General features: G+C 42.0%; 1 long non-coding RNA gene across 1 annotated transcript; it reads right to left on the reverse strand.

Moving 5' to 3' along the window:
- Nucleotides 1-26,395: 26,395 nt before the first annotated feature.
- Nucleotides 26,396-49,976, reverse strand: LOC122709132. The gene is made up of 3 exons (XR_006345488.1): nt 49,916-49,976; nt 36,660-36,664; nt 26,396-26,463 (listed from the first exon to the last, which is right to left on the reverse strand). It is a non-coding gene; the product is annotated as an uncharacterized LOC122709132 (long non-coding RNA).
- Between the last annotated feature and the right edge of the window lie 22,113 nt (nt 49,977-72,089).

A 72,089-nucleotide genomic window follows, 5' to 3' on the forward strand; every position in this document is an offset into this window, starting at 1 on the left:
CGCACAATTGCACTCATCTCACACTCTAGCAAAGTAACGCTCAAAATTCTCCAACCCAGGCTTCAGCAATTCGTGAACCGTGAACTTCCAGATGTTCAAGCTGGTTTTAGAAAAGGCAGAGGAACCAGAGATCAAATTGCCAGCATTCACTGGATCATCGAAAAAGCAAGAGAGTTCACAGAAAAACATCTATTTCTGCTTTATTGACTATGCCAAAGCCTTTGACTGTGTGCATCACAATAAACTGTGGAAAATTCTGAAAGAGATGGGAAGACCAGACCACCTGACCCTCTTCTTGAGAAACCTATATGCAGGTCAGGAAGCAACAGTTCGAACTGGACATGGACCAACAGACTGGTTCCAAATAGGAAAAGGAGTACGTCAAGGCTGTATATTGTCACCCTGTTTATTTAACTTATATGCAGAGTACATCATGAGAAACGCTGGGCTGGAGGAAGCACAAGCTGGAATCAAGATTGCCGGGAGAAATATCAATAACCTCAGATATGCAGATGACACCATCCTTATGGCAGAAAGCGAAGAGGGACTAAAAAGTCTCTTGATGAAAGTGAAGGAGGAGAGTGAAAAAGTTGGCTTAAAGCTCAACATTCAGAAAACTAAGATCATGGCATCTGGTCCCATCACTTCATGGAAAATAGATGGGGAAACAGTGGAAACAGCGGTGGACTTTATTTTTCTGGGCTCCAGAATCACTGCCGATGGTGACTGCAGCCATGAAATTAAAAAATGCTTACTCCTTGGAAGGAAAGTTATGACCAACCTAAACAGCATATTAAAAAGCAGAGACATTACTTTGCCAACAAAGGTAGGTCCATCTAGTCAAGGCTATGGTTTTTCCAGTGGTCATGTATGGATGTGAGAGTTGGACTGTGAAGAAAGCTGAGCGCCGAAGAATTGATGCTTTTGAACTGTGGTGTTGGAGAAGACTCTTGAGAGTCCCTTGAACTGCAAGGAGATCCAACCAGTCCATCCTAAAGGAGATCAGTCCTGGGTGTTCATTGGAAGGACTGCTGTTGAAGCTGAAACTCCAGTACTTTGGCCACCTCATGTGAAGAGTTGACTCATTGGAAAAGACCCTGATGCTGGGAGGGATTGAGGGCAGGAGGAGAAGGGGACGACAGAGGATGAGATGGCTGGATGGCATCACCGACTCGATGGACATGAGTTTGAGTAAACTCTGGGAGTTGGTGATGGACAAGGAGGCCTGGGATTTGCAAGGAGTCATGGGGTTGCAAAGAGTCGGACACGACTGAGCGACTGAACTGACTGACTGACTAAACGTATATACTCTTATATATTGCTCTCTGTCAATAATATCTCAATAAACCTAGATCAGAAAAAAATACTGATGTGAAGTTTACATCAGTGGATCCATAGTGTGCCAAGATTTTATGAATAAATATGTAATTATCTACTACACATATATTTATGTTGCGATCATTAAAATTTTTTTCTGTTTTGTTATTATTATTATGTTTAGTTAACTCCTAGTACTGGCTATGTGATACCAAAAGGATTCTACTCTGCTTCTTATCATGTATTTTAATGCCTATCATAAAAAAAAAAATACAAGCAAAACAAAAAAGGTATCATTCCATTTTCTTCTGGCTCACATAGTTTCTGATGAGAAGTCTATAGATATCATTATTTTTCTTTCACTCTATATAGTTATTTTTTCTCTGCCTGCTTTTAAGATTTTCCCCTTATCCCTGGCTCAGAAGTTTAATTATTCTGTGCTTTGGTGTGGTTCTTTATATGCTTATTCTTTTTGACCTTTTTTTGAATTTCTTGGATCTGTGGGTTTATCATTGACATCAGTCATATAAATATGTTGGCTGTTATTTATTCATAGTTTTTATTATTCATAGTTTTATTGTTATTCATAGTTTTTCTATCTTTCTCGCTTCTTTATTTCTAAGACTTAAGTTTTAGACTGCTTGCCACTTATTTCTTGGGTACTCACTGTGCTCAGTTTTGCCTTTTCCTTACATACTTCATTTTGGTCATTTTTCCTGTAGTATCTAATTTGCTATTAATCTGATCCAGTGAAATTTGCATTTCAGCTATTGTATTTTTTGTCTGTAGAAGTTCTAGGTGGGTCTTTTTATGTTTTCCATTTGTTTCCTCACCATATTTATGTTTTTCTCTACATTCTTTCACATATGGAGTATATGTATATACTAGTTTATTCTGGTATTCTTTTTGCTAATTATGTCAATTCTATAATTTTTGGGTCCATTTCTAATGATCAAATTTTCTCTTAGTTATAGATTGCATTTTCCTGATCTCTGTATTCTTGGCAATTTTAGATTGGATGCCAGACCTCATGAATTTTGTGCTGTTCACTGTTGGATTCTGTTATATTTCTTTAGAAAGTGTTGAACTTTCCTTTGTTACATAGTTATTTGCAATTATCTCAACCCTTCTAAGGTTTACTTTTATGCTTTATGAGAGTGGGTTCAGAGCAGCCTTTAGTATAGGGTTAGTGAGCCTCACTAACAAAGGTGACACCTTGCTCAATACTCTTCCTGATGTCTCCTGTATTGTGAGATCACTCCACTCCCTCTGGTGATAATATGAATCACTCCTAAGACAATGTGAGCTCCAAAATTGTTTGGTCTACTTATTTCCTTGTAGAGTTTCAGGTCATGCATGTATGGATTACTATTCAACCCAAAATATGAGAACCCCCATGGATATATTTCTGATGCTCTCTCCGTTCAGTTACTTTCTTTTGACAGTCCTTTCATGTAAATTCAAGCTGTGTTGGTCTCCCTGAACTCCTGTCTCACTTTCTTAACTCTGAGAGAATGTGTGCTCTGTTTGGATTTCTCTTCTCTGCTCTGTGTCCTGGAAACCGCCTCTAGGCAATGATCTGGGAAAATTATAGTGTTCACTCCATTTGTTTCTCTTATCTAAATGATCACTGCCCCCTGTTGCTTGCTGTCCCATGTCTGAAAACCATTACTTTTATATTGTTGGTCCAACTTTCTAGTTGTTTTAGATTGAAGGGTAAAGCTAGACCCAGTTATTACATCCTGGCTGAAAGTGGAAGTTCTCATCTAAACTTTTACAACAATACTTTATTACTTTTGGGGGGGGGGGTGTGTGTGTATGTAAAATACTTATACTTTTTCCTTTTAGCTAAATTCTGCTGCTGCTACTAAGTCACCTCAGTCATGTCTGACTTTGTGCGACCCCGTAGATGGCAGCCCACCAGGATTCCCCGTCCCTGGGATTCTCTAGGCAAGAACACTGGAGTGGGTTGCCATTTCCTTCTCCAATGCATGAAAGTGAAAAGTGAAAGTGAAGTCGCTCAGTCCTCTCGGACTCTTCGAGACCCCATGGACTGTAGGCCTACCAGACTCCTCCATCCATGGGATTTTCCAGGCACGAGTACTGGAGTGGGTTGCCATTTCCTTCTCCATAGCTAAATTCTAGATGTTTTTAAAAATATTTGAGTAAAAAAATCCTCCAGAAATATAGCTAGTGTTAGAAATTCCTATGTATACACTAGAAATGAACATTAATGATTCACTTCAAATCTTTTTTCTAGGCAATTATGTTACATGCATTGTAAATATATTTCCCTTGCAGGAAGTATAATTCTAAATGTTTTCACGTATACTGAATAATTAAATCTTCGCCACAATTCTATGAATTTAGTATAATGAATGGCACTGTTGTGTAAATGAGGCTAATGAGTAATACTTTAACTCACAATATTTAACAATGGCTAAGTATTATGCTCAAGGTCATACAACTAGTGAGTGGAGCTACAGGATATGAATTAATAACCAGTATACTATGCCACCTCTCATAATTATTGAAATACAGAAGACACACAGATCAAGTGGAAATTCTCTGTCCTTGATCCTCAGCCCTATTTTCTTTATTCTTTACTCAGAGGCAAATCAAATAATGAAATTCTTTATTCTTCCAGTCCATTTTTGATGCTTTAACCTTCATTTGCACATATTAATGAATGATAGGTAGTATTTCTGCGTTTTGAAAACTTACATAAAGTTTATCACATCCTACATGTAATTATACGACTTGCTTTTTAGTATTTTATTCTTGAAAACAATGCATGTTGAAAAGTGTCTAATTATGCTTCTGTTTACTTGGTTGCCTATACTACATATCGCTGAGACTATATAAACACTCCAAAAAGCTGCAAAACCCATTCCAGGTAGGGAAAGGCATCAGGTAATCAGCGCCTGCTCTGCCCCTTCCCTGAGCCCCTCCTCTCTTGCCCTCCTCTGCGCTAGCTGCCCCCAGCCTCTGCTGAGCCGCTGCCCTCTGCTCTCTTGCCTCCCTCTTATGTAGGCTTCTCTGCTTCTTATATGTTGTGGGTTCCTTTTCTTGGTTTGCTTCCTCTTTTTGATGGATACATTGCCCTGTTACTTCCTAAGAAATGGTGCACAGAAAATAGAATTTTTGAAACCATGTTTTCTACAATTATCTTTATTCTACTGTTTATTGCATGCTTGATTGATAATTTGTCTGAATATAAGTTGTAGACTGAAATAATTTCCCCTCTGATTTATAAAGACAGTGTTCGGTTGCATTCTAACCTCCGGTGAAACTGATTTTAGATAGAATATTTATCCCCCCTCCCATGTAGCTTCTTTAAAAAATTTATTTATTTCAATTGGAGTCTAATTACTTTACAATATTGTAGTGCTTTTTGTCCATGTAGATTTTTTAGAGCTTTTGTTTTAGCCTTGATCTTCTAAGATTTCAAAACTTATGTGAATTGGTATTGTTTTTGATAACTTCACTAGGCACAATTTGTGACTTTTTGATCTAGAAACTTCTATCCTTTATTTTGGGAAATTTTAAAATATTATTTTTTAAAAATAGCTTTATCCCTTCTGCTGTTCTGTTCTCTCTTTTTGAATATTTTGTTGTTGAACCTCCTGGACTGATCTTAGCTCTTCTGAAATTTTTTCTTTGTATTTTGGTTCTTTCAGTTCAGTTCAGTTCAGTTGCTCAGTTGTGTCTGACTCTTTGCAACTCCATGGACTGCAGCACACCAGGCATCCCTGTCTATCACCAACTCCTGGAGTTTATTCAAAGTCATGTCCATTGAGTTGGTGACGCCATCCAACCATCTCATCCCCTGTCATCCCCTTCTCTTCCCGCCCTCAATCTTTCCCAGCATCAGGGTCTTTTCAAATGAGTCAGTTCTTCGCATCAGGTGACCAAAGTATTGGAGTTTCAGCTTCAGCATCAGTCCTTCCAATGAATATTCAGGATTGATTTCCTTTAGGATGGACTGGTTGGATCTCCCTGCAGTCCAAGGGACTCTCAAGAGTCTTCTCCAACACCACAGTTCAAAAGCATCAATTCTTTGGCACTCAGCTTCTATATTTTTGGACAAATCCTCAACTTTATCTTTCAATCTTTCCATTGATACTCTCTTACTTCAGTTTTACTATATTAACTGAAAAATTTGAGACTTTTTTTTATTATTCTCCATTCCTTTTTTTTTATTATTATTCTCCATTCCTTTTTATAGCAACCTATTTTTGCCTGTTTTTATGTCATGAACATAATCTCCTCTTATTTCTATGAGAATTTTACAACTAAAAAAAAATTTCTCCTCCTCTATTCATTGTCTCCATTCCCCACCCCCTCCCTTTTTAATTTATTTGGCCTCCTTTTTCATCCTGGAGAATTTCTTCAAAGGTCTTGATACTCTTGGTTGACCCTTCCTTCTTGAGAGTGAGGCACTTAGGAGAGCTTGGTTGTAGGTGGTGCTTGTTGACTGGTGTGCACCAGTGTGGGGTCCTGCTCTTTCATTTGAAACTCATAAAGTAAGTATCTGTAGTTCTGTTCTTCTGGGCAAGTTCCCCAAAGAAGAATACACCAGCTTCCTGTCTGGAATCTGTTCTTTTAGGATTATATCTTGGAATAAAGCAAGGAAAGGAAGCTGGGAATCTCACTTTCACCAAATCCTGATTTTAATTAGGCATCTGTTTTCCATTCTTTTGTTGGGATAGTCTCCTTGTGTATGGCGCTCCTTTGGCTTAGTTTTACCACGGAATGAATCAGATATCTCATCCTGTTGTGGGGAAGAGTTGTTGTTTGGCTCTGTAATACGGGGGAAGAGTATTGGTGATCTCATTTTTTCACTTCCATTTAGTCCATCTTTTCCAGTTCCAAGCCTTACTGATGCCTTCCATAGCTCCTAGTGCTACAGAACATAGAGACTTTCTGGTGTTTAGCACCATGCTTGACATTGGCATCCTCTTCTGTGTACACTTGATATTCCACTTTCTCAGAGCTATTAATGCTTTTCTCCTTTTCTATATCATTCATCATCTGGTGCCATCTCTCATCTTCTATTCTCTTTGTCCTTGTGGGTTTATAGCATTTTTAATTCTTTATTCTCATTTTATTGGGATATTAGGAAGGAGAGGAGATAAATTTAGGTGTTCAAACAGTCTTATTTAACTGCTAGTTGGAGTACCTCTTTCTACCCTTTAATTTGCAAACTTTTTCCCTCATTACCACACTACTTGAAAAAGCAGCTCATTTTAAGCACTATCTAAGCTTCCATGTTTTGGTGGGAGCACAATCCTACTTCTGGGCTTCATACAGGGGCACAGGCTCCAGTCCTTTGCCATCATTAAGGTACCTTTAGTTCATTTTTTTTTCTTACAGTATTAACATCCCAGCATCCCACCATGCCCTTTTCTTGTCCTGTTGCCCCGAGGATACAGTGGGTCTCATGACTCTAGCCCACTTTGTTTTCGTAGACATTTTTGACCTTTAAAATGTTAATTTTTAAATCTTTTTTGAAACACACACATATATACACATTTCCCTCCTAAGTCTTGAGTACATAGGGAAGTTCTATTAAAATACCTTTATTTTGATCACAAGCCCTTCCTGCGCAACTTTGATGTGAGGTCCCATACTTGATGTGATTTATTGTAATCTTCCATCCTTCCATCTTAATTGCAAGTACTTTTGCTGTAGTGTCCTAATTTCTAGACCCAGTAGATTCTCTTTAGTTCTTGTCTTAATTTCCTTGTTGCATTTAATGTTTCAGTTTGCAACTTCCTTGAATCTATCCTTTTGGCCTCTATGTGCTATTTTTCCATTATCCTCTGTGTATTTCTGGCCAATCCTCCTGTGACTCATTTGGAGCTCCCCTTTTCTCCATCAGTTCAGTTCAGTTCAGTCAGTCGCTCAGTCTTGTCCAAATCTTTGCCACCCCGTGAACCACAGCACACAAGGCCTCCCTGTCCACCACCAACTCCCAGAGTCCACCCAAACCCATGTCCATAGAGTCGATGATGCCATCCAGCCATCTCATCCTCTGTCATCCCCTTCTCCTCCTGCCCTCAATCTTTCCCCGCATCAGGGTCTTTTCAAATGAGTCAGCTCTTCCTCCATCAGCACTGGAATATTGGTGATCCTCCAGGTCTCATGCAGATGACACCACCCTTATGGCAGAAAGTGAAGAAGAACTAAAGAGCTTCTTGATGAAAGTGAAAGAGGAGAGTGAAAAAGTTGGCTTAAAACTCAACGTTCAAAAAATGAAGGTCATGGCATCTGGTTCCATGACTTCATGGCAAATAGATGGGAAAACAATGGAAACAGTGACAGACTTTATTTTCTTGGCTTCCAAAATCACTGCAGATGGTGACTGCAGCCATGAAATTAAAAGATCCTTGCTCCTTGGAAGAAAAGCTATGACCAACCTAGACAGAATATTAAAAAGCAAAGACATTACTTTGCCAACAAACGTCTGTATAGTCAAAGCTATGGTTTTTCCAGTAGTCATGTATGGATGTGAGAGTTGGACTATAAAGAAAGTTGAGCACCTAAGACTTGATGCTTTTGCACTGTGGTGTTGGAGAAGACTCTTGAGAGTCCCTTGGACTGCAGGGAGATCCAACCAGTCCATCCTAAAGGAAATCAGTCCTGAATGTTCATTGGAATGACTGATGCTGAAGCTGAAACTCCAATACTTTGGCCACTTGATGAGAAGAATTGACTCATTTGAATAGACCTTGATGCTGTGAAAGATTGAAGGCAGGAGAAGGGGACGACAGAGGACGAGATGGTTGGATAGCATCACCAACTCAATGGACATGAGTTTGAACACTCTCTGGGAGTAGGTGATGGACAGGAAAGCCTGGTGTGCTGCAGTCCATGGGGTCGCAAAGACATGACTGAGCAACTGAACCAGGTCTCAACACAAGCCCTGTGCATTTCTCACTGTGTATACTTGCCCTGGTAGATCTCTTCTATATTTGTTGCTTTAGTTACTGACCATATACTGATGGGCATGAAATCCTCTTCTCTCACTCATACCTCCCTGTCCCCCTATCCCCAGATTTCAGCTCTATGACAAACTCTGCTAGATGCCTCTACCTGAAAGGCCCACAGTCATTTCAAATTTAAGATGCTCAAGGATGAATATATCATTTTCCTTCTGAACCATGTTCCTGTTCTTGGATTTTCTATTTCAATGAATGACACCAACATTTACGCATTCACTCAAGATAGAAACCTAGGGGATAGTCTTGAATCCTATCTTCTTACCCTATTTATTATAGTTATGTCCTTGATTAGCAAGGAACAGAGACATGTTCAGTTTCAAGTAATGGAAGCCTATTTGGCCAGAAATGGAGGTGGACTCTAATGGCATTAAGTCAGGCCTCATAAGAAGTGCAAATGGACCGAAGGTGGGTCTAGAAATCTCAAGACCTGCAGCTTATAGAACTTTCTGGCAAGTGTGATTTCAACATCTCTCCTGTATTCACCTCTGAAGGTTAATTTCCTTATTTTTTTTCTTCCATCTTGTATCCTTTCTCTCCATCATAGACTGTTCTCATGACTTTGACTTGCTGTGATCTCTCATGGTTCTAACTCTACTTCCTCCTTCATGTGACCTCTACTTGATCTCATTTGGGTCTCCGGTCTTACTGTTCACAGCCTGTTTTTCTCTATGTTCAATGTTTTAAATTCCGGGGATCAGGAATCAGATTGGTCCAGCTGGTCTTCTCACACTTGTCCACACTGCAGGGTCCTTATCAGTCGATTGAAAGGCTTCCCTTATCTCAGGTGCTCACCCTACTCCAAGCACCTGTAAAAGGGGAAACCAGTTAATATGATAAGAACTGTGACCACTTAAGTCCATCCTCCAAATGATGTGTTACCTTTCATAGGGGAAGCTGGCATAGAAGACACTGGCTGACATGAATACTATTTTCCTTATTCAATATATCATCCAGTTCATCAAATTTATTTTCTAAATAGTTTTAAAACCTCTATCCTTCTCTTCATTCTTAATCTCAATGTTTTGATTTAATTCCTCATCTTTTATCTGCCCTGTGGCAGCAACTGAGTGCTCTTCTTCTTCCTCATCTTCCTTCCCTAACTGGTGATAATACTGACTTTAAGCAATGAGCAATGGCATCTGTCATCTTTCATTAGGAGTAGACATCTGAGCCCTGGAGAAGGGAATGGCAACCCACTCCAGTATTCTTACCTGGAGAATTCCAGGGACAGAGGAGCCTAGCCAACTACAGCATGGGGTCACAAAGACTGGGAGATGACTAAGCGACTAACACTTTCACTTTCTTTCAGACATTTGAACACATTCTTGGTATCAGGAATGCCAGCAAGTAGTAGATGCAACAATGCTTTATTCCCACAAAGAAACAGAACAAGAGCTGCTCCTGTCTTGGGCATCAGTCTTCAGTGGCCAGCAGGCCCCTCTCAGAGGCCAGTGCAGCACAGCTGACCCATGCGTACCCTTCTTGTATTGCAGCAGAAGGGTCCTGTCCCCTTCCCATAGGGGGAGAGAGCAGTGGGGTTGGCCAGGTGCCATGTGACACACATTACTCAAGCAGAACAAAGGAATACACACCGAGTCTGAAACAGGGCAGGGTTATCCCACACAAGGTGAGAGGTTCAGAACAAGTTGTGAGGGCTCTTTATTTCAGTCAGGAAATATTCCAGGCCCATGGCCAATTCTTAGGCAGCTGAGTGGGGGTCAAAAGTAGATATATGCATGAGCCTGCTTTCCCAACATGAAGTGTATTCAAAACATCTCTGTATTTATTGCATACAATTTGTTACTTGTTCTTAACTAAATCAGTAGATGAATTCAACTTTTTATTTGTTCCTCAAAAGGAATCCAGAGACACTAACCAAATTAAGTTGTTTTTTTCCTTCCATATGATTAATTTTTCCTCCCAGAGGGTCAGTGTTTCATCAGCCCTGTCTTGGATGATTGCAAAAGCTCCCTAATTATCTCCTGGGTCTCAGTCTCATCCCAAATCCACTCCATCTTCTAGATTTATTTTTCTAAAATGTATATCTGATTATTTTCCCCTCTCCTATTGAAAAATTCAAGGTCCTTTTCAGGCCTATCTTCTGTCACTTCCTTCTGCCACACCCGACACCTGAGCTGTACTTTGCCCTGTAGTCCTACTGGGAGATTTCCCGTTTACACTCCCTGCATTGGGCAACAGGCTGTCCTTTATAGGATGATGTTCCTACTCTGCCCATGGAGAACCTACCACTCTAATTGAGGTTTTCATGCCAACCTCTGTCTGTCCATGTGATCTAATCTCATTATTTGAAATGTAAGGAATTTAGTTATTTCGTGTGGTGTTTTTCTTACTCCCACCAAGCTATTGATTTAGCTGGAGGGAAGGAATAGTTAAGGGACTTTGAGAATGTCACAGATATACATGCTGCTATATTTAAAATGGATAACCAACAAAGACCTATTGTAGAGGACATAGAACTCTGCTTAATATTATGAACCAGCCTGGGTGGGATGGGGGTACGAGGGCATATGGATATGTGTATATGTATGGCTGAGTCCCTTCGTAGTTTGCCTGAAACTGTCACAATATTGTTAATCAACTGTACCCTAATACAAAATGTCTTTGGTGTTAAGAAACAATAAAATGCAAAAATAAGAATACTGAGCTCAGAGTCCAAGCTCTGAGCCACCATGACACAGCGCTTTTAGGGCAGGATTGTGTTATGTGCATTTTTATCTAGCCCCGTCTGCTGCACACCTCTCCATCAGGGAACCCAGCTCTGCCCTCTGCTTGTGGGTGTCACAGCAACAGTCTTTTTTCCAGAGTCCTTGGTTACCAGCTATCTGTGAAAGGAGCTTACAGAAATATCCAAAATAAAAACACTTAGTATAAATTTATTTTCAAGCCCATGTTTATTTCAGATCTTTGTCTAAAGAATTAATTTGGGGGTGATCTGAAGGCAAATAGTTGCACTTAAAGTGTGCAATGGGGCTTCCCAGGTGGTGCAGTCATAAAGAATCCGTCTGCCAATGCAGGAGACTCAAGAGGCACGGGTTTGATTCTTGGGTCCGGAAGGTCCCCGAAGAAGGAAATGGCAACCCACTCCAGTATTCTTGCCTGGAGAATCCCATGGACAGAGGAGTCTGGTGGGCTACAGGCTATATGACGTCTCAAAGAGTCAGACATGACTGAGAGGTTAAGCCGGCAGGCCAAGTGCACGTCTGGGACTGGTGCCACCTGGCGGGTGGTGGGGGTGGTGTGTGGACGGGTGTATGGGATCAGGAACTTGAATCCCATGGCTTCTCATTAAGATCAGGCTGATTCCTCCCTGCCAATCCACTTGGATTTTTTTTTTTTTAAATTGAGGTGTAATAAACTGCACATATTTAAAGTATGCAATTTGATAAGTTTTGACATGACATATATACATGTATACACATATACATGTATATATATATATGTATACTTATGAAGCCATCACCACAATCAAGATAATGAACATAATTTTCACCCCCCAAAGTTTGATTATGCCCTTGGTAATCCCTTCCAATTGCCCTCCTTAACCTCCTTATTCTATCCCCAGGCAAACAATGATCTGCTTTTTGTCACTATAGATCAGCCGGCATTCTCTAGCATTGCCTGTAGATAGGATACTATGGTACGTGGTCTCCAACATTTTCGGGACCAGGGACTGGTTTTGGGGTGGGGGTTGATTCAGGCAGTGATGTGAGTGATGGGGAGCGGCAGATGAAGTTTCCCTTGCTCAACCACTGCTCCCCACCTGATGTGTGGCCCAGTTTCTAACTGACCAGGGGCCAGACCGGGGTCAGAGATTCCCTCTGTAGTATATAATCTTTTTTGGTGGGGGAAGGGGTCTGGCTTTTTTTCATTCAATGTAACCATTTTGAGGTTCATCCATGTTGTTGCTTTTTTATTGCTGAGGAGCAGTAAATTGTACCATTTAATTCATTTAATTGTGGTACAATCCAACTGTTGATGGATAGTTAGGTTGTTATGAGGTTCGAGCCATTTCACATAAATTGCTATGTACATTCATGTATAACTTTTTGTACTTTCATTTTCATTTTTCTGGGGTAAATATCTAGGAATGAAATGACTGGTGTATGAATGCATAAATGCTTAACTTTTACATTCTCATCAGCAATGCGTGTTAGTTCCAGTTGCTCCACATCCCCCCACACTTGGTTTGGTCAGTCTCTTTTATTTTAACCATTCTACTAGATGTATAGTGAGTCTAGATTTTGAACTTAAAAAATTTTTTCAGTTTCCTGAGTCCTGTTCCAGACCTGGTAAATCAGAACTTTGAGGAGGGGCTTGGGGTATTGTATTTTTTAGAAAGAGAACTAGTTGATAGTCAACCAGTTCGGGGAGCCACCACTCTATACCACACCGTCTCCAGCTTCTTTGAAGGGACTCAGACAGGACTCTGACATAAGTGACGCAGGAAGGCAGTGAATGGAGTCAGAGAGAACCTTTTCTTCAAAGATGAAATGTGTCTAATTAGCTGAGCTTGTGTTAGATCAGTCATCATCGACCAGAGCTGAAGTGTCAGTTTAGAAAACTCCAATTAGAAGAGGAGAATCTTGATGTACCTGTTCTGGGTGATGTGTGCTTATGTTGCTGAAGCAAGTGATGCCACGCCAGGTGCTGCTATGAGGCTCAGTGGAACCAGCATCAGAATCTAAAGAAGAGTCAAGATGACACCGCAGGTGTTGATGGGAAGGGAAATGGGTGCAGCCACAGTGGAAACTGTAGGGAGAAGCTTCAAAAAATCAAAAATGGAACTGCCATATGATCCAGCAATCCCAATTCTGAGTATTTATCTGAAGAAAACAAAATCGATATCTCAAAAAGATGTCTGCCCCTCATGTTCACGGCAGCATTATCTGTGCTGTGCTTAGTCTCAATCACATCCGACTCTCTGCAACCCCACCGACTGCAGCCCACCAGGCTTCTCTGTCCTTGGGATTCTCCAGGCGGGAACACTGGAGTGGGTTGCCATTTCCTCCTCCAGGCAGCATTATTTACAATAGCTAAAACACAGAAACAACCCATGTCAATAGGTGGAAGTATGGGTAAAGAAAGTGTGGGCTATAGATACACAGTGGGCTTCCCAAGTGACTCATTGGTAAAGAATCCACCTGCCCGCGCAGGACGCTTGGGTTCGATCCCTGGGTTGGGAAGATCCCCTGGAAGAGAAAATGACAACCCACTCTAGTATTCTTGCCAGGAAAATCCCATGGACAGAGGAGCCTGGAAGGCTTTCGTCCATGGGGTCACAAAGAGTCAGACACGACTGAGCACACACAGCATATGTATGCAATAGAATATTACTTGTTGAAACCCCAGTTTCATCATTTGTGAATTGGGATTTTGACGCTTTCGTTAGGTAATTTGTGTGGAATGGTTTGTAAATGGAAAGTTCTCTCTAAATACTAAATAAAGGAAAATATAGCTTCTTTTGCTAAGGGCTTGTCCAGTGCTAGGAACTATGCATATGTTACCTATAATCCTCACTAGAATGTTTGTAAATACTTATCCCTAACTCCATGTATAAATGAGCAAATTGACAATCATGGAGATTTTGAATCTGTTCAACATCCCACAGCAGGTAGGCAATGGGGCCAGGAGTTGTGTATTGAGGGTATGTCTACACTGCCTGTTGGTTTGTTGTTGCTGTTTTTTAAAAAACTTAAGTATAAATGACTTACAATATTTTATTACTTCCAGGTGTCCATATAGTGATTCATTATTTTTATATTATGCAAACTAATCACCACAGTAAAGTCTGGTTTCTATCTGGCCTGGTTTCTAAATGACAAGATACATCTGAATTTTGGAGTCAGAGGATTACCTGTGTTCTTCAAATATTGGTCAGAAACAAATCTTTCATAAGAGTACACAGTTTATACAATATTGAGACAGAGGCCCAGTGAAATATTTACCATGGTATGGAAACTCTATGTCAAATCTTAGCCTTCCCCCAACATTGAGTAGGAAATTCCAAAGCTGCTTCTGAGTCAGAAACATTTTCATGTAGCTTGGTACAGGAGGAATATGAATCCAGCATCACAGGACCAGTGTGTGTACCGGCTCTGTTATTGCCCAAACTTCTGAGGTTCAGTCCTCTAACCTATAAAATGGCTGTCATAGTCTTTCTAGTAGCAGAGGTGTTATAGGGTTTAAATGAGAAAATTGAATGAAAACACCTGGCAGCTCTCGTTCTCCTTAAAAACTTAAAAATATTTTCCTGCAAAGGAGAGCAGAAGAATCTCCTCTATCATCTCATTCCAAGTTCTCGAGCCTCCAGCTGCCATGATATGTTTGCTTGTCCTGTGTAAACTACCCCAAAGCAGTTTTTCCCAGCAGTGTGTGCAGGTAATAAGATGGAAGATTCAGCCTTTTCTTAGACAGTACAATCTTTTTTCTTTCTTTTGCTAGAAATTATAGCATTTTTATAATTTTATGAAGTATAACATTCACCCACTACTCTAATTATAAAAGTTACACATAACAATAAAGCATTAAGAAAATTAATTCTGCTTTTCAAATGGGTCATGTTTTTGCTCTGTTTCCTCTAGGCTTTGTTTTTTGTTGTTGTTGCCTCATTCTTCTTGGGCTGCGTGACAAAATCTTGCAGACTGAGTGGCTTAAAAACTTACAGTAATTTATGTTTTCACAGCTCTGGAGGCTGGAAGCTCAAGCGCAAGATGCTAGTAGGGTTGGAAAGAACTGTCCCCGTGGGTTGCAGATGGTAACCTTCTCGCTGTCCTCACGTGGTCTCTCCTTGGTCCCTGCCTGCCTGGGCACAGAAGGTGGGGGGGGGGGCGGATGGAGAGAGAAAGAGTGAGCTTTCTGGTGTCTCTTCTCATGAGGCACTGATCCTGCTGGATCTGAGCCCCACCCTTACAACCTCATTTAATCTTAAGTGCTTTCTTAGAGACCCTGTCTCCAAATATAGCCACACTGGGGTTTAGGTCTTTCAGATATGATTTTTTTAGGACACATTCAGTTCATAGCATGTGTCATATACCTATGTATATATAATTGATGTTATCTAAAATAATTATGGTATGTAATATATATAATATTCGATACCATTCTTTAACCATTAACATCATATGATTTTTCTTATGCCATTAAAATTCTTGGAAAAACTTCCTATCGTGCTTAATAAAAGTACTATAACATTATTTTCACTATACCTCTGTTGTTGAGTTTTAAAGTTAATTCAAATATTCCATTAATATAAATAACACTTTATACATAAATCTATGTATATCTGATTATTTACTTTTAATTTTCTTTCTTTGAGATATTTAATATAGGAAATTGTTTTTAAGTTGCTAAGTTTTCTCACCTAAACATTTTTGTTATTAATTCCCAGTTTTATTATGTTGTCAGAGAATGTTGCTTACAAAACAATGCATAAATTTAGGAACTTATTGAAGATTTCTTTGTAACTCAGTATCAACTTTGTAAATGTTTCATGGGAACATGAAAGGAAGGTGTATTTGGTGACTGACAGGCACATCATTTGATGTATTTCTATTAATTCCCTTCTATTAATTTTATTATTTAAATTCTCTATGTCTTCACTTATTTTCTTGTTTTCCATATCTATCAAGAAATAGCTGATGTTTAGGTATTCAAAATTATGGTGTTTATCAATTTTCCTTCCAACAATTTTTGCTTTTTATAGCTTGATGCTGAGTTATTTGATATATAAAATTTTATGACTATTATGTTTTAATTGTGGACTATAATTTTTATAAATAGAAAATGACATTTTGTATTTTGTTGAATGCTTTTTGCTTGGAATAAAACCTTTTCAGAATTTAATATTGTCATTTCTGTGCTGCATTGTTTTGCACTCGCCTGAAAAGTCTTTACTCATTCTTTTATTTCACACCATTTTTTTTCTCTTTTGCTGTATGTCTATTTCTTATAAGAAGCATGTAGTAAGATTTGAATTTGTGGCGCAATTGGAGAATGTTTTTATTTTAATAGGGTAGTTAAACTCCTTACCTTTATGTCATGATTGATTGATTGATTTTTATATTTGCCATCTATTTTATGCTTTATATTTTTATGCCTCTTTGCTTTTTCTTTGTTTTCTATCTTAAGCTGTATGGAATATGTTTTATATGCTTTTGTGTTCTTCAGTGAGTTGGAAATATGTCCTATTTTAAATTATGTTACTGATTACCTTTAAGTACTAAAAACATTTAAATGTGTACTTTAAAAAGTTTTTATTATGATAGCAAAGAAAAGACATAAAATATATGTTTAGTATTGTATAATTATTAAGTAAATAACTATGTAAATGCTATCTTTTGCTTTCAACCTTTCTATATTCTTGGGCTTCCCTGATAGCTCAGTTGGTAAAGAATCTGCTTACAATGCAGGAGACCCCGGTTTGATTCCTGGGTCAGAAAGATCCTCTGGAGAAGGGATAGGCTACCCACTCCAGTATTCTTGGGCTTTCCTGGCAGCTCAGCTGGTAAAGAATCTGCCTGAAATGCAGGAGACCTGGGTTCGATCCCTGGATTGGGAAGATTCCCTGGAGAAGGGAAAGGCTACCCACTCCAGTATTCTGACCTGGAGAATTCCATGGACTATAGTCCATGGCGTCACAAAGAGTATATCCTTGTGGTTTTGATATGCTTCTTGCAAGAATGATATAGTGAAATTTTTATTTTTTGCTAAATTTTGTATAAATTTTTGTGTCTATATTCATCAGAGATATTGGCCTTTAATTTTCTTTTTTGTTGTTGTTCATAGTGTCTGTCTGGTTTTGGTATCAGGGTGATGGTGACCTCATAGAATAATTCCTCCTCTTCAATTTTTTGGAATAATTTGAGAAGGATAAGTATTAGTTGTTTTTTTTTTTTTTTTTAATATGCTTGCTAAAATTCCCTTGTAAAGCCATCTGGTCCTGGACTTTTGTTTGCTGAGAGTTTTTTCATTACAAATCCTATTTCACTAGTAGTGACTGGTGTGATCTGTGGTGGTTCAGCCTTAGACAGAGGTCAGGGATGTTTCTGATGTGCTATATGTGTGAGCACCCCAGTAATGGCTGCCCCCACTTTGCTCAGACGCCACCTGATCTGAGCTACCTCTGTGTCTCACAGACAAGTCCTCTCCTCAATGTGGAGCTGCTTTGTGAAGCAAGCTGGGCTGGACTGTTCACTAGGTTCAGGCTATGGCACATGCTGGACTGGTCTAACCTGGCTTGCCACCCATGCAGTTTTCAATCTGCCCTCTCCACAGTGCGTTGGGAGCAAGTCTGCCTGCCTTCCTCAGTACAGGCTTCCTACAGCCCCCTGTTAGTCCCACTGGCCTTCTAACCAGCCAAGGGGGCTCATTTTCTCTATGTAAGACCTCATGGTCAGGGCTCCTGATAAGTGGTCCCAACTGCTCATCTCCCCACTGCCCACATAATCTCCCTTTTCATGAGTTGGCTCAGATAGCAAAGTGTCTGCCTGTAATGCAGGAGACCTGGGTTCTATCCCTGGGTCGGGAAGATCCCTTGGAGAAGGAAATGGCAACCCACTCCAGTACTCTTGCCTGGAAAATCCCATGGATGGAGAAGCCTGGTAGGCTACAGTCCATGTGGTTGCAAGGAGTTGGACACAACTGAGCTACTTCATTTTCACTCTTTTTTTTTTCATGAATCTCCTCCTAGAAGCACAAGTCCCGATATGGTCACATGATCACTTCTCTTCCCTTTTCACTTGACTCCATGTGGATCTTTCTCACAGCCTTGATTGTACAGGAGTCTGACAGTTTTCAGTGAAAGTTGTTCTATATGTAGATGCATTTTTGATATCATTGTGGGAGAAGCTGATTTCCATGTCTTCCTATTTCACCATCTTGATCTCCTCTCCAAAATGTAATGTATATACAAAAATGCATAGGTCTTATGTGAAGTTTAACATCATTTGTCAATTATATTTACCCTTATGACCAACACCCAAGACAGGATGTAGAACATCTGAATTACTCCTCAAATTTCCTGGTACCCCTTTCAGTTTGATTTGCATCATTATGGCCAGGTAACCATTTTCTGGTTTCTTGTATGTCACATAAATGGAAAATATAGTATGTATCTTGGTGTGGTTGAAGTCTCTCACTCAAAGTGATGTTTCTGGGACTTCCCTGGTGGTCCAGTGGCTAAGACACCACGATCTCAATGCAGGGGGCTTGGGTTTAATCCCTGGTCAGGAAACTAGATCCCACACGCTGTGACTAAGAGTTCACACGCCACAACTAAAGGTTCTGCATGCCACAACTAAGACCCAACTTGTCTCCGCCTCCCAAAAAAGTGATGCTTCTAAGGTTTATCACCATTATTTAACGTGTGACTAGTTCACTCCTTTTTATTGAAGTAGCATTCCTTTCTGTGAACTTACCACGATTCGTTTATCGAGCCTCCTATTGAAGATAATTTTTTCTCCTGCTTTTTGGATTATTTGCTTTTAATTTGGAACATTTGGCCCATTTATATTTAATGAAATTACCAATATGCTTGCATTTTAATTTACCACCTTATTTTGTGGTTTTTGTTTGTTTGACCTGTTTCTTTTACTATCCTTTCTTGCATTTGTTTGGATTTATGGAGTATATTTTTTTAAAGTAACTAATTTTTCTCTCAGCCAGTTTGGAAATATTTACTCCATTTCTATTCACCTGGTGGTTATCTGAGAAATTACTGTATGTGTACTTAATTTATCAGAGTTTGAAGTTAATTGATATCTTTCATTTCCTTCTGATAGTATCAGAACCTTAACCTTTTTACCAGCTCCCTGACTTACATATTATTATTGTTCCATGTTTTAACTCTGTATTTTTTATCCCTTGAGGCATTTAACACTATTGTTTTATATAGTCAATATATAGATACTTCCACTTTCTCTATGTCGTGAATTCATTTCTTCTTTAATCTCAGTCTTTCTATCTGAGATTGCTTTCTGCCTGAAGTATATCTTGTGAATTTCCTTTGATTAAGGCCTGCTCATGGTGAATTCTCAGTTACTATTGGTCTGAAATGTCTTTATTTCATCTTTCTTTCTGAAAGATATTTTTCCTTCTTAAAAAATTTATTTATTTTTAATTGGAGGATAATTACTTTACAATGTTGTGTTGTAATATATCAACATGACTCATCTATAGGTATACATATGTCCTCTCCCTTGTCAACCCCCCTCTCACCTCTCACCCCTTCCCACCCAGAGCACTGGGTTGAGCTCCCTGTGTCATACGGCAAATTCCCACTGGCCTCTGTTTTACATATGTTAGTGTGTATGTTTCAAGGCTACTCTCTCAATTCGTCCCACCCTTTCCTTCCCCCACTGTGTCAAGAAGTCTGTTCTCTATGTCTGTGTCTCTATTGCTGCCCTACAAATATGTTCATCAGTACTATTTTCAAGAAAAAGAAATGCAAAATGGTTGTCTGAGAAGACCTTAAAAATAGCTGAGAAAAGAAGAGAAGCAAAAGGCAAAGGAGAAAAGGAAAGATATACCTATCTGAATGCAGAGTTATAAAGAACAGCAAGGAGAGATGAGAAAGCCTTCCTAAGTGAACGATGCAAAGAAACAGAGGAAAACAATAGAATGGGAAAGACTAGAGAGTTCTTCAAGAAAATTAGAGATATCAAGGAAACATTTCATGAAAAAAATAGGCACAATAAAGGACAGAAATTGTATGGACCTAACAGAAGCAGAAGATATTAAGGAGAGATAGAAAGAATACACAGAACTATACAAAAAATATCTTAATGACTCAGATAACCACAATGGTGTGATCACTCACCTAGAGCCAGACATCTTTGAGTGTGGTGTTATCACTCACCTAGAGCCAGACATCTTGGAGTGTGAAGTCAAGTGGCCTTAGGAAGCATCACCGCACGTCAAAGCTAATGGAGGTGATGAAATTCCAACTGAGCTATTTCAAATCCTAAAAGATGATGCTATTAAAGTGCTGCACTCAATATGCCAGCAAATTTGGAAAACTCAGCAGTGGCCACGGGACTGCAAAAGGTCAGTTTTCATTCCAATCCCAAAGAAAGGCAATGCCAAAGAATGTTCAAACTACCACACAATTTCACGGTTTCATATACTAGCAAAATAATTCTTAAAATTCTCCAAGCTAGGTTTCAACAATTCGTGAACCAAGAACTTCCAGATGTTCAAGGTGGATTTAGAAAAGGCAGATGAACCAGAAATCAAATTGCCAACATCCATTGGATCACAGAAAAAGCAAGAGAATTCCAGAAAAAAACATACTTCTGTTTCATTGACTAAGCTAAAGTCTTTGACTGTGTGAATTACAACAGACTGTGGAAAATTCTGAAATAGGAATGCCAGACCACCTTACTTGCCTCCTGAGAAATCTGTATGCAGGTCAAGAAGCAACAGTTAGAACCAGACATGGGACAATGGACTGGTTCCAAATTGGGAAAGGAGTACGCCAAGGCTGTATATTATCACCTTGCTTATTTAACTTACATGCAGAGTACATCAAGTGAAATGCCAGGCTGGATGAAGCACAAGCTGGAATCAAGATTTCCAGGAGAAATATCAATAATCTCAGATATGCAGATGACACCACTGTTATGGCAGAAAGTGAAGAGCAACTAAAGAGTCTTTTGATGAAGGTGAAAGAGGAGCATGAAAAAGATGGCTTAAAACTCAACTTTCAAAAAACGAAGATCATGGCATCTGGTCCCATCACTTCATGGCAAATAGAAGGGGAAATAATGGAAGCAGTGACAGACTTTATTTTCTTGGGCTCCACAATTACTGCAGATGGTGACTGCAGTCATGAAATTAAAATATGCTTGCTGCTTGGAAGAAAAGGCATGATAAAACTGACAGCATATTAAAAAGCAGAGACATTACTTTGCTTTCGAAAGTTTGTATAGTCAAAGCTATGGTTTTTCCAGTAGTCATGTATGAATGTGAGAATTAGACCATAAAGAAGGCTGAGCGCCGAAGAGTTAGTTGATACTTTTGAACTGTGGTGTTGGAGAAAACTCTTGAGAGTTTCCTTGGACTGCAAGGAGATCAAACCAGTCAGTCCTAAAGAAAACCAATGCTGAGGCTGAAGCTCTTTAGCCACTTGATGCGAACAGCCAACTCATTGGAAAAGCCTCTGATTCTGGGAAAGATTGAAGGCAGAAGAAGAAATGGGTGACAGAGGATGAGATGGTTGGATACCATCACTGACTTGATGAACATGAGTTTGAACAAGCTCTGGGAGGTGGTGAAGGATAGGGAAGGCTGGCTTTCTGCAGTCTACAGGATCGCAAGGGGTTGGACATGACTGAGTGACAGAACAAGATACGATATTTGTTTTTCTCTTTCTGACTTACTTCATTCTGCATAATAGGCTCTAGGTTCAGCCACCTCACTAGAACTAACTTGAATTTATCTTTTTCATGGCTTAGTAATATTTCATTGTGTGTGTGTGTGTGTGTATTTTATATATATATATATATATATATATATATATATATATATATGTATGTATGTATATATACCACAACTTCTTTATCCATTTATCTGTTGATGAACACCTAGGTTGCTTTCAAGTCCTGGCTATTGTACATAGTGCTGTAGTCAACATTGGGGAACATGTGCCTTTTAGAATTGTGGTTTTCTAAGGCCATATGCCCAATAGTGGGACTGCTGGGTCATATGGAAGTTTTATTCCTAGTTTTTAAAAGAAAACTCCATACTGTTATCCATATTGCGATATCAATTTACATTCCCACCAACATTACAAGAAGCTTTGCTTTTCTCCACATCCTTACCCGCATTTACTGTTTGTAGATTTTTTGATGATGGCCATTTTTTACCAGTGTGAGGTGATACCTCATTGTAGTTCTGATTTGCATTTCTCTAACAATAAGCAATGTTGAGCATTTTTTAATGTGTTTATTAGCCATGTGTATGTCTTCTTTGGAGAAATGTTTGTTTAGGTCTTCTGCCCATTTTTAAAATTGGGTTGTTTGTTTTTCTGATATTGAGCTGCTTGAACTACTTGTATATTTTGGAGATTAATCATTTGTCATTTGCTTCATTTGCAATTATTTTCTCCCATTCTGAGTGTTGTCTTTTTATCTTGTTTATGGTTTTCTTTGCTGTGCAAAAGCTTTTAAGTTTAACTAGGCCCCATTTGTTTATTTTTGTTTTTATTTCCATTATTCTATACAGTGGGTCATAGAGGATCTTGCTATGATTTATGTCAAAATGTGTTCTGCCTATATTTTCCTCTAAGAGTTTTATAATTTCTGGTCTAACATTTAGGTCTTTAATCCATTTTGAGTTTTTCTTTATGTACAGTGTTAGGAAAGGTTCTAATTTCATTCTTTTACATATATCTGTCCAGTTTTCCCAGCACTGTTTATGGAAGAGACTATCTTTTCTCCATTGTATATTCTGGCCTCCTTTGTCAAAATAAAGTGCACATTGGTGTGTGGATGTATCTCTGGGCTTTGTATTTTGTTCCATTGATATACTATATTCTTGTTTTTGTGCCAGTACCATACTGTCTTGATGACTGTAGTTTTGTAGTATAGTCTGAAGTCGGAGGGTTGATTCCTCCAGCTCCATTATTCTTTGTCAAGATTGCTTTGGCTATTTGAGGTATTTTGTGTGTCCATACAAATTGTGAGGGCTTCCCTTGTAGCTCAGTCAGTAAAGAATCTGCCTTCTGTGCAGGAGACCCCCATTCGATCCCTGGGTCGGGAAGATTGCCTAGAGAAGGAGATGACAACCCACTCCAGTATTCTTGCTTGGAAAATCTCATGGACACAGACAGGAGCCTGGTGGGCTGCCATCCACCGGGTCGGGTCGCAAAGAGTTGGACACGAGTGAGTGACTAACACTTACTTCAGTTGAGTCAGTTCACTCACTCAGTCGTGTCTGACTCTTTGCGACCCCATGAATCCCAGCATGCCAGGCCTCCCTGTCCATCACCAACTCCCAGAGTTTACTCAAACTCATGTCCATCGAGTCGGTGATGCCATCCAGCTATCTCATCCTCTGTCGTCCCCTTCTCCTCCTGCCCCCAATCCCTCCCAGCATCACAGTCTTTTCCAATGAGTCAACTCTTCACATCAGGTGGCCAAAGTATTGGAGTTTCAGCTTTAGCATCAGTCCTTCCAATGAACACCCAGGACTGATCTCCTTTAGGATGGACTGGTTGGATCTCCTTGCAGTCCAAGGGACTCACTCTCAAGAGCCTTCTCCAACCCACAGTTCAAAAGCATCAATTTTTCGGCACTCAGCTTTCTTCACAGTCCAACTCTCACATCTATACATGACCACTGGAAAAACCATAGCCTTGATTAGATGGACCTTTGTTGGCAAGTTATATCTCTGCTTTTTAATATGCTATTTAGGTTGGTCATAACCTTCCTTCCAAGGAGCAAGCATCTTTTAATTTCATGGCCGCAATCACCATCCACAGTGATTTTGGAGCCCCAAAAAATAAAGTCTGACACTGTTTCCACTGTCTCCCCATCTATTTCCCATGAACACTTACTTGCTTACTTACAAATTGTGTATTTTTTTTCTCTAGTTCTGTGAAAAATGCCATTGATAATTTGATAGGCATTGCATTGAATCTGTAGATTGCTTTGGGAAGTATAGTCATTTTCACAGTATTGATTCTTCCAATCAAAAAACTTGGTATATCTCTCCATATGTGTATGTTGTTTATGAATTCTTTCATCATTGTCTTATAGTTTTCTATATACAGCTCTTTTGTCTCCTTAGGTAGGTTTATTCTTAAGTATTTTATTCTTTTTGTTGCAATGAAGAATGGGATTGATTCCTTAATTTCTCTTTCTGATTTTTCATTGTTAGTGTATAGGAATGCAAGAGAGTTCTGTGTATTGACTTTGTATCCTGTGACTTTACTATATTTGTTGATTAGCTCTAGTAATTTCCTGATAGTGTCTTTAGGGTTTTCTATGTCATCTGCAAACAGTGAGAGTTTTACTACTTCTTTTCCAATCTGGATTCTTTTTATTTCTTTTTCTTCTTTGCTTGCCATGGCTAGGACTTTCAAAACTATGTTAAATAATAGTGGTGAGAGTAGGCACTCATTAGGGGAAATGCTTTCAGTTTTTCATCATTGAGAATAATGTTTGCTGTGGATTTATTGTATATGGCCTCTATTATGTTGAGGTTGGTTCCTTCTATGTCAGTTTTCTGGAGAGCTTTTATCATAACTGGGTGCTGAATTTTGTCAAAAGCTTTTTCTGCATGTATTGAGATTATCATATGATTTTATCTTTTAATTTGTTAATATGGTGTATCACATTGATTGTTTTGTGTATGTTGAAAAATCCCTGCATCCCTTGGATAAATCAAACTTGATCATGGTGTGATTCTTTTAATGTGTTGTTGGATTCTGTTTGCTAGAATTTTGTTGAGGATTTTTCATCTATGTTCAGAAGTGATATTTGCCTATAATTTTATTTTTTTGTGATGTCTTTGTCTGATTTTGGTATCAGGGTGATGGTGGCCTCATTTTCTTTTTTTGCCAAGAATAAATTTCTAGATGGGCATTTGCTTCCCTTCAATACATTGAAGATTCTATTTTGACTTTTGAGTGCTTTTGTTGCTTTTGAAAAGTTGATTATCAGAGTGACTGTGGTTCCTTTGAAGTAATTCATCTTTCATGATTAAAAACATTTTCTTTTTTCTCTCATGTTCCTCAGTTTATCTATGTTGGGACTAGGTGTGGATTTCTTTTTATTCACACTTTTCAGTATTTGTTTGTCTCCTTGAATCTGTGTATTGGTGTCTTTCAATAATTCTGGAAATTTCTTAGCCATCATCCTCTCAAATATTGACACTCCTCTATTCTCTCTCCCTTTCCTTGAGGAAACTTTGTTTCATATTTTAAATTATTTCTTTTGCTCCATCTAGTTCACTAATCCTCTATTTAGCTATGACTGTTAACTGTTATATTCATCCATTGTTTTTATTCTAATAAGTTCCTAGACATTCTTTTTACTTTAAAATGTATATGCTATAATATTTTGTAGCTTCCTTGCTGAGACGTATTGTAGATAACATTTATTTATTGGGATATAGTTGCTTTCCAATGTTGTGTCGGTTTCTGCTGTACAATGAAGTGAATCAGCCACATGTATACACATATACCCTCCCTCCTTAGATGCCCCACCCCCACCCCCTACATCTAAGTCACCACAGGGCACTGAGCTGAGCTCCCTGCGCTATACAGTAGGTTCCCATGAGCTATCTGTTTCACATATAGCAGTACACATACGTCACTCCCAATCTCCCAGTTCATCCCCTTCCCACTGTGTCCACCCATCCATTCTCCACGTCTGTTTCTCTACTATTGTTGTTTAGCTGCTCACTCTTGCTTTAGTTGTCAAACTCTTTTGTAACCCCGTGGACTGTAGCTTCCCAGACTCATAGGTCCATGGGATTTCCCAGACAAGAATACTGGAGTGGGTTGCCACTCCCTTCTCCAGGGGATCTTCCTGACCCAAGGATTGAACTTGCATCTCCTGCATTGGCAAGAGGGTTCTTTACCACTGAGCTACCAGGGAAGCCAATGTCTCTATTCCTGCCCTGCAAATAGGTTCATTTGTGTCATTTTTCTAGATTCCACATAAATACATTAATATATGATATTTGTTTTTCTTTATCTGACTTATTTCACCCTATATGGCAGACTGTAGGTCCATCTATGTCTCTACAAATGACTCAATATAATTCCTTTTTATGGCTAATATTCCATTGCATATATACATACCACGTCTTCTGTATCCATTCATCAGTGCACATTTAGATTGCTTCCATGTCCTGTATATCGTAAATAGTGCTGTACTGAACATTGGGGTGCATGTGTCTTTTTAAAATGTGATTTTCTCAGGGTAAATGCCTCGTAGTGGCAGTGTTGGGGTTTTTAGTTTTTTTTAAGGAACCTCCATATTGTTCTCCCTAGAAAGTGAGAGTGTTAGTTACTCAGTCATGTCTGACTCTTTGCGACCCCCTGGTCTGTCCAAGGAATTCTCCAGGCAGGAATACTGGAGGGGGTTGCCATTTCCTTCTCCAGGGGATCTTCCTAACCAAGAGATCGAAACTTGGTGTCCTGTATTGCAGTAAAGGCTATTATCAATTTACATTCCCACCAATAGCGCAGGAGGGTTCCCTTTTCTACACACTCTCTCCAGCATTTATTGTTTGTAGATTTATTGGTGACGGCCATTCTGACTGGGGTGAGATATTTAAAAACCAGTCTTTTATTTCTCAAATACAGTAAGGATAATTGAATTTTAATCTAGCTTGATAATCCCAGCGTCTAAATTTGAGGGGCTCTGTCTCTGCTCTTTGTTGTTTCTGTTGGTTTTTACTCCTTTTATCTGTTTTATAATTTTTGACTGTATGAATGTCATTGCCCTCATAAATATTAATTTTAGAGATTGTTTGAAGCATAATATGAAAGTGCATTATTTAGAGAGGATTTATTTTTACTTCTGTGGCATACCTAAGGGAAATACCAGTCTAGAACCATTTTAAATTCATGCCCTGAGGTGTTTTTTTTTCCCCCAACCAATTTATGTGAATTTCAGCTACAAATCTGCTCAAGAGCTGCTCTGATTTGTAACTTCTCAGATAAGTCTTTGTTTTCACTTTCCCCCTTATCTTCTGACCAGGACCAGAACAACCTTCCTACTGATAGTTTGGGATGGTAATTGTGAGGGGTTGGAACAGAGAGGGAGGTTGACTTCTACTAATTAACCCTTCTTGTGAAGATGTAGCCTTTTAGGAATCCCAGCTTTATGTATGGATAAATGTTGTAGTTACACCTGCCCCTTTTGTCTAGCTCAGGCACTGAAGTTTGCTGTCAAAGGTGGAATTCAAGTTGCAGAGACAGATGATTCCTGGCTCTTTCCAGTCTCTTAGACTCTGGTCTAGCAACTCCTTGGTATGCTTTCAGAACTCCTCTGCCTTTAAAGACCCTTAATAAATTCCTTTCCGGAAATTTTCTGTTGCTTCTAGCAGGAGTGTTGGTCCAAATTTTTAGCCCATCATAAGCTCACAAATAGAAGTCAATATACATATTTTGAGGATAAAAATAGCAAACAAAATAACATTTTTGACTATACATATGTAGGATAAAAAATTTGACAGACATTTTACATTTTTCTGCCATCACAATTCTATTTTCCCCTTCCCTCCCCACTTTTCCATCTGTTTTAATTAAACTGGAGTATTATGATACAGAATATTAGCTATAAAATATTTTTTATTTTTACATTGTATCTTCTCTTTCAAAATTTATTGACATTTGCATTTAATTTGCAATAATATTTAGAGCAGTTATTTAGATTTGTCATTAGTAGACTTCAGTAGTTGGCAAATAACTTTCCCCATTCTTAATTCAGTTGTATATCTTTTAAAAAATATTGAATAGACTGCATTTTAGAGAAGTTTTAGTTTACAACAAATTTGAGGGGTTGGTACAGAAATGCCTCACTACTCTCTGTCCTCACTCATGCCTGCCCCAGAGTGGTACATTTGTTGTACATTGATGAACCTCCACTTACATACCATTATCAACCAAAGACCATGGTTTACACCAGGGTTCACTCTTGGTGTTTCACATTGAATTAGTTTGGACAAATGTATGATGATGTGCACCCACAACCATAGTATCATATAGATCACTTTCAGTCCAGTTCAGTTCAGTTCAGTCGCTCAGTCGTGTCTGACTCTTTGCAACCCCATGAATCGCAGCACGCCAGGCCTCCCTGTCCATCACGTGAAAGTGAAAGAGGAGAGTGAAAAAGCTGGCTTAAAGCTCAACATTCAGAAAACTAAGATCATGGCATCTGGTCCCATCACTTCATGGGAAATAGATGGGGAGACGGTGGAAACAGTGTCAGACTTTATTTTTTGGGGCTCCAAAATCACTGCGGACGGTGACTGCAGCCATGAAATTAAAAGACACTTACTCCTTGGAAGGAAAGTTATGACCAACCTAGACAGCATATTAAAAAGCAGAGACATTACTTTGCCAACAAAGGTCCGTCTGGTCAAGGCTATGGTTTTTCCAGTGGTCATGTATAGATGTGAGAGTTGGACTGTGAAGAAAGCTGAGTGCCGAAAAATTAATGCTTTTGAACTATGGTGTTGGAGAAGATTCTTGAGTCCCTTGGACTGCAAGGAGATCCAACCAGTCCATCCTGAAGGAAAAAAGTCCTCGGTGTCCATTGGAAGGACTGATGCTAAAGCTGAAACTCCAGTACTTTGGCCACCTCATGCGAAAAGTTGACTCGTTGGAAAAGATCACTTTCACCCCCCACCTAAAAATCCTCTATATTGTACCACTTCCTCCCTCTTTCTCCCTTAACCTCTGGCAATCACTGTTTTTTTTTTTTTTCTTTTTTTTTTTAACTTTCTTTATGCTTTTGCCTTTTCTAGAATGTCATGTAGTTGGAATCATACCATGTGTAGCCTTTTCATATTGGCTTCTTTCACTCAATAATATACATTTAATACTTTCCTATGTCTTTTCATGGCTTGATAGTTCATTTCTTTTTAGTGCTGAATAATATTCCATTGTCTGGATGTGATACAGTTTTTAATACATTCACCCACTGAAGGAACATCTCAGTTGCTTCCAAGTTTGGGGAGTTATTAATAAAGCTGCTATAAACATCCATGTGCTAGTTTTTGTATGGACATATGTTTTTCAACTCCTTTGGGTAAATACCAAAGAGTGTGATTACTGGATCATATGGTAAGAGTATATTTAGTTTTGTAAGAAACTGTCAAACTGTCTTCCAGCGTGGCTGTCTCATTTTGTGTTCTCAGTAGCAATGAATGAAATTTCCTGAGGCTCTACATCCTCACCAACATTTGGTGTTGTCAGTGTTCTGGATTTTGGCCATTCTAATAGGTGTCTAGTGGTATTTTGCATCTCCATGATGATGTGTATTATGGATCATCTTTTCATGTATTTATTTGTCATCTGAATATCTTCTTGGATGAAATCTTTGGTCCATTTTTAAATGAAGTTGTTTCTTGTATTGAGTTTTAGAATTCTTTGTATACTTTGGATGTGTCCTTTGTAAGATGTATCTTTTGCAAATATTTTCTCCCAGTCTGTGGCTTATCATCTCATTCTTCTGACATTGTCTTTTGTAGAGCAGAAGTTTAATTTTAAGGTAGTCCAGCTTATCAGTTTTTTATTTTATGGATCATGCCTTTGGTGTTTTATCTACAGTTATTGACATACCCAATGTCATCGAGGTTTTCTTTTATGTTATCTTCTAGGAGTTTTATAGTTTTGCATTTAACATCTAGGTCAATAGTCTGATTTGAGTTAATTTTTGTGAAAGGTATGAGGTTTGTGTCTAGATTTTTATTTTTGTATGTGGATATCCAGTTGTTCCAGCAGCATTTGTTGAAAAGGCTAAATACAGTCTTGTCTTTGCTGCTTTGTTAAAGGTCAGTTGACTATATTAATGTGGGTCTATTTTTGAGTTCTCTTTTCTATTTTCATGATCTGTGTTCTATTCTTTTGCCTATGCTTCACTGTCTTGATTACTGTAGCTTTATAGTAAGTCTTGAAGGTGGGTAGTGTTAGTCTTCCAACTTTGTTCTTTTCCCTCAATATTGTGTTGGCTGTTCTAGGTCATTTTCCTGTCCATATAAACTTTAGAATCAAAATAACTTGCTGGGATTTTGATTGGGATTATGTTAAATCTGTAGCTCAAGGAGGGAAGAACTGACCCCCCACCACTCTGCCTCATACTCCTAGTGGCTCTTCTCCATTTCCTCTTACCTTTGAGGCAGTGGAATGAACATACTTTACAAAGACAAGGTAATTCAAGGGTGAATGTTGCCCCCATTGTTGCCACACATCTTTCCTGCATGTCCTTGTGGGACATGGACCAGAAATTGAAACTCCAAACCCCCAACTCAAGCTTCCTTCCCCAGCACTGTGTTGTGTTAACACAGTAGGTTTTTTTTTTTTCAACTGTAGAAAGATCTGAGTAAATAGTGTTTCTCTTTTTATGATAAATCATTCTCAATTCCTGTTATGTTTAAAGAAATAGAGAAAGGGAATAAGGAAATAAGGAAGAAAGAAGTTTAAAGCACTTAAAATATTGCCTGGTTGGAAGTCCTAACCTATATCTTCCTTCATTTGTCTCTAAATATAAAATTACAAGGTTGCAGGATGCAAAATCAATATTCAAAAGTCAATTGCTTTCCTATGTACCAGCATACCAACAGGTGGAATTTGAAGTTAAAAACACAACATCATGTACACTGGCACCCTAAAAAAATTAAATTATTGTTGTTGTTCGGTTGCTAAATCATGTCTGACTCTTTACAACCCTATGGACTGCAGCATGCTAGGCTTCCCTGTCCTTTACTATCTCCTGGAGTTTGCTCAAACTCATGTCCATTGAGTTGATGGTGCTATCTATCCATCTCATCTTCTGTTGTCCCCTTCTCCTCCTGCCCTCAGTCTTTCCGAGCATTGGGGTCTTTTCCAATGAATTGGCTCTTCGCATCAAGTGGCCAAAGCATTGGAGTTTCAGCTTCAACATCAGTCCTTCCAGTGAATATTCAGGATTGATTTCTTTTAGGATTTACTAGTTTGATCTCTTTGTAGCCCAAGGGACTCTCAAGAGTCTTCTCTAGCAACACAGTTCAAAAACATCAATTCTTTGGTGCTCAGCTTTCTTATGCTCCAACTCTCACATCCATACCTGACTACTGGAAAAAACCATAGCTTTGACTATATGGATCTTTGTTGGCAAAGTGATGTCTCTGCTTTTTAACATGCTGACTGGGTTTGTCATAGCTTTTCTTCCAAGGAGCAGGCATCTTTTGATTTCATGGATACAGTCACCATCCGCAGTGATTTTGGAGGCCAAGAAAATAGCGTCTGATATCCTGCCGTCCCTGAATGCCAGAACTTCAGCCCAGAATCCAGAACCGAGAAACACCAATGTCTGGGTTTTGCACCAGCATAAGGCAGCCATGGGGTGTGGGTGTGTGTCCACATTTCACAGAATGGGTGGCCTGGGGATCAGGGAAGGGTTTGACACATTGAATCCTAGGGAGCTTCAGAAAGCAGGACAGGCAGGGATTCTAAGCAAGTATCAGCATCTAAGAACTGGGCAGTGGAAACCAGAAACCAGAGAGAATCCTGGAGACAAGAGTGCAGGGAGAAGAGACCTCAGAGGAGCCTACGCTGGCAGGAACCTTGGTGTGCCAGGTTGATTTGGAGAGGAAGGAAGGCAAGCCAAACAGAAAGAGGCCCTTGAAAAACAGTCAAGATGGGAAGACAGTACCAGCTTGAGAAAACACAGGGGGGAAAAATGTGTGTAATGATTTAAACTGCATTTGCACAGTGGCAGCGTCTGCCTGAGAGCAGAGAGGGCTGTAATTGAAGTTCCAGAAGCATGGAGACATTTAGTGGAAGATTAAACTCAGGGAACGTTGTATTTGTAGAAGGAACAAGGCAACTGGCCTGGGGGTGGGGATAGTGATGGGCCTCTGGCTACCGCCACTGAGTGGCGACCAAATAGCAGATATTTCCTTTGTCCTCAAAGGCTGGGCTCTGCCTTAATCCCAAAGACAAACACCTTCCTCATAGTAACACCACATCCCAGCTCACAGGTGAGGAGGGGACACATCCAATGGAGGACTTGTGTGTCCCACCTCTCCCGGGAGTCATCAGTTGTCTTTTGGGGCTGGGCTGCCTGCTGATTCCTTTAGCAAAAAAAGTAACCAGTGACCGCATGATGGGTGGATGTACGGGTGAGTGCTTATGAAGGCCACTGAGGTTCCTGCGAGCCATGGTGGACGCTCATTACATGACCAGCTGCCTCCCTGCCTGCTGCTCAGTCTGGGATGTCAGGCTGTCCATGGCAGTAACCTGGCCTTTGCTTCGTGTCTGCTTCCTCTGGAGTGGCAGGGCTCAGCCTCTCTCCTTTCTGGGTTGGGAGGGCGGTCCGTGAGGGCCTGGAAAAGCAAGGCGCTGGAATTTTTTTTCATTCACAGGCCAGAAAGCAGAGAGAAATGGGGTAAGCTGTTGTTTGTGCCTTGGCTACCAGCCTATACCAGGCTTAGGGTTTCTCGTGATAGACCTTGATGCCAACAAGGTGGGTTCCTTGATGCACAGGACTCACATAGACCCACCAAGATTCCTTGTGAGGCGGGACCTACATGGTACAGGCCAGAACTTCTTTCTGTATCTGGGTTCTCTGGTGCCTGGTCTCCCCTCTGCTTCTCCCAGGAGCAGCAGGCCTCAGCTGATACCCTTCTGCTTGGTACCCAGGGCAGCACAGAAGGTCCTGGTCTAAGACAGAGCTCTCCTGTGACAGCAGTGGGCAGGTGCCTCCTCTTCTCTCTTCTTCTGTCCTCACATTACCTGGTGCAGAAGAGGAAATTAGGCAAGCCACCATCATAGATTTATTTTGATTGCACAGAAGACTCTTCATTTGCACATAGTAGAGTAATACAAGCAATAGCCAAATGCATTGTAAGTATATTTTTCTTAAGATAGACATATCCTGGTTTTAGATAGAAATATGACATTGGTGCCTCTTGATCCATGAGGTCCCTGATGATCAGAAGGAGCAGGTGGGGCCTTCCGCATCTGATACCAGAGGGGCCTAGAAGGTTGTATGGTTTTCCACAGTCTCCCCTCTCTGCCTGCCACAATGCTTGTCATTCCTACAGAACCCATTCCCTTAGATTTAAGGAACCAATGCTACTTTAAAAAATGTAAATGTTGTCTGGGAAGGGCAACAGATTAAGCCATAATTCACATTGGTTTACATTAATTTATCAAGTTAGCACTAGTCTCCTATGAGTGCTTGGAAGAAATAGAGATGGGTTTTGATTAGGGCGGGGGAGGGGAGTGGAGGGGGATGGCTGGTAAGTGTGGTCCTCCAACAGCAGGGATGGCCTGAGGGCACCGACTGTCAGGTTCCGGGATGAAGTGGATGCAGAGCGAAGAGCAGGGACCCCAGAGCCAACTCCGATGCAAGTGATGTTTCAGGGACCAGCCTATCAATCACACACATAGAGGAAATGCTTTATGTGGTTGTCCCCTGATCTCCACATCTGTTTAATCTCCTCTGCCGAAACCAAGCCTTATCTGTCTTTGCGCCAGTTCTTCTGATTCTTTTCTACACACGAGTAGCAATGTCTTTAAGCCAAGGCCCAAGTCATTTTTATTAAATTGCAGAATGGCTGGGTTGTTTTGTTGAATGTGGTTGAAATGAAGAGTGCAACCCAGGTTTCTGTGAGTTCTACCAGATGGGGGAACAAATGGGCCGTTTGCTTTTCATGAGCTCAGGCTTCCACCTGCTAGCGCAGGGCCCCCAGCCCAACCCAGTGTCTCAGACAGGGTGGGTGGGAAGAGGAAGAGGCCACAGAGCAGCTTGGTTACTTGGGCCCCCTATCTGCTTGGGGCGCCCTTTCTTATCCTCCTTGGTGGGCAGATCTGTCCCCTGGGAAAGTTGTGGGTGCATTAAGAGTTGAGGAGCTTCCAGGGAAAAGAGACCTCGACCCCAACCCCTTCCCTTTTGATGTTCAATGTAATGAGAGCTTCTCTGATGCCCTCCACTGAGGTTGTTAGACCAGAAATTTAAAAAGTCCTGAGGGAACTTGCTGTGAGGGTGGAGGGTTGGAGGACCTGGGCTCAACTCCCAGGACTTGGGTGCATCTCGAACTCCCTTCCACACTATCCCCTCTTTACATCAACACTCTTCAACCCAAGCCAGGCTTGGTCCCTCTGCCTGTGCGTGGTGAAGAGGGGCTGAAAACCAGCATGCATGAAGTAGACACCGCTAAGCTCAAGCGGATCCTCAGCTCCTGCTGGTGCTCCTGCCATGCGGTCTTCTTTATTAAGAATTTACTCTTCGAGTCTGTAAGATTCTTTCTGCCTCTTGCTCACTCTTTCCTTAATGTCCAAAAACTCTCCTCCATCTTGTTCACTGACAAAACACACCTTTCATTTTTCCAAGGAAACAGTAGAAGAAATCAGAGGAGAAGTGTATCTTTCCAGCACCAAATTCATGAACCCACTTGCTTCTGAGAGACCTGAACTCAGCCCTGCATGGAGCCTTACGCTCTGCCTCCCTCCTGTAGCAAGGATGAGAAGTCCCTGCTTGATGGAGGGTTGACACCTCCAGCTATAGGCTAGACCCCCTTCTCTCTTGCCCACCCAAGGATGCTGTGTCCTCCTTTATTCCTTCTCTCTTATATGATTGATTAGTTTTTTCCTCCTGGCCTACAGATATGCTGTAATTCTCACTCCATCCAACAACAACCTGAGACAGTCCTGGCCTCTGTGTAACCCGGCTCCCTGTCCCCATCACTCTCTATTCCTTACTTGTCTTGAGTGTACTTTTATCTCTGTTCATTCATTTTCTGTCACTGCTTTCTCTATGAAGTTAGATTCCAAGTGGCCAAAGTGCCTAAAAGAGTATCTAGGATAAATGCTTAATAAAATGTCCTGAATAAATAATAAATACATGAATATAAGAAAAGTAGAAAACTCCAAAATTTTGAGTACACCCTAACCACAAGGGGATAGTCGAGTGTTCAGAGAGAATGTGAAAGGCAGGATGCCACATCACGACATTAACTACTAGGTAAAAACTATGGGTGCTGGAACCCTAATGGGTGATAACCAGGTGGTTCTACCTCAGGAATCAGAAGGCAAAGCAGTGGAAGTTGAACCAATGAGCAAGTGTAAGTGCCGCCCCCCCCCACCCGCCATAGATGTCTCCCCTTTATGGTGACTTCCAGTGCAGCTCTTCCCTATCCTCCTGTTATCCTTTCCCAGCAGGCTCCTCAGACTCAGGGGGCTCCTCAGACCCTCATGGGGTAGGGCTTCTGGCAGGCTGCCCCTATGAGTCACTAGATATTCCAAACAAACTGCAGGCCAGCAGTGCACTCAGCCTTGAGGCATGCTAGAAGCTTGCAATGGCAACAGTCCAAGGCCCCTCAAAAGAAAAGCTGTTGCACCTGTAGTGACAACAGCGGAATATTAGGTTAGACCTTCTCCAAGTTATAGCAAGGGTGTTCTGGCTTCTTGAAGGATGTTGGCATTTTTGTTTCCATTTTAAGTGTGTGCATTTGGCCCCTTCCCAGTACATTCTTTGGAGTCCCAGGTTAGCAGAGAATAGGAGGACAACACATAATCCAGATAAAGATGGTGGAAAAGTTGTAGAAGGCAGCCCCTCAAGACAATGGGATGGTGCACAATGCTTCTCCCAACCCATAGGTTCTGGGCAGGTTAGGCCCAGGGCAGGAGATGGCCTGAGGGAACTACAGATTCTTGGGGAAAGAATTAGATGAGATCTGAGTTCTTCTGGCCTCCCATTTCAACAAGCCTACAAAATAAAAATGATAATGGTGAGCATAGACCCATAGTCCCTGAGCCCTGTGAAGATGGGTAGAAAGTTGGTCTCTTTATCATTGTAACATCCACTGGCATAGTATCTCACACACTGTAGGTGCTCAATAAATATTTATTAATTTAATGAATATAAGAAGTTATTCTAATACTGAATTCATAGACATGGAGTAGGAATACAGTACACATGTAAAAATATGCTTATTTTTTGCATAGATGAAAATGACCTTGAGCCAAAAATACACCCCTCTGGAATCTCTAGATCAGATTGGAGGGAGGGAGAAGAAGCATTCTCGTGAGCATCCCAGGCCTGTTGTCCCCTGAGTTGGGGTCTGGGGCAAGAGGAGGGAGATATAAGGATTATAACTACAACAGCAGAGACTCAAAGTCTTTCTGGCTATAAAACTCCTTTGAAGTTCTAAGGGAAGTATGATGTGAATGCCCAGGAATATGAACATATACACAGAAGAAATATGGATGGGCAGTAAAAAAAAATATCAACTATGACCTTGTCATGAATTATAGAAACAAGAAAGTTTGTATCTGCGCATATTTTTTTGTCAAATATATGATAATCACTGGGCTGTGCTTAGTCGCTCAGAAAGTCGGACATGACTCAGTAATCCCTGATTTCCTTTATCTTCTCTTCTTCCTTTCTTCTACAACAATGTTCCTCAGCCTTGCCACTCTTGACATTTTGGGTCAGACAACTCTTCGTTAAGCTGCAGGAGGTTCTGTAGACTTTTAATAGCATCCCTGGCCACTACATCTATTTCTGCTTTATTGACTATGCCAAAGCCTTTGACTGTGTAGATCACAATAGACTGTGGAAAATTCTGAAAGAGATGGGAATACCAGACCACCTGACCTGCCTCTTGAGAAACCTGTATGCAGGTCAGGAAGCAACAGTTAGAATTGGACATGGACCAACAGACTGGTTCCAAATAGGAAAAGGAGTACATCAAAGCTGTATATTGTCACCCTGTTTATTTAACTTATATGCAGAGTACATCATGAGAAACACTGGGCTGGAGGAAGCACAAGCTGGAATCAAGATTGCCAGGTGAAATATAAATAACCTCAGATATGCAGATAACACCACCCTTATGGCAGAAAGTGAAGAGGAACTAAAGAGGCTCTTGATGAAAGTGAAAGAGGAGAGTGAAAAAGTTGGGTTAAAGCTCAACATTCAGAAAAGTAAGATCATGGCATCCGGTCCCATCACTTCATAGCAAATAGATGGGGAAACAGTGGAAACAGTGGCTGACTTTATTTTTCTGGGTTCTAAAATCACAGCAGATGGTGATTGCAGCCATGAAATTAAAAGACACTTACTCCTTGGAAGGAAAGTTATGACCAACCTAGATAGCATATTAAAAAGCAGAGACATTACTTTGCCAACAAAGTTCCGTCTAGTCAAGGGTATGGTTTTTCCAGTGGTCATGTATGGATGAGAGAGTTGGACTATAAAGAAAGCTGAACGCCGAAGACTTGATGCTTTTGAACTGTGGTGTTGGAGAAGACTCTTGAGAGTGAGTCCCTTGGACTGCAAGGAGATCCAACCAGTCCATCCTAAAGGAGATCAGTCCTGGGTGTTCATTGGAAGGACTGATGTTGAAGCTGAAACTCCAATACTTTGGCTACCTGATGGGAAGAACTGACTCATTGGAAAAGACCCTGATGCTGGGAAAGATTGAGGGCAGGAGGAAAAGGGGACGACAGAAGATGAGGTGGTTGGATGGTATCACCGACTGGATGGACGTGGGTTTGGGTGGACTCCGGGAGTTGGTGATGGACAGGGAGGCCTGGTGTGCTGCGGTTCATGGGGTCGCAAAGAGTCGGACATGACTGAGCAACTGAACTGAACTGAACTGGCTACTACCCACTAGGTGCCTATAGCGCCCCCTAGTTGTGACCCTCAAAAATGTCCTCAGACTTGCGGAGATAAACTGCCCGCAGCTAAGAAGCTCTGCTCTGTTTTTTAATATGAGGAGTGTTGGTCCTAGATATCTTGCCAGCCATAGAAGGACTATATTGCCCGGAGATCCTGGGCTTGAGGGGTTACAGTGACCTTCACCGGTGTCTCCAGCAGCAGTCTCTTCTCATTTGGGGCTCTAGCTGTCTCACTGTGATTCCAGCTTCATGAAAGTGCTTCTGCCTTATGGTGATAGAACGCTGTTTTGATCAACTTTATTGATTTGGAGGATCAGATAGCCACCAGTTCATGATGGGCAACTCAGGCCACATGGTTTCTCGCTATTTCCTGGTTGACTGTTTAGTCTTTGCAGATGCCAAGTAACAAGCCAGGAATGGCTTCTCAAAAGGAGAAGAGATGTCAGCAAGGAGGGCATGTCCTTGTTCCCACGTCCCAGAGGTCTGTGCTGTGATCCTCCTGTTGGGCTTCCAGAGGCCCCATAAAGCCTCCTGCTTTGCCACAGATGCTTTGAGCAAGGCTGGGTCTGTGTGGCTCAAAACCCCTCAATGGAAGGACAGCTTGTCCCTTGCCACTCTGGTCTGGACCCACTCACAGCTCCTAGCCTTGCTGCTTCTTTGGTAACCTGCCAGGGAAGCATGCCTGTTGCGATACCTTCAGTCTTCACAACCCAGAGAAGCTCAGGGTTATCACCTGTGGATCATTAGAGGAACAAAGAACTACATCCTCATCTGTTTCCCTCCTCACGGTCAAGGGCAGTCCCTCCTGGGAGCTGAGACTTTCTGTAGAGGTTTCTTTGGGGAGCTGTGGAATGCTAATCACTGCCTCAAAGGGAAAACTGGCAGGCAGAGCTCTGCTGGATATTTTCCCAATGCCTCATTCATGCTTCAATCAATTATTAGCATTTGCTTTCTCCAAGTGGTTAATTAAGCACAGATATTGTATCTGTATGTTTCAGTGCCCGAGTTGTCACAGCACCTAATTTGCAGGAAAACATAGCTGGGTTCCCTCTTCCCAGCTTTCTATGTGCAGTGGGTGACTCCTTGGCCACTCAGGGATGTGCTTTTCTAAGTATTAAAAGTGAACAAAAGTATAGATAAGAACCCTCTAGTCAACCTTCCTTGAAATCAGGGAATCCTTCTCTACATCTCTCAGCATCCCTGAAGATGCCTAGAGGAGCCACAAGAAATTATAAGGAGAGAATGCATTCCATTGTTGGGGAACGTCAGGTGTTAGATAGCTCTCAGTTGCCAGCTTATTCCCTCCTAGGTATTTTAGTTTCAATCAGGAGACCTTGGTTATTGTCTTAAGGTCCCAAGAGCTTACTTCCCAAAGATACGTTTAACTGAAACTAAAAGATCTTCCTTTAAAAAATAGACCTCCTTATTAAAAACCAAAACACATAATGAAAAAAAACACAGAGATATCAAACAAAGCCCAATCATTGGAGCCTTGAGTAAGAAATATCTTTTGATCCATCCTAAATTTTCCTGTTGTAATTTAAATCCTTTTGGATTGTGAACATAACTTTGGAGCTTCTGGCCATTAATTATTTTCATTTGCAGATGAGAAACGCTTGGTCCAGGAAGGTTAAGGAACTCATTCAAGTGTATACAGAAAGTCTTAGGGCTAGGATTTGAATCTTGTTCTGCTCGGAGACAGAGCCTACATGTTATGTGTCATTTCATGTTAGTGGGGAGCCTCTGACAGGTGAGATTCTATGAATGACTACTTTCTGAAAATCAAAGAGAGAATCTTAGTTGTTTGAGCAAATTTTCTTCTCTACTCTTAAATCAGAACTATATGAATCATCTGTATTTGCTAGAACAAAGAAACTCTCATTTCCAGATTGTTCACTGAGTTTTCTCTCCATCTGACTTTCTCTTGCTTGTGACTTTTTTTGTTGATGTTTGATGAAAACTTGCTCTAAGCTCAATCTTTTCCAAGGGTTTGTCTTTGAATGTATCAGCTAGAGTTCTGATACAGGAACTCGGATAGAGTTCCTAGATATAGGAACCAACCCTATATGTTTGTTTCAAGGCCTTGGTTTGTACTGGACACAACCAGTTTCTAGAATGTGTGGGACCCTCCCAGATCAGTAAGAAAGCACATTCAGATCACCCCTGACAAGGGCATCAAGAACCCACTCAGCATTGTCTATTCTGCTGTTTGTTGTTTAGTTGCTCAGTTATGTCCAACTCTTTTGTGATCCCATGGACCGTAGCCCGCCAGGCTCCTTTGTCCATGGGATTTCCCAGGCAAGAATATTGGAGTGGATTGTCATTTCCTTTCTCCAGCAGATCCTCCTGACCCAGGGATTGAACCGACATCTCCTGCGTTGGCAGGCAGATTCTTTACCGCTGAGTCACAAGGAAATCCCAAGTGTCTACTTGCTGTGCTGTGTTTAGTTGCTCAGTTATGTTCAACTCTTTACAACCCCATGGACTGTAGCCCACCAGGCTCCTCTGTCCATGGGGATTCTCCAGGCAAGAATACTAGAGTGGGTTGCCAGTCCCTTCTCCAAGGGATCTTCCCAACCCAGGAATTGAACCAGGGTCTCCTGCATTGCAGGGAATTCTGTACCAGCTGAGCTACCAGGGAAGCCCAAGTACCTACTTACTGTGTACTAAATATCATGGTACCGTGAAGATTTCACATCAGTACAGAGTTGCAGCAAATATCTTTGGCAAGTACATGGAGGTATAAATCATGTATTGTAACTAACTTAAAAATAGAGCAAAAAGAAATTTTTAATAAGCGGTTTTGCCAGTGCATCAAATATCTCAGGCTCCAGAAGAATCCATTAGTTCTGAAGGTCTCTTCAGAGATATATATCGATATCTACATATCTCTAGAGATATGTAGCAACTGTCTGGGAACATCAGTAGCCTGAAAGAACAGTCTCATCACGCCTTGTTGAGTTTTATGAATGTCCATGCTCCTGCATGATGACTTTGAGACCTCTCCCAGGGACCTGTGCTTTTATTGCCCATGTGCATGAATTTGATGCTTCCTTAATAATCCATACGTGTATATAAGACCATCTGTTGAGCACTTGCTTACCTAGGCACTTTTGACACACATATACTTCATCTTCCCAGCATCCCCATGAACTGTGAAAGTGTCAGTCACTCAGTCATATCTGACTCTTTGCAATCCTGTGAACTGTAGCCCACCAAGCTCCTCTGTCCATGGGATTCTCCAGGCAAGATTACTGGAGTGGGTAGCCATTCTCGTCTCCAGGGGATCTTCCCAACCCAGGGATCAAACCAGTCTCCTGTATTTTCTCTGCTTTTCATATGAGGAAACTGAGGCACAGAGGTTAACTAATTTGCTAAGGTCACTTGGTAAGTGGCAAGGCTGGATTCAACCCTGCGTTGGCTTAACTCTTTTCTTCTCCTTCCTTCTTTCATGCCCCTAGATGATTGATCGATTCCAGGAACCCCATGGTTGCCAGCTCTAGACACTCACACTTACTCTCTAGTCATCAACAGCTGCATTTCTCTTGGGTTGCTCTGGTGAAAGTGACTACCTAGCACCATCTCTCCTGGCGCACTGGTCCACCCAGGAGAAGTGGGGTTCAGAGCTGTGCTTTCTCTGGACAGAGACCCCCCAGGGCTCTGCTGTGGGGGCAACTGTCTTGTGGTTGGATATGCAGTCCATTGTGACTGCAGTGAAATCTACAAGATGTCTGCAGCCAGCGCAAGGCCCGTGACCTCAGCTCAGTGCCTGGTTCTGACTTCTCCCCAAGAGAGGCAGGATTTGTGGGGAGGGGAGTGGTTGGAGAGAGGAGGAGTGGACCATGTTATTTCCTGCAGAGTCTACTGCTAGCTCTTGCTTCCTACTGTCTCAGCTGAATGACATTTGTACCAGCTGCTCCCAAAAGGAGTCACTTTGGCGAAATGTCACAGGCTTCAGCATGAATGATCCTTCTCCATCCTTCACTTCTCTCCCTGCCGCCTCCCGTCCACCCCTCAAGTGCCTTTTTTATTCTGAAAGGACACCGCCTAGAAATTCAAGTGCAGGAAAAAGTAATTACATTTTCTCTTCAGGTCTGCCTCTCAAAAAGCCTCCAAAGCATCTCTGGCTGAAACACAGGGATTATTCCAGAGGGAAAATGTTATTAGCCGCAGCTTTGCCTGCATCCCTCTCTGGGTTTCACTCCCCACTTTTCTCCCATGCTAAGGCCAATGATGACAACATGGTTGATTGCTGCTGTCTGCCTCCCTTCCTTGCCACCTTGGGAGGGCTGAGGCCGTCTCCCAGTGGAGGTCAGTCGTCTCATTCAATGTCACCCAAGTAGTAAGTGGTGGGCTTACCTGGAGTCCCAGCAGAGCCTCTGCAACTCCAGAGGTATGTTCGTAATAACTCTGCCATGTAATTGCAGAGCCAAAAATTGGGAAACGTTATCTGACAAAAGACTTGCTTTTCCTGATTTATTGCTTTTTTCAAAATTTTAATGTGAAAACCCATTTGAAGTTACCAAAATGAAATCACATGTTGTCATGTGTTTAATATAATTACCATCGTTACAGGAATAAGTTGTGTATGATTGGAACTATTCCAGGAAACCCAGCAAACAGAGTTGCTATTTGGTGGAAATTACACTTGGCCAGGAGTTAGCAGTCCCAGATTCCGGTTCAGGTTTAGTCTTAACTAACTGTGTGATCTTGGTTAATTTATGTCACCTCTCTGTACCTTGTTGTTTTTGGTTGGTAAAATGAGAATGTAACTGATGGGTTTTACATTGTTATACTTGACTCAGCCTTGAAATTTTGAAATGGGAACTGTGAGGCCTCTGTATTTATTTGTGTGTTATATGTATCTATATGTGTTGTAAATATATGGTATTACCAAAATAAGTTCGTAAAAGAGCTCTATTTAATTGGCTTAAATGAGCTCAAGCACTTGTACAAATACTCAGAAATATAATACTAACTAGAATAAGTTTTGGGTGGTGTCCAATTCCTGGAAATCCCCTCCCCTTCCCCGAAATAGTTGGAATAATTCTCCCACTCATTAGCTTATGAAATCATCCAGTCTGTAAAAATAAACTACCCCATATTTTGAGGCCTCACACCTTCTGAGATGGCCTACACTCTTTCTGCCAGTGTATTTCTCTAGATAATTATATTTCTTACCTATCATTTTACCTCTCACTGAATTCTTTCTGTGATGAGGTATCAAGAGCCTGGACTTCATTAAGTCCTGACACCAGGTGTGTGATCTCAATTAAAAGACTGTGGGTTCAGGTCCCAATCTGCAGTACACAGCTTCAAGAGGACTGAATCAGGTGATGTCCCAGGACCTCCCATGCACTGGTGTTCATGACCTTGTAATTCTAGGTGCTGACTTCATTTTTTGAACAGTTAGCAATACATACATGAGATTCTAACTTTAGAAATGATTTGACTCCTCTTCTACTCTGGGTGAATCTTGGCAACACAGGAGTCCAGTCCTTTGCCATCTGGGACCCTCTCTCATTCCCTAGGAAGTCTACTTTCTTTTTTGCCAGACTGAACTCAGGGAACTTATTTTTCTGTTTTTTTCCTGTAAAATGATCTCTTGGATTTGCCTCCCTGCTTGTTCCTTGCCCTCCTTTCAGACTAGATGCCCACCTCCTCCTTCTCTCAACCCCTCCCCCAGTCTCCTCCTCTCAACCCTTCTTCCCACCCCCCACTCACCCCAGTCTCCTCCTGCAGCTCCCACATCTTGCCTCTACCTACGTCTTGTCTCTTACTCTGTCTTTCATATTTCAATCTCTGCGCTGGCTCCTTCCTCTCCACATAAAACACAGGCTTAGCTCTCCCTAAACTGAAAGGAGATAAACAGCCTCCAGCTCTGCTGTCTCTGCCACAGTTGATAAAATTCTCTCTATCCTCCTCAGGGCTCCCTTCTCCTTGCTGCCCGCTAAGCCATTTAAATTGCCTGCCCTTTCCACTGCTGAACTGTCTGCTTGAAGAGAACCAGAGAGAGCCAGTTCCTAAAGGCCAACAGCACTTCCCTTCACTCTCCCTGCCTTTCTGCAGCACTGTCGTTCCCACCTTTCTGGAACTGTCTCACCTGGCTTCAGGTTCACTACACTATCTAACTCGGTCTCCTGCACTTGCGGAGGTTCTGACTTTGACTCCTATTCTCCTTTCTCAGAGATTGCATCTAAACGCATTTAGCTTCCACTAAATCTCTTCGATATTTTTGACACCAAATGTCCCCAGACATCTTTACTTGGCTGTTTCTTCGTCGCCTTTCTCAACATGTTTGGGTTTATCAGATGATAAAGAATCTGTCCGCAATGTAGGAGACATGGGCTCGATCCCTGGTTGGGGAAGATCCTCTGAGGAAGGGAATGGCAACCCACTCCAGTGTTCTTGCCTAGAGAATTCCATGGACAGAGGAACCTGGTGGGCTACAGTTCAGGGGTCACAAAGAGTCCACAAGAGACTGGGCCAGACCTGTCTTTGCGTGTCTGAGTGTCTCCTGTAGAGGCACGGGTCAGCAGTGACCTGCCATGGGGACAGGGGCTCAGGCCACTGCAGACCTGGGAGGCACAGAGTGGGACGTAAGTCCTCTTGGAGGAGGTCACCATTCACTCCACTATAGAACTACCAAGCAGACGACCCACAAACTGGAGAACAATTATACCAAAGAAGTTCTCCCACTGTTGCAAAAGGCTCACAACAAATTTCCCAACCTGGAGATCTGGCAAAGGGACTGAGAACCCCCAGGGAATTTGACTTGGAAGGCCAGTGGGATTCGATTACAGATCTTCCACAGGACTAGGGAGAAAGACTGTTGGAGGGCACAAACAAAACCCAGGAAAAAGGCAGAGTGACCCCACAAGGGACTGGGCCAGATTTGCCTGTGAGTGTTTGGGAGTCTCTGGTGGAGGTGTGGGTTGACAGTGGCCTGTTGTGGGGTCAGGGGCACTGACTCCAACAGTCCTGGGAGCCACAGCATGCTGGCATAAGTCCTTTTGAAAGAGGTTGCCCTTGGCACCATTATCCCTACCATAGTTTGGCCTCAGGCCATATTACAGAGGGGAGCACAGCCCCACCCACCAGCAGAAAACTGGATTAAAGATTTACTGAGCATGGCCCCGCCCACCAGAGCAAGACCCAGTTCTCCCCACAGCCAGTTCCTCCCATCAGGAAGTTTCTACAAGCCTCTTATCCTCATCCATTAGAGGGAAGACAGAATGAAAATCACAATCACAGGAAACTAACCAAACTGACTGCATGCATCACAGCCTTGTCTAACCCAATGAAACTATGAGCCATGCCATGTAGGGCCACCCAATATGGATGGGTCAGGGTGGAGAGGTCTGAAAAAATGTGGTACACTAGAGAAGGCAATGGCAAACCACTTCAGCATTCTTGCCTTGAGAACCCCATGAACAGTATGAAAAGGCAAAAAGATATGACACCGAATGATGAACTCCCCAGGTTGGTAGGTGCCCAATATGCTACTGGAGAAGAGTGGAGCAGTAACTCCAGAAGGAATGAAGAGGCTGAGCCAAAGTGGAAATAATGCCCAGTTGTGGATGTGACTGGTGGTGAAAGTAAAGTCTGATGCTGTAAAGAACAGTATTGCATTGGAACCTGGAACGTTAGGTCCATGAATCAAGGTGGCAAAGAGCTGGTCATGACTGAGCCACTAACTTTCACTTTCAGCCAGTGAAACTTGGAAGAAAGAGGTGTCACCCAAATCTTTCAAGATGTTTACAGTGGAATTGACCATCCTTGGTCAAAAGCATGCTTCTTATCTGGATTTCCCATGGCTGTTGATTCAGTTGAGTGGGTTTGAAATCTAGTCAGTGTCTCTCCTTGCGCTTAGCTCTCACAACTTCTCATTCATCAATCACTAAGGCTGCTCTGCTTCTTGTCAGAAAGTCTCCCAAATGTGTGGCCTCTTCATACAAAGAATCCCTTTACTAGTTTTTAGTTTCCTTATTCTCTAACTCCTCCTATTTTCCTACATGCCAATCATCTTTCTAAAATATCACTTGACACATTTCACTGTCTTCTGGTTCCTGCATTCCCAATCCCTAAACAAGCTTTTCAAGCTTCCCAGAATAACACTTAAAACTCTCAGGTCAATGTCCAAAGGCATCCAAACTTTGGCCCTAGTTTATTCCTCTCTATGACAAACCTAGACAACATATTAAAAAGCAGAGACATCACTTTGTCAACAAAGGTCCACATATTCAAAGTTATGGTTTTGCCAGTAGTCATGTATGGATGCAGAGAAGGCAATGGCACCCCACTCTAGTACTCTTGCCTGGAAAATCCCATGGATGGAGTAGCCTGGTAGGCTGCAGTCCATGTGGTCGTTAAGAGTTGGACACGACTGAGTGACTTTACTTTCACTTTTCAATTTCATGCATTGGAGAAGGAAATGGCAACCCACTCCAGTGTTCTTGGCTGGAGAATCCCAGGGACAGGGGAGCCTGGTGGGCTGCCATCTATGGGGCCGCACAGAGTCGGACACAACTGAAGCGACATAGCAGCAGTGGCAGCAGCATGTATGGATGTGATAGTTGGACCATAAAGAAGGCTAAGCACTGAAGAATTGATGCTTTTGAATTGTGGTGTTGCAGAAGACTCCTTTGGAGTGCAAGGAGGTCAAACCAGTCAATCCCAAAGGAAATCAACCCTGAATATTCATTAGAGGGACTGATGCTGAAGCTCCAAGACTTTGGCCACCTGATGCAAAAAGCTGATTCACTGGAAAAGACCCTGATGCTGGGAAAGACTGATGGCAGGAGAGAAGGGGGCGACAGAGAATGAGATGGTTGGTTAACATCACCAACTCAATGGACATGAATTTGAGCAAAGTCCAGGAAACAGTGATGGGCAGGGAAGCCTGGAGTGCTTCCTGGGGTTGCAAAGAGCTGGACATGACTTAGCGACTGAACAATCTCTCCTGTGTGTCCTCCTCTCCTTAGATGAAGTGTGTATTCTTTGCCTCTCTGTGTATCTGGAGCTTGCTCCTCCTCAATCCCATGTGCTTGGGCCTCCATGAGACAGTTTCCTCATCTATAAAGTGGTAATAATACCTCCTCTGATTTCCTTAGGGTGTTATGAGGATAAAATTCACTTATCAATAAATATTTATTGGAGAGGTAAATGTTTTCTAAATTTTATGTGCCATGTTCTGGCAGTTTATGAAGATAAGTTCTGTTCCCTCCTTTGAGTTGCTCAAATAATTGGGGAAATGTATACATAAAACACCCACAGTATCTGAGTATGGGTGGAGCAAGGGTTGGCTGGCTGGTGTGTCCTGTGGGCCGAGCCTGGCCCTGGCCCTGGTCCTGATACCTGCTGAGGGACCTTCTACATCACCCTTCAGTGATGACTCCCTGTCCTCCTCATTCCCTGCAGGGCCTGGCTCTCCCTAATGTAAAAATGAATGATAATGGATGCTAATTTAATGTGTTGCTTCTTCCAGGTGACATATTTACATTTTAATAGACAATGCAAAGGAGGATTTTTTAAGCCCTGTGGCAGGTGGGTGGGGACATATTTTGAGTTAGGGAGGACTTGGGAGGCCTCCAATCACACTGTGTAGGCACCAGCCCCAACTGATTCTTCTCACGGGGATGGCTCCACTCTGGAGTTCAGAGATGAGGATCCCTCCCCAGGCTGTGTTGCCTCCACACGCTCTCTGAGTATCTGGAGGGTCAGAGTCTCGGTTCAATGACAGATGAGACATCTGTTCCATGATGGGCTATTACCAACAATTCATTACTGCAAAATGGACTTACCCTCATTAGCCCAGGAGCTCTGAGTTTAATGTGGCATTCTGCAATCACACAGATTCTGCTGCACACATTGAAGGCGTGCATCACATTTTATAGAGCCAGGAAACCTGAACTTCAGAAAACAATAGAGATTTAGCATGCCTCTTGAATTAGTTGACATATTTACTCTTCATGAATACACCTATTTTGTAGACACACACTGTAGCTTACAGCCTCATTATTAGAAATTAATTCACCCCACTGCTCTGCCCAAGGACGTGGTTCTCCTTGGGGAACAGTTTTGCCCTTATCATCTTGGTACTTGCTGCAGGTGAATAGGTTTCTGAAGTTCTGGCCTGGGAATATTTCCCTTGGGCAGCTGTGGGGGTGGGGTTGGGTCTTTTGTCTCTGCCGGCCCTTCACCTCAGTGACATTTGCACATTCTTCATTGGCCATTTCGGGAAGGCTACTTTTTTCCTTTGTAATGCCTTCCAGCAAAATCACGGTCATATAGCCACACTTTGACAGGGTGGGGAGTGAATTATCCAGAACCAGTAAACAGTTCAAATAATGTGTGACAGACAGCGTCAGTTTCCTAAACTTGGATTTTATAGGCTCTGCTATTGATGCGTGAACTCCCTGCCTGGGCTCAGCTTATCCTCAGAAATTACACAGCCACTTGTCACACTCCCACAAAATGATAGCTCTTCCTTCAGGTTTCCTTTTCTTCAATAGCTCAAGGATCTCTAAGGTACTTTCTAGATAGAAATTTCTATGTTACCAAATTACTAATCATAAATTGGGAAACTCTTTAAAACCCAATTCCAGACGTCCTGCCTCATTCCGGGTGGTGATGGTGGGCGAGGAGGATACTATTTTGGGGCCAAAGCATGGTCAATTACCTTATTTTTTGCCTTAGAAGTTAAACTTGGTACCTCACTTTTCTCACTCATATGTCTCACAAATATACAATAGCCTGTCCCCCAGACTCCAAAGTACTTATTCACTTAACCATCCATTCCTCTCACCAATATTTATTGACTACTCATTATGTGCAAAGCATTGTTAGGTTCTATGACTGTGCTGGGCATGGGTTCCCAACAGATTGCCTGACCCCAGCACAGGGGTACGTGTGCCGTGCTCACTCATGTCCAACTCTTTCCAACCCTGTGGACTGTAGCCCACCAGGCTCCTCTGTCCGTGGAATTTTCCAGGCAAGAATACTGGGGTGGGTTGCCATTTCCTACTCCAGCAGATCTTCCTGACCCGGGGATCAAGCTGGAGTCTCTTGTGTCTCCTGCATTGGCAGGTGGATTCTTTACCACTAAGCCACCTGGGAACCCCCCCAGCACAGATAAAATACAATTAAATTTATTAAGAAGTTGTTGAATATTTGCAGTGGATCAGGCCTTGGGGTGACAGGAAACCCAGACACTCCCTGAAAGGTACACACTACATTCCTACAGGTCATAACACATGTTTTCTGGCATTATGTTCCTTCACCCACACAACCTGCTTTTTCCCTGCTCAGATCAGATGATTGAGAGTTCCAGTCCTATCATCGCTGCCAAAACTGTTGACTTGGAAAAAAAAAAAGCACAACCTAAAAGCTGAGTGTTCTGTTTCATTCGGTGGACATACTGAGGACTTACAACTGGGATACAGCATCTCTGGTAACTCTGAGAGACTGCATCAAAGAGGGAAGGGTGGGTGTGGGGAGCCAGGATATGGAGGAATTTTTGGATCTAAGACCAGGTAGTCAGATCATCAGGGATTACTGTTAATTAAAGAAAACCAGAAATCTCAAGGCATTTAGTGCCTTTCTATGTATGAGAAGATGCAAGGGTCAGGGCCCACTGAAGTCCTTCTTTTGATGTGCACCTCAGCTATCTGGGGCCAGTATCTTGTGTTTCCTCATCTTGAGTTTCCTCAGAGTGCACCACTGGGGTGTGGCTGTAGTGTCTGATGATTTGACTTCCACCTGGAGATGACATTGTGGTTAGGAGTGTCCTCTTAGATTCTTAAATAATTTCCCATATGTGTTGTTGATCAGTCCCTAAGTCATGTCTAACTCTTTGCAACCCCATGAACTACAGCATGCCAGGCCCATATGAATTGTTTGGAAATAAAGGGAGAGTGTCTTTATGTTCCAGGAGTACCTTCTTATTTACTGCCTTAAGCTTATCCCCCCTACTCCACCAAATACTGTTCATTTCTCTATTATCATACTTGTGGCAATAGACAATCAAGGGTCCTGTCTAATTTTCATTTACTCAGAAGAAGAGGTTGTGTGACTTGAAAGTGAAGTGAAAGTGTTAGTTGCTCAGTTGTGTCTGACTCTTTGCAACCCCATGGACTGTAGCCTGCCAGGCTTCTCTGTCCATGGAATTCTGGACCTTGAACACTAGGGTGGGTAGTCATTCCCTTCTTCAGGGGATCTTCCCAACCCAGGGATCAAACCCAGGTCTCCTGCATTGCAGGCAGTTTCTTTACCATCTGAGCCACCAGGGAAGCCCTTGTGTGACTTGGGGCAAGTTTTTATCCATTCATCAGTTGATAGACATTTGAATTATTTCTACTTTTTGAATATTATGAATAATGCTGCTATGAACATTCATGTAGAAGGTTTTGTGTGGATATATGTTTTTATTTTCCTTGGGTTTATACCTAGGAGTGGGATTGCTGGGTCATATGCTAAATCTATATTTACCTTACTGGAAACTGCCAGACTGCTTTCCAAAGGAACTGTACCGTTTCATATTTCCACCAGCAATGTTGAAGGGTTCTATTTTTTCCACATCCTTACATACTCTTATATTTATCTTTTTGATCATAGCCACCCTAGTGAGTTTGAAGTGGCATCTCATCTGGGTTTTACTTTGCATTTCTTTTATGACAAACGACATTGAACATCTTTTCATGTGCCATTTCATTGGCCATTTTTACATCTTCTTTGGAAAAAGATCCATTGCCTATTTTTAAAGTGAGTTGTCTTTTAAACTATTGAGCTGTAATGAGTTTATATACTCATTATCAGATACATATTTATAAATACGTTGTCCCACTCTGTAGGTTAGACAAGTTTTTAAACTTTTCTGAGCCACACTTTCCTCATTTGTAAATTTGAGATAATAATGGTTGTTTTCATTGTTCAGTAGCTAAGTCATGTCTGACTCTTTGTGACCCCATGGACTGCAGAACTCCAGGCTCCTCTGTCCTCCACTGTCTCCTGGAGTTTTCTCATATTCACGTCCAATGCGTTGGTGATGCTATCCAACCATCTCATCCTCTTCCGCCCCCTTCTCCTTTTGCCTTTAATCTTTCCCAGCATGAGGCTTTTATTAAATGAGTCAGCTCTTTGTATCAAGGTGGCCTAAGTATTAACTTGGGATAAGAATGGTATCTAGCCCTTAAATTAGGATTAAATGAAATAATAGATGAAAAGCACTTAACACAGGGTCTGAAACACAGCAAACCCTAGTACATGTTAGCTATTTTATTGTATTTTTTAATTTCTTCAGGTCAAGAGCCTTAGTTACATAATTTTACTTTATCTTGGAGGCCCCTGGCATATGAAACAAACCTTAGTTTCAGGCAGAAGCCTTCCAGTAAAGAACAGCATAGTGACAAGCATCAGGGTCATACTGGCTGCCCTCTCCTGAGGGTTTCCTGCTTACCAGTCCTGCATCTAGTGCTCCTTAAGCTGGGAGGGGGCGGGCTTTAGTAACAACAGCAGTCACTGACCCTGGCCCGTTTCCTCTGGCTGATGCGTGGGATACAGCTGGGTCAGCTGGAGTCAGGACCACAAGGCAATGGACGTTAGGTAGCCCCTGTGGAATCAGGACTTGGCATGAAGAAGTCAGAATCCAGATTATGGGGCTGGTCCAGCATGTTCTAAAATAGAACCTAGGAAAGCAGTTCACTTGAAAGTTGTCATCATCGGTTAGTAGTGGGAACTTGAAGGAAGGGAAAAACATGTTCCTGATGAGAATTTTGCCATCACCGTTAACTGACAAGCCATAGCTCAAACGGTGCCAGGTACTTGCCAGGAGACTGGACCAGACAGAGGAAAAATTACCCCATTGCCATGAGTATGATATTTGGAAAACAAATGCGTGTGTGGTTTCAGAGTTGGTGAATGTTGGATTTTTTTTTTTTAAACAAGATGGTGTTAAACCAAAGCCAAGCAAAACAACAAACTTCCTGGCATGGTCCTCAGATTCCCTGAATCCATTAACTACTGATGTTGAAGTTCCTTACAAACTCTACAAAATGTGAATGTCCCATATCTTTGTCAATCTTTCCTGTCCTCTTCTAGGTCTCTCCTGGCATTAAATATTTAGTTCTCACCCTGGCCAATGTGCTGAGAGAGATGGAAGGATTAAACATGATCTTTGCCCTTAAAAGCATCATAACTTAGGAACCCTAGAAAGCAGAGCCTGAGGCAAAAGCCTGCTAACATTTTATTGGAGAGTTAAAAAACCAAGGAAGTGGGAGTGAAGAAGAAAGGGAGAGCCAGGCAGGGAAGGAAGAAGATGAAACACAAGGGTATGTTACCAGGCTGGCCACTGCTTTATACAGAGCACCGATATCTGCTCAGTCTCTGACACCATCTTCAGAGAGACCATTGGAGCTGCTAAATCTCAGGTCAGTTTGTGGAAGGGAAGATGGGCATGGAGAAAGGGTGCTTTCCAGCTTTTATTCCCGTTCACCAGACTTTGCCCTAAAGAATTAACTAGTTTGCAGGACATGGTCCTTCCAGGGCCAGCATGGAAGTCGGGTTACACCACACAGTATGGGAAGGGGATCATCTGGGAAAGGCAGCTGAACGCTGGTGGTTGGATCCACACACAGTCAACAGCTGGCATGGAGCTTGTGGGCAAGTGTTCCAAGACACGTGGGACTGATCAGATCTGAGGGGGCATCTGGGAGATGGCAATGCGATTCAGACCAACACCACTCAGCCCTCAGTGCTCTCCCAGCCCCCACACGAGGGTATGAACCTCTGTCTCGGAGAACAAGATACCCACACTTTTTCCCTGAGGGGGAAATACAAATTCAATCAGCCACCAATCCCCCATCGAGGCTGAAACCAGCCACTCTCCGTGGAAAGAGAATAAACCAAGGAATCTGCAGTTCTTGCCACTGCGGCTGCTGGTTTGAAGACATAATTAATATTCGCCCCCTTACCCCCTGCCATGACTCATTGTAGATTTCTCTCACCTTCAGTTAAAAGTTCTAGGTTGCCTCCCTAGTGGGATCCCTCGTAGACTTCTCTACTTGCAGGTGCATGCGAATTAAAATGCGTGTTAGAATGCAGCATCTGACTCGCAGGTCTGGGGAGGTGCTTGGGCTCCTGCAGGTCCAACGAGTTCTCAGGTCCCACAGCTGCTGGTCCGTGGGCAAGCTGAGCAACAAAGACCACATTTATCCCTTAATTGCCCTTAGTTGCCATACCCTTAATACCTTGAGGTTCCTGCAGTTACTCTCTCATAGTTTTCACTGCACCTAAAAAAGCCCCATGAAAGCCCTGGGTTCTAGAAATTAATCCTCTCGGCACCCATTGTGTAGCAACAACTTAGCTCTTTCTGGGGATCAGGGTTATTAATCCCGCTAGTACAGCAACTCCTGCCTTTGTCCGTCTGTCCCCTGGCATGCGCTAAATCGCTTCAGTCATGTATGACTCTTTGTGACCCTGTGGACTGTAGCCCTCCAGGCTCCTCTGTCAATGAGGTTCTCCAGGCAAGAATACTGGAGTGGATTGCCATTTTCTACTCCAGGGGATCTTCCTGACTCAGGGATTGAACCTGCATCTCCTGTGTCTCCTGCGTTGGCAAGTAGGTTCTTCACCACTTGTGTCACCTGGAAAATCCACTGGCCTGGGGAGCGTCAAAGCACTAAGTTATCATCTCAGCTTCAAGGCCAGTGGCACTCTGAAAGGCAGTCCTCCCTGCACTCTTAACCTGGCAGAGTCTAGTTTGCAGACAGAGCATAGATTCTGCAAGTTCGGGAGAGAGGTGTGGGGAGAAGGCAAGTCCTCCGTCCACTCCTTGGTTCCCAGACTCTACACCACAGCTGCTGGGGACACGCCACCATATAGGATGCTGGTTCAGTGTGTATCCCACCTTCCAGATGACAGTGCCCTAGCCCTTTGGAGTGTTGTCACTGAGCTGGTGCCTTTGTTCATTCTGCCTTGCCTTTTAGGCCGCTCCTTCTGGATGGCAGGGAACATGGTAAGACCAGTGAACCCCAAGTCATGCTTCCATTGTGTGTCACCTTTGCTGAGCAAAGTGGCCCCAGGAGCCAGAAGCTGGGTGGAGTCCGTGCAGCACTGATCACTCTGGTGACGCTGGAGGTGGGACAGTGGCAAAGGGCCTGAGATGGGTGAGGCCCAGAGGATCTGGGAAGATGCACAAGAAGCGTCTTGATGGAGAGAGGTTACCCTCTGGCCCAGAGAACAAGATACAAACACCTAAAAGATGAGGCAGAAGAAACAGTGAACACCATGAAGTTTGGACGTGGTCAAGGTGGAGCCGACGACCATGGCTGGGGTGGTCAGGGGGTTTTTAGGAAAGAATATGACGGGACCTGCTCTCAGGTCACACACACATGAGACTGGTGGAGAGGAAGGGGGGGCTATCCCAGGTGGCCAGGACCAGTCTAAACAAGGACCCAGAGGCGGGAGTTTATTCAGGGACTGGAACACAGCTTGGAGCTGGCATGTGTGTGGTGTGTGGTGGGGAAGTAATCATTATTATTTTAGTAGTAATAGGTAACCTTTATTGAGTACTTGCTGGATGCTAGACACCCTTCTGTACTCTTACATGCCTTACCGTAATTCTCACAACCACGGATTTTAGACCCAGGTGGCCTGACTTTAGAGTTCACACATGTAATTCCTACTCTACATGGCTTCTCAAAAACCATTAAGGAGAAAGATTTGAAAACCGTATTGGAAATTAGGTGGTAGTGAATTTTTAAGCCTCAGTGAGTGGGAAGTCAGGTGGGCCCGTGTTGTTGGGGTTGTGCTTCATTGGGTCATCTGTGGTCTACCTGGCTGTCTTCCCAGAGAGAAGACATATTCTCCAGGCCTCAGGTACCAGCAGACATGCAACTCTGCACATCAGTAGGTGGTTTGTGTGTGTATGTCTTCTCTTTTCCCCCCACAGTGTATTTACACTCAAGATTGAGATAAACATCCATTTGCTTTAATACATGTGAAAATACCTTAGCAACTTCCTGCAGCTCTGGCCTGTTGCTAAGCAGTGACCCTAGTGTTACCATGGAAACATCATCTGAAACTCCGGAGTGCTGCTGGTACCAGCTTGCTGTTCCTGACGTGACTTTGGGAAACAGGGTTAGGAGGGCCTCGGGAGCACACAGTCTTTAGGCCCAACCTTGCCCTGTTTCCGCCTGAGGGAAACTGCCTGGGGAGAGGAGCTCTCTGATGCCCAGCTGACAAGGCCTGTGGTCCTATCGGCTATGCCTCACCTTGCTGCTCTCTGGGAACCCTGTGGAGCAGGCTGGAGTTCAGGATGCCCAAGAAGGTGGAGGAGCTATTTCTCCACTCTGCTACTGAGGAAGGCCCCTTTCAGTATCTCTGTCCAGAATAGAGGAGCTCTGCACACCCTGGGGTGTGGCAAGTCAAGTGGGGGTATCCGTTGGGGTTCACGGCTGAGGAGGCAAGGGCAAGGCTGAGGGAGTTTTGATAAAAACTGGATTGCAGGCCTAAAGAACATTCTTCAGGTTCTTCCTAAACCTCTCCTCTTCCTGCTTCCACTTGGCATTCCATCGCCCTTAATCTGGGTTCCTTTCTCAGCTCAGGTGCTTTGAGTTGGTCTAGACCAGGGTTGCATCAGCACCATCTGGTTACTTGTTAGACTTGCATCTTTGTGAGCCTTGCCTTAGACCTATCAATCAGGGATGTTTGGGGCAGAGCCTAGCATCTGTGTTTTCACAAGCCCTCCAGGAGGATGTGATAGCTCTCAAATTTGGGTAAAGTAGCTCAGTCGTGTCGGACTCTTTGCGACCCCATGGACTGGAGCCTACCAGGCTCCTCCGTCCATGGGATTTTCCAGGGAAGAGAACTGGAGTGTGTTGCCATTTCCTTCTCCAGGGGATCTTCCTGACCCAGGGATCGAACCCAGGTCTCCCACATTGTAGGCAGACGCTTTACCATCTGAGCTACCAGGGAAGTCTAATTCAGATCTTGTGAGTAGTTTGCAACCCTCCGTTTGTTTCAGGAGTTGCTCTCCTATCTTCCGGGCCTCTTTGCTCTGCAGCCTGAGGCCAGCTCTGCCCCATTTTCGTGTTGTGTCCCAGCTCAGAGAGTTCCCACCGTGGGTCAGAGCCTTGAGGACCCATTTTCCTGGCAGGAAAGTTTGGATTGCTCTCTTTACTTGGGGGATCATAGTGATGGGCAATTCAGGTGGGTGGCTAGAAGTAGTTGGCATTGGGGAAGCAGGTCTCTGTGGCAGAACTGGGGTTTAGGGTTAGGACACCAGCTCTGAGAGATCTAACAAGGGCAAGGGCAGGCCAGCAACCCTGATCCTAAATGTAAGAGTCAGAGGCTCCTGCACAGGGTGTTAGAACTGGGGTGCTGATGGGAGGCTAAGTCACTTAGTTGTGTTCAACTTTTTGCAACCCCATGGACTGTAGCCCACCAGGCTCTTCTGTCCATGGGATCCTCCAGGCAAGAATACTGGAGTGGTTTTCCATTCTCTCCTCCAGGGGATCTTCCCCCACCCAGGAATCAAACCCACATTGCTTGTGTCTCCTGCATTGGCAGGCGTGTTCTTTACAACTAGTGCCATCTGTGAAGCCAAATCTTCATGGGTCTGTTACATTTCTGCATCTCCTGCAGGCAGAGCACTGAGGTATCTTTTCAAGGTTGTTTGTATAGTGAACAGCTTGGAGGACAGAAATTGTTTCTCTTGTTGGAGCAAAGGGCATGCATACTTATTGCCCATTATAAAAACTGGCTTTCCTAAACTCAGGCTTCCTATCCTATAATACAATCTACTTTGTGTGTAGATACCATCTTGCCTTCTCTGTGCCCTATGGATACTGGGACTTGGGAAACTGATGCAAAAATGATACACTGGTATTGCTGTAAGTAATCAACTGTCCTTTGTCTTTGACCCAGGAATATTTTGTCTTCTGTCAGCATGCGTGAAAATGCAGCAGGCTAACTTCCTACCTTGCAAGTATTGTAAAATCCCAGGCTCTTCACAGTTCTTGGCAGGCACAGACAGATCTGAGCCTTGAGGAGTAAAGAGCTGGATAGTGTCTGGGCCAGCAACAGATGACTGAGCTTAGATTAAGGGACCTGGGCTCAATCAAGGATAGTCTTATAGGTTGGGTAGAGCTAAGCCTAAAGTGCGGGGGTAAAGGGACTCCATTTAAAGGGAAAAGAGGGAAGAAGACACTAGAAATCAAGACACCCATCTAGGCACTGTCAACTACAAGTTGGCACTTACCAAGAGCACTGCTGATGACTGAACAACAAAGGTGTTTGCCATCTGCCTCTATGGAGATTGAACCCCATGCTGCTATAGCGGTTGGCCTTCAACAATCCCTGAGGAAGCTCAGGGTGGAGTGAGGCACTCTGTGCTCCAGGGAATCTGGTGGGACAGGTCTTTAGATAGTTGGATGTTTTTAGGAACAGGTTTTATGATCTTAATCCTTGTATCTCCTCATATCTAGAGAAGCACTAAATCCCTTCATGGTGACCTCAGACCCTCATGACTAACAAAAAACCTTTTGTAAAATAAGTGCTTCATGGTATTGAGCTCCCCCTTCACCAAAACCTTATATATTGACTTTCCCCCACTGCCGCTTTGGAGCAGTCTCTCAGAGCTATCTGAGATGCTGCCTCCCAGGCTGCAGTCCTTATTTTGCCCCAAATAAAACTTAACTCACAACTCTCAAGTTGTACATCTTTTTTAGTCAACAGCACCAAGTAATTAGCTCGAAAAGAGACACCTTGGACCTAACATTGCCTGTACATTTGAATCATCTGAAGAGCTTTCAAAAAAAATACCACTGCCTGGGCTCCATCCTCCAAATTCTGATCTCATTCGCAGCAAAATGGGTTGGTTACTAGTTCATTAGGTTATCCTAATGAGCCAATTTTGAAAACCACTGATCTATCCCAACTGCTTCCTATAATGAAAAAGGCTCAGAGCACTGAAGTGGCTCTATTGAAAGTCTACTCACTTCACAGTTCACTAGGCTGAATTCCTAGATCCCCAGGCTTAGTGCCTGGCTCAAGCACTCAGAGCCAAAGAGGTTGTCATGTGAGGCTCAAGACCGAGACTTAGTTTTGGCCAGAGTCTCACCTGAAGCTTGCTAGCAGAGGCTTTCTTTCCAGAATGCACCAACCTGGGGACCCAGAGGGCAGGCCTCCGCTTTATCTTGTCCAGGATGAGTCTGGGTTGCTAAGCAACCAGACCTTCTTAGGGAGCCTGCTGTTGTGCGGTGGTGCTTTGCATGCAAAGTTTCCTGAGTTGGCTTCTGGAGACCCTCAAGAGTTTTAAGTCAAGAAGAGAGTTTTGTGTGTGAGTGTGTGGGTCCCCTCTTCTTTACTTTCTGTTCCACATCAAAGATTTAAAGGTTCTTGTGCCTCACTGGATTTGGAGTTAAGAGAGCCAGGACTTTGCTTCTTCTTTCTGGTGGCCAGAGGCTTATCTTGAAGGAGTGGGGTGGGGAGTGGGGGTTGTGGGGTGGGGTGGCTGGTGGGGAGGGAGGTTACAGCCTAAAGGCCTCTTAAATTTTTTAAAATTTGGAAATAATTCCAAACTTGCAGAAATGTTACAAGAATAAAAAACAGTACCAAATACACTCAGATTCCTCTACTTTTAACACTTAATCTGTTTTATTATTTGTCATCTCTCGCTGTATGTATGTATGTGTATGTATAATATTTTTTTCTTAGCCATATGATAATTAGCTGGATACATCATGACCTGTTACCCTGAAATATTTCAGTGTGTTTCTTCCCCAAATAGGAGCATTTGCTTTCTCTTTCTCCTATAGATCCACAGGATACTTACCAACTTCAGTAATTTAATATTAATACAATACCTTTATCCAATTCATTGTCTGTCTTCCAGTTTTGTCACTTAACCCAATAATGACCTTCAGGACATTTTTTTCCCCTCTAGTGCAGGCAGGATCAAATCTAGCATAATGTATTACATTTTACTGTCCTGTTTCTTTAGTCTCCCTTAATCTGGAACATTTCCACAGCCTTTCTTTGCCTTTTGTAACAGTGACATTTTTGAATATAGAACCATCCCCACACCTTTTGTTAAGGGATATTTCTCGTGTTGGATTTATTTTATGCTTTCTAATCATCAGATCTGGGCTGTGCACTCCAGGCCAGAGCAGTCCTTCAGTGGTGTCCTTCTCAGGGTGTCGCATTTGCAATCATAGTGTCAATCAAGCACTTCTTCATTTCCATCAACTGCTCAAAGTGTTGTTCAGTTTTGCTATTGTATAGTTACTATTGTATCATTTACAACTAATAAAAATCTGTGGGAAAACATTTTAAGTCCATGCAAGCATCAGAATTTCCCCCTAGTTTTGGTACCCTACTGATGATTCTTGCCTGAACTGATCTTTACTCGGATGGTTTCACAATGATGGTTTCCCATCTCTAGCACTCTGAGGACACTTTTTAGAAGTTGGTAAAAGGAATTTCCTGGCCAGATTCCCTTCTGAGCTTTGGAGGCAATACAAGTCTGCTGAAAAGTCTCCGTTACCACCAGAAGCTCCTGCATTCAGTGCCTCCCCCTGAGTTTCTCTCCCCTCCAAGTGCTCAGAACCTTTTTGATTTCCATTCTCAATCTCTAGGTTGACCTCTCTAATCAGTGGCATTAGCACAGTGTTTCTGCATTTGAGGGGCAGTTCATCCTTGTATTTATTCATTCAGGTAATTAGCAAGGATTTCAGTGTCTCTAATTATCATGCATTGTACTAGGTGCTGGAGGAAAGTAGGAAATAAGACAGGCACCGAGCCTACCATCAAGAGGCTTAAAGTTGAGTGGAGAAGACCAACATTGTACAGATGATTCAGTATACTGAATTTTACAAAAGGGACAATCATGGAGTACCTTATAAGCATGCATAAGCAGAAGCTAGTCTCATCTGGGAGCAGGGAAACCCTTCCCGAGGAAATAAAATTAAAGATGAGCACAGATAATCTCAACAGACAGTGGGTGAGTTGGAGAAGCTGTAAACTCTTAGAACTGAGTGTTCAGGGATGTACTCTTGTCTATGTGGCTGGGTGTTGGCGGGGGGTGGGGAGGTGTGACTCATAATGAGACCCAAAAATAGGTGGGACTCAAATTCTGGAAAGCCTTTTGAGCCTTGAAACAATTTTGGTTTTTATCTTAAGAACCAAGGGAAGTCTCCCTAGGATTTTAAACAGAAGAGTGATAAAAATTTAATTGAAAATTGAAAGGATCACTCTGACTGCCATGTGGGGAGTGGCTCTGCGTGAATGGTGTAAGAAAGCCAGAGTAGAAATAGGAAAATCAGTTATGAGGCTGGAGGGGAGTCCAGCAGGAAAACGATGGTGGCCTGACTAGCATGGCAGCAGAAGGGACGGAGGCAAGGCTTTTGCTTTTTCTGATTTCCCATGTCTCAATAGCGATCCTGGATGCTGCATGAAGCTTAAATTCCTAAGGACCTAGCGTTCTGTTTAGAGATGATAATGCTCATTAGAGAAACCAACCAAGATCTTAGTCTAGCTGGGAAATGCATTAAGATTTCCTAAACAAGAAGTTTACTGATATTTACTAAAAGTAGCTGAACATGGACCAAGATCTCACTTCTAGTTAATGAAATAGGTTTATTGGCAATTTTGCATTTGCTCTTTCTATTTTTACAAAAGGAGGTGATCCCATTACTAAGTATTCCACAACTTAATTTGATTTGCGTAACCATTTGCACTCAGAAGTGTTATGGACATAGCCATCCTGGCTCATAGACAATACAGAGTAATAGTGGAATCTTCTCCCCCAACCCAGCATTCTTTGCTTTGACTGCAGTTTTTATGGCATATGATACTTCCCCATTAACTTTTATTAGATCCATAATTTTTTTTATTAACATTGAGTAATAACTGTTTTCAATAGCATCACTCTTCCGAGGAGTCCTCAATTTGTAGTCCATGATAGCAGTTGCTAAATTGAAGTTTCTTCTGCCAGCATTTCACCCACAGTAAATCCAACCATTCAACCTCATCTTGCTTAAAAAGCCATGAAATTCCTGGACATTATCAGAAAAATGACCACAGTCAAAGTGCTCTAAATGGAGATGGAAATTGAGCTCTGGCCTATCTGAAGAAAGATGTTTCATAGTTATAGACTGGGAGTGGGAACATTTAACCCCAAGTGAAAATCCTCCTCTCTGTGGGATTTCTACAATTAAAGGGAGGTTGTTGGTTGATCCACAGTTCCAGATTGGGACTATATCTAATGGAAGCTAAGAGAATATCTTAGCAGTAGCAACAGTAGTTGCTAGTCTTCCCTCCTTTAAGGATGAAGTGAGATTCAGGTGGAAAGCCTACCCAAAGCAGAGTGCGAAGGGGTATGATACTAATTGCTCTTAGGGATGTGCTGTCAAGTTCAAATATCTCTTACCTTGAGTTTCCAGTAAAGTTTCTTTCATTTAAAAGGACATGACTTTCATATACCCAGTGAGCTCAGTTCAATTTAATTCAATCCAACTCAATTCTATTCAATTTGATTTAATAGAAGATTTCTTATATTTTTCATGTTGTGTCTGGCAGGAAGCCTATATTTGTTCGATTAGTTAGGCTGCAAGCAGTAGAAAATTGACAATTTCTCTCATGTAAAGGAAATCTAGAGATAGAGAGTCCAGAGTCAGGGCAGGTCACAAAGTGGTCAGGAACCTAGGCTTATATCTGCTGCCTTCGTGTCCTCAGCATGTGTTTTCAACTCATGGTTCAATATAGTTGCCTGAGATCCAGCCATCTTATCTGTACTCTAGTAAGAGGAAGAAGAGAAGACCCATCTTCCTTTCCTTTAAGGACTTGTATATGACCATTCCACTTAAATCCCACTGGCAAAATTCAGTCATATGACCAGAATTATATATAGGGGAAAGTGGAAAATGATATTATTCTAGGCATCTTCGGCAGAGCTAAAATTTAGAGGTTTCATTACTAAGGAAGAATGGGAGAATATATATATGGGAGGAATCTTATAGGCTCCAAAAAAAAGACATGCAAGCTATCGTCTCTAAATTTCTTTTAAGCACACCTCAATTGTTTCCAAAGTACTCAGGAAACATTTTAAAAACGGATGTTATCTATCCTTGAAAAAATGAAATTCAAAATTCAAAATCCAAAGACTAAATGCTGAGAAAAAAAATACATATGTAGCTGGTGACTTTCAGAAACATCCAGAGGCTTCAAATGGTCATCCATCTATCCATCCATCTATCCAGTGAACGTATTTATTGAGTATCTACAAAATGCCAGACACTGTGCTCATAGCTGAGGAAATGAATATGAATAAGCTAGTCTTCATACTCAAGGAATTTATGATCTGGTGGGGGAAAATAGTAGGCAGACTAGTTATTTCAGGTGATAAATGCTATGAGAGAGATAATAATTTATTTTTTTCATTCAACAAATACTTATTGAATTCCTACCGTGTGCTGCTCCTCTAGACACTCAGGATACAAAAATGAAAAGTCAGGTTCTGTACCAGATAAATTAAAATGCAGAGTGATAAGAAGGTCTAATGGAGATATGGGTAAGGACAATGAGAACATATGGAGGAAAGCTTAAGTCTGTTTGGTGAATCAGAAAATGCTTCCTAGAGTAGGTAGCTCTGGAGTTGAAATACAAAGATAGAATAGAACTTTCCCAGGATCACCTTGGTTCTCCTTATTTTGCCCATCAAGCATTGAGGGAGTTAAACTTCTTTTTTAAAATGCTCTTATATAATACAATATGTCATGTGTGCGTGTGTGCTAAGGTGCTTTAGTCGTGTCTGATTCTGTGCAACCCTATGGACTATAGCCTGCCAGGCTCCTCTGTCCCTGGGATTCTCCAGGCAAGAACACTGGGGTGGATTGCTATGCCCTCCTCCAGGGGATCTTCCTGACCCAAAGATGGAACCTGAGTCTCTTATGTCTCCTGCATTGGCAGGTGGGTTCTTTACCAATAGCACTACCTGGGAAGTTCTCAATATGTCATGAGTGGCTGGTATTTGCCAACAATCTATACTGAAGACTTTTGAATAATTCTTTCTACTACCCAATTGGGTGCACAAAGATATTTACTTGGTAATATTTTTTGTGTGAGTGGGTAATGGGAGATGTTTACGATTTTCCTTGGTTTTAAGCAGGCTTGTGATGGCAATATTTTCATCCTGTCTTGGGGCTGGAGGGCCTGACAAATGCATTTCCACCATGGCAAGGGACTGGAAACCAAAAACGATTGTGTCTCAAATAAAATGAAGAGTCTGACAAAATACATCCAACCAGTGGAATGAAATTAGATATCTGTCAAAATGCATTTGTCCTCTAAATAACCATCCATATGTTTTATGTTTTGGCATAAATAGACATTCATCAGTTTATCACAATTGTGCTGTCAGAGACCCAGCAATTCGAAACAGAATTTTAAAGATCCTGCTCGAGCAATAACCTAAGGAAGACTTTTGGGGGCTTGTTTTTCTTGTTTCCTATTTCTTCTCTTTTCTTCTTTCGATTTCTTTTGGCTCCCGTTAGAGCCCACAGCTCATCACTAAAGAGAAGCGAAACATCTATTTAAAATCAATCCAATAATATTATGTTCCAAAGCATTAATTCTTGCCTGCAATCAGCTCCTTTGCAGAGAGTGCTGTTTGCTTCCTCAGGCTTCCTTCTTCGGGTGTTGCCTGTGGTGGGGTTGCTGGCTTTGTGACCAGCAAAGGTGCCTGAGGTGTGGGTTTTCTCTGGCCCTGTAGTGACTTCACAGGGCAGGGTGGCCTTGAGTTAGGCCTGAGAGAAAGAATGGGTGCAGAGACTTCCTGGGAGCTCTCTCACCCTGCTGGGCCACTGTGCTTCCTCATTTGTATTAGGTAGCAAGGCACAAGCAGCCAAGGAAATTCATTTTTTTTTTTTTAGGTTTTATTCTATATTGGGGCATAACTGATTAACAATGTCATGATAGTTTCAAGTGAACAGCAAGGGACTCAGCCATACATATATGTGTATCCATTCTCCCCCAGACTCCCCTCCCATCCAGGCTGCTACATAACATTGAACAGAGTTCCCTATGCTCTCCAATAGGTCCAGCCAAGGGAATTCTGAGGAGAAGTGGAGGCCTGCCATCTATAAGCCTCAGTGGTGGGCGTTTCAGTCTGTTTCCAAGCAGGGAACGGGCTGCTAAAACAATTACTATCTTGTCAAACATTCTGTCCAATGAAGAAAATTAATAGAGTGACTTTGCAGATGAAAGCACATTTTGACCAAAGTCCAGAACTATGCATTTAAATAAACCCTGGAATGAATGCTGTGATTAGCATTAATATTTGCCAAGGTCATAAATTCATTATTTAAAAGATGGTTTAAGAGCCAAGCCAACCAAAGTTGCCCTGGAGGAAGGGAGAACAATTGTGGAATTTAAATCAGGTTTTCATGAGGGCGCGCTGTCGTCCAGACGCAGGGCAGATGGCCGGCTTCCTCTCGGGAGGTCAGCTCCGGAGCCTCTGCTGAGTGGTGCGCTGCAGCTCCGCTCCTAAGCCCTGATGGAAAGAGGGAACCAGGGCATGGATGGGGATAGTAAGGTGTTCACTCCGATGCCAGCCCCTGTATGACAGTTGTTGTACTATACTACTGTACTTTTTCAAGGTACTGTATTGTAAAATTAAAAATGTTTTCTTGGGCTTTCCCGGCGGTATAGTGGTTAAGAATCTGCCTTGCCATGCAGCGGACACAGCTTTGATCCCGGACTTCCCTGGTGGCTCAGACGGTAAGGTGTCCGCCTACAATGCGGGAGACCCGGGTTCAATGCCTGGATCGGGAAGATGTCCTGGAGAAGGAAATGGCAACCCACTCCAGTACTCTTGCCTGGAAAATCCCATGGACAAAAGAGCCTGGTGGGCTACAGTCCATGGGGTGGCAAAGAGTTGGACGCGACTGAGCGACCTCACTTGATTTCACCTTTCAGAAAGACCATACATGCTGTGGAGCTACTAAGCCCGTGTGCCGCGAGTACTAAGGCTGAGTGCCCCAACTACTGACGCCCCCCCGCCCTAGAGCCCACGTGCTGCAACTACTGAGCCCACGTGCTACAACCAGCGAAGCCTGACCGCCTAGAGCTTGTGCTCTGTAGGGAACGAAGCCGCCGCAATGAGAAGCCTCTGCGCCGCAACTGGAGAGTAGCCGCTGCTCACTGCAGCTAGAGAAAGCCCCTGGGCAGCAACGGAGACTCAGCACAGCCAAAAATAAATAAATCTTAAAAAAAAAAAAAAGCTTAATCTTTGTGTTTGTTTTTATATGTTCGTTGTATGAAAAGTATTCTAAACCTATTAAAGTGCAGTACTATCCAGCTGGTTGTGTTAGTTGGGTATCTAGGCTAACTCTGTTGGACTTAACAAACAAACTGGACTGAACGAATGCACTCTTGAAACAGAACCCGTTTGTATGTAGGGGAGTTGCTGGAGATGGAAAGAAACATAGTTTTGTCTACGCAGGACTCTCTGAATCCCGGCTTTAAACTCTTCACTCCCTCTCCACTCTCTGTGTTCGCCTGACCCCATCCCTGGTCCTCTGAAATTCTCCAGGCAAGAACACTGGAGTGGGCTGCCATTTCCTTCTCCGGAAAGTCAAAGTAGTGAAAGTGAAAGTGAAAGTCGCTCAGTCATGTCTGACTCTTTGCGATCCCATGGACTGTATAGTCTATGGAATTCTCCAAGGCCAGAATACTGGAGTGGTTGGCCTTTCCCTTTTTCAGGGGATCTTCCCAACCCAGGTCTCCTGCATTGCAGGTGGATTCTTTGCCAACTGAGCTATCAGGTCCTGTGAGTCAGAGCAAAGCTCTCAGCAGGACAGGTCTCAGTGCTTCAAATGCCTTCAGCTCACTGTGAAAAATTCATTCCTATTCTTAGGACCCAAACCTACAACATTCCTTTATGATATCCATAGCACATCGACATTAGCCTTTATTTATTTTATATATATATATATATATACATATATATATATATATATTTATATATATATATATATATAGTAACTTTATTTCTTGGGGAATCTGAACTGCCCATAAGACAAACTTTTTGGAAAGAAAGGGGTTGGTCTTTCCATCTTTACAACCCCCGCCCCTAGCACAGTGCCTGCGCAGTGTATTTTTCCTCCACTCTTGGAACCCCAGAGTAAAGGTACTTTGCTCTTGTAACCCCAGAGTAAGTAAAGGTACTTACCCCAGAGTAAAGGTAACCCCCAAGTAAAGGTACTTCGTTCAGTGTCACACAACAACTTTTGACATCATCAATCAAATTCAGAGCTGTCAATACCATTATTTGATACCAGTTTGTTTTGGACTTTTTCAGTGGGTTAGAGAAATAGTATAGGTTGTTCAAAGTGTTCAGAAGGACATCAAAGAATTGGCTTCAAAATATAACAGACCAGTCTTGGCCCATAGAGAAAGCCTGGAATATCTGAAGAAGATTGCTTACAGTTTTCTCATAGATTAGCTATAAAACATTTTTGCCAAATCATAATGAATATTTGTGGTTGACGTGATCAACACAAAATAAAACTGACAGCAACTAAAATTACACATGTTTTGTTGGTAGGGATCCACATGGTACATTTTAGGAATGCAAAATTGGATTCAGGAAAATGGGGCTTGTTCAACATGGTGGCAAAGAAACTTCCTAATGGTAGAAGTAATAACTAATCATTATTTGGTATGGATAAATTTGATTGATGAACCCAATATTTGTTTTAAAATTTACATGGAAAATAATTCTGATAAAAATTAATCTTGTTAAAAGGAAACAGATATGGGAAGATGGAAATGATTTAAGGATGGCCGTATATAAAACAGAATTTAAATCAACTCAGGGGAGCTCATAACTGAAAAGACTTGCTCTCTGGAAGGAAATATATCAATGCTGGTATAATTCTGAGTAAAATGTGTGTTTTGGTAAATATGGAGAGAAATGTTTCTGCAGTCAGGGGTAAAAGTATGGGTCAAAAGAGAGGGTAAAAACAGTGAGGTTCAGAAGTTCTGTCTTTCCTGTCACGCACTCAAATGAAGTATAAGTAAGTCCTTTCTTTACTACAAAAAAAACCATAATTTTAAAACATCTATTTTTTTGTCTTTATTTCATTCTTTCTTTTTTTAATAAGGAAATTGAATAAGTAATAAAAAATAGTACAGGGATATGTACACAAAGTCATTCTTCCCACTTCTGGCCCCACAGTCCCCAGTATCAGTCTCGCCGAAGGCCATTTACCAATTGGTTGCTTGTCTTTCCAGAGAAAATGGATGCTAATGCATTTTAAACATTTTTTTCTCTACAACCTAAAATAAAATGTATATTTAGCATCACAACCCACTTTACAATTATGTGACTGTAACAAAGTCACACAAAACAATTTTTATCTTTACCATATATGATAAAGAAATACATCATAAAGTTAATGCCAAATATGATTTCATCATTTAAATAAAACATAAAAATCCCCAAATGAAAAATGCAAGCATTAAAGAACCCTGGTTACAATCCACTAAATTGATTTTGTGACCTATTATACAAATGGTGCCACCCAATTTGTACTTACTGTATGTACAATATATATTGACGTAATCAACTTAAAAAAAAACAACACAAATTGTAGATTGTTATACAAACTGTTCTGTACTTCACCTTTTGTGCTTAACATTTTTGAGATTGTTATAGATACACATATAGGTTTGTCTGTTCTTTTTAATGGCTATATCATAGTCTGTTGTATGGATATACTAGAATTTATATAATCAGTTTCTCACTGATGCACATTTAGATATTCTTTCTATTGCTTCTATAAGTAGTACTGCCATAAATAGGCTTGTGTATCCTATCAGATTCATTTTTAGAGCAGGAATTTAAAATTCTATTGCATACTGCCAAGTTGTCCTCCTACCATGTTGTACTGTTTGGAACTCCCAACAGTGATGCATTAGAGTGACTATTTCTCTAATCAGTGTGTTGTCAAACTAATGCTCTACGCCTATCTAATAAATGAACAAATAAGATCTCATTGTGATTTTAGTTTGCATTTCATCTGAGTGTCATGGATCTTTTCACATGGTTAAAAGCCAATTGTATTTTTTTTCCTGTAATGATGTTTTTAACAAAAATCTGTTTCTATTGGTGTTTTTGGTGTTTTCCAATTGATAAATTTAAAACTCTTTATACATATGATGGAAATGAATTCTTTATCATGTTTTTGCAGTATTTTCTCATTTCTTGCCTTTTGACTTTGTTTATGGGCTTTTTGGTCATGAAAACATTTCGAATTTTGTATAGACAGGTTTATTCACTTTTTTGCATTCTGGATTTAATGTTTTGTTTAAAGAAGTCCTTTCCACAGAGTTACATAATTTGTTCTTATGGTTTATAATCTGCAAAATTACATAGTTCTCTTATGGTTAAGTTTTTCCTTTTAAATATTTTATCCGTCTGGAATTAATTTTGGTATGAAGAAATGGATGGCCTAGCCAGTTATTCCAAACCAGTTACTGAATAATGTGTATTTTTCCTGTTGCATTGAAAAACTATTTCCAAATAAAACAAATATTTGTATATGTTTGTGCTTACTCCTGATTTTTGTATTTGCTTCCATTCATCTGATTATTAATTTTTGAGCCAGTGGAAGACTATTTTAATTACTATGAATTTATATTTTGATATCTGTTATGTCTCATACTTCCCCCATACTTTTCTTTGCCATACATATCATGACTTTTCTTGCATTTTAATTTTTTGATATGAATTTTAGAATCCTGTCCTTCCTCTGCCCCACCCTAATTGTTTTCTTTTCTATTGATCATGTTAAATTTATAGATCAAAGCAGGAAAATGGAAAACTTTGTAAGAAGTCTTTCTTTTTTTTTTTCCATTTATTTTTATTAGTTGGAGGCTAATTACTTTATAATATTGTAGTGGTTTTTGTCATACATTGACATGAATCAGCCATGGATGTAAGAAGTCTTTCTATCCAAGAAAAGGGAACATCTTTCTATTTATCTAAATCTTTATTTTTCATTAGATAGTTGTTTCATGTGGATCTTAAAGTTTACTCCATGTGGATCTTAAAGATTGCTTTAAAATTTTTACTAGATATTTTTTCTTTTGGATTACGATTCTAAATAGTATCTTTTCTTTCATTAAATTTTGTAATTGGCTGTTGTTTCTAGAAAAGCTATTGATTTTTTAAATATTGATCTTGCAAAGTTATTTCAGTCTTATTGGTTGGGGATACTTTTTTAGTTGATTCTCGTATAGTTTTTCAGATATACAATCATAATATTTGCAAACAATAATCATTTCCCTCTTGTCTAATTTTTACCTTGTTTCTTGTGACTTCAGGAGATGTTTCTGAAGTCTGACTTAGTGGATGGTCAGACATCTGTGCCAGCAGCTTTGACCTATGAACCCCTACTTGGAGGTGGCAGAGTGAAGGAGGAACCAGCAAGGTGTCTTGCTCCAAATTGCTGGATTCCCATCCCAGCTCCACCGTTTCTCAGCTGTGTGACCTTGGACACACATAACCTTCCCGTGACTCAGTTTCTCATCTATAAAACAATAGGCTCCACCTCATAGTGTGGTCATGAGGACTAAGTTAGTACTGTGGTTGGCAAATGGAAAACTGGAAAATATTTTTAAAATGTCTGTTAACATTGTCATTAGAGCCAACAGCCATGGACATGTCTGGCAGGGTTTAACTGTACAAAAATCTATAATCTATTTACTAGGTCTTTAAACATTTATGAACCAACCTTCAAACTCTTCAGGCTTTTCTTAATTAAAATTTGTTCTCTGTAAAGAATCTAAGTCTGATAGGTTTATGTAAATAAAAGCAGGCATGACTGTGGAGTCTTAAAGTGGTATCCTCTTTTTCATAAGGGCTTGCTTATCTTTTCACTGGAGAAGGAACTTGAAAAAATGAAGCAGCTCAAAACGACCACCTCACATGAGGAGGCAGTTGACATCAGAGTCCGATGGCCATTTTTTAATTCAACAACAGTTAGTGATCAGGTGCACTCAATGATGAAAGATCAATAAGACCATTTCCTGTCATTGAGGGACACAGTCTAACAGGAGACAGATGCTCTGCAAGTAACTAGGACTTGTTTTGTAGGTGTCTCAGTTTGTCTAGATGGTTTTGGAGCACATGCTAAACAAACCCTTAGGGATCTTTTTTTCGAGGCATTGATGAGGCTGGGGTCTCACTCTGACACAACAGTTGAGGTATGACAACTTGATCCTGGGGGAGGGGCATGGGGGTCATTTAAAGTGTCTATCAATTATAGCTACTATTAACTGACTTCCTGTTATGGACCAGACACTTTAGATACATCAGTATTATCTCATTGCATTCTCTTCACAACTCTCAGAGGAATGCATTACGGGCTTCATTTCACAGATAGAAACAGCAGTTCAAGGAGATGAAGGACTTGCCCCAGGCTAACCAAGCAATAAATGGCAGGAATGGGATTTTCCCTGCTGTCTATCTATCTGCTGCCATCAGAGTTGTGCTTTATCCCAGTTGTCCTCTGATTTAGCTCACAAGGATTTACGCAGGAGTTCCAAGTGAGGGGGTGAGGGAACTCCACCAGTGAAGGAGTAGGCACTGGAAGAATTCATTGACTAAAATCTCTGGGACATGGATGCTTAACTCAGTCCTGCTTTGTGACCCATGTTGAGTCAGGTTGCCCAGCAGTTAGGTAGGTTGTTTACTACACAAGGGGACTCAGCTGAGGGAGCAAGACAGGGCTGAAATCCAGACTGAGCTCCACTTGCCAAAGGCACTTTGGTGAGGGGCTACACATGTTAGGAAGGAGTGCCTTTTCCCAGTTCCTACTGAGATGGGCTAATGATGACACATCAGCTAACTCCAGCCCTGACTCACCCAGCAGCACGAAAGGGGGTTATCATATTTTCCTCACTCAGGGTGGCCTCTGGAACCCAGAAATGGCAGTGCCCCAGGCCATGGATCCAGCCGCCTTCAGGTACATCTAGGTCCATCCTTCTGCTCCAGGCTTTTCAAGTGAACTCACTGATTCATGATGCCCTGTTGTAGGCATCTTCACTGTATATCTGGAACTGGTCTGGTCTGTAGCCCACCCTTTTCTCCACCATTCTGCATCTTCAGTCTTTCAATTTTCTCTGCCTAGAACAGATTCAGGTTTTGTGGAACCTGAAGCTTATGAAATTTGGGAACTTCTTTAGGAAAAAAAAAAAAATCAAACTCTGAATACAAAATCAGCTGCAGAGCCTGGGAAGGGGCCTGGGCAAATGAGAAGGCCCCAAAGTATGTGCTTCATAACTTTAGGCCAAATTGGCCCGTTTTCACCACACTCCTCGCTGACCCTTTCCCTCGGGCCTTGTCTCCCGTCCCTGACCCTTTTGGATGGACTTGGCCTAGACTTTGGCCTTCAGCGTTCTGCCAGCACATGGCTTTCGGTCTCTGTGTCCCAGCTCCTCACAGAGCCACCTGGGGAAGAGCAGGTCCCCCGTGTGCTGGTGTGCTGTCCTCAGAATCCCGACCTGCCTCCATGTGGCCTGGCCTGGAGTGGGAGGCAACAGGCTGGACCAGAGACGTGTGGACAGACACCTGGCTTTGGCGGCTTCACAGAGGATGGGTGGCTGTGGCGGGTAGTGCAGCCAGAGGAGAGATAGAGAGCCGGAGGAGAGGGAAGACGGAAGACCCCAGAAGTCAGCGCTGGCGACCCTCACTGCTCCCCCACACCCTGACACACACAAACTCACAGACACTGAAAGTGAAGTCATTCAGTCATGTCCGACTCTGTGACCCTGTGGGCTGTAGCCTACCAGGCTCCCCCATCCACGGGATTCCCCAGGCAAGAATACTGGAGTGGGTTGCCATTCCCTTCTCCAGGGGAATCATCCCTACCCAGGGATCGAACCTGGGCCTCCCACATTGCAGGCAGATGCTTTACCCTCTGAACCATCTGCCATTTAGATACACAGACACTGGTTGGGAATAAATTCAAGGCTCTGATCTTACTTGGCATAGATGGGAGATGTGCCAGAGAAGGCAGCTGGGCAGTTGTGGTAGAAACATGGTAACAATAACCCTATACGCAAGACAGGAAAAGAGACACAGATGTATAGAACAGACTTTTGAACTCTATGGGAGAAGGCGAGGGTGGGATAATCTGAGAGAACAGCATCGAAACATGTATATTATCAAGTGTGAAACAGATCGCCAGTCCAGGTTGGATGCATGAGACAAGTGCTCGGGGCTGGTGCACTGGGATGACCCAGAGGGATGGGGTGGGGAGGGAGGTGTGAGGGGGGTTCAGGATGGGGAACACGTGTAAATCCATGGCTGATTCATGTCAGTGTATGGCAAAAAC

Source organism: Cervus elaphus, chromosome 1, assembly GCF_910594005.1.
Source record: "Cervus elaphus chromosome 1, mCerEla1.1, whole genome shotgun sequence".
Taxonomy (NCBI): domain Eukaryota; kingdom Metazoa; phylum Chordata; class Mammalia; order Artiodactyla; family Cervidae; genus Cervus; species Cervus elaphus.